General features: G+C 45.7%; 4 protein-coding genes and 1 pseudogene across 5 annotated transcripts; 2 read left to right on the forward strand and 3 right to left on the reverse strand.

Annotated features, from left to right (window-relative positions):
• Positions 1-503: 503 nt before the first annotated feature.
• Positions 504-4,775, reverse strand: LOC120679129 (glucan endo-1,3-beta-glucosidase 6-like). Its single transcript, XM_039960652.1, has 2 exons — positions 3,889-4,775; positions 504-1,752 (listed from the first exon to the last, which is right to left on the reverse strand). The coding sequence occupies exons 1-2, from the start codon at positions 4,242-4,244 to the stop codon at positions 642-644; spliced, it is 1,467 nt and encodes a 488-aa protein (XP_039816586.1). The 5' UTR covers positions 4,245-4,775; the 3' UTR covers positions 504-641.
• A 10,598-nt stretch (positions 4,776-15,373) lies between these two features.
• Positions 15,374-20,385, forward strand: LOC120679128 (26S proteasome non-ATPase regulatory subunit 1 homolog A-like). 2 transcript variants are annotated; one of them, XM_039960651.1, is made up of 10 exons: positions 15,374-15,734; positions 16,372-16,541; positions 16,641-16,743; positions 16,828-16,996; positions 17,136-17,270; positions 17,365-17,838; positions 17,964-18,212; positions 18,463-18,683; positions 18,790-19,768; positions 19,876-20,385. In XM_039960651.1, the coding sequence occupies exons 1-10, from the start codon at positions 15,571-15,573 to the stop codon at positions 20,203-20,205; spliced, it is 2,994 nt and encodes a 997-aa protein (XP_039816585.1). In that variant the 5' UTR covers positions 15,374-15,570; the 3' UTR covers positions 20,206-20,385. The 2 variants fall into 2 exon arrangements, with proteins under 2 accessions (XP_039816585.1, XP_039816584.1); XM_039960650.1 differs by having other exon boundaries at positions 15,408-15,734; positions 16,641-16,996; positions 19,876-20,365.
• A 3,161-nt stretch (positions 20,386-23,546) lies between these two features.
• LOC120679130 (ethanolamine-phosphate cytidylyltransferase-like) lies at positions 23,547-27,678 on the forward strand. The gene is made up of 10 exons (XM_039960653.1): positions 23,547-23,788; positions 24,885-25,272; positions 25,464-25,699; positions 25,864-26,021; positions 26,359-26,430; positions 26,542-26,609; positions 26,735-26,852; positions 26,996-27,055; positions 27,128-27,250; positions 27,340-27,678. Exons 2-10 carry the CDS (start codon positions 24,902-24,904, stop codon positions 27,409-27,411), a joined length of 1,278 nt encoding a protein of 425 aa, XP_039816587.1. The 5' UTR covers positions 23,547-23,788; positions 24,885-24,901; the 3' UTR covers positions 27,412-27,678.
• A 1,651-nt stretch (positions 27,679-29,329) lies between these two features.
• On the reverse strand, positions 29,330-31,040 carry LOC120679133. The gene is made up of 3 exons (XM_039960654.1): positions 30,274-31,040; positions 29,995-30,102; positions 29,330-29,777 (listed from the first exon to the last, which is right to left on the reverse strand). Exon 1 carries the CDS (start codon positions 31,005-31,007, stop codon positions 30,276-30,278), a length of 732 nt encoding a protein of 243 aa, XP_039816588.1. The 5' UTR covers positions 31,008-31,040; the 3' UTR covers positions 29,330-29,777; positions 29,995-30,102; positions 30,274-30,275.
• A 137-nt stretch (positions 31,041-31,177) lies between these two features.
• LOC120679132 lies at positions 31,178-35,426 on the reverse strand (annotated as a pseudogene).
• Between the last annotated feature and the right edge of the window lie 18,347 nt (positions 35,427-53,773).

A 53,773-nucleotide genomic window follows, 5' to 3' on the forward strand; every position in this document is an offset into this window, starting at 1 on the left:
ACATAGTTAGGCTAGTGTGGATGGTATTAGGTACTAACGATCTTTTTTTTCAGAACGTGTACCGGAGACTTAGGTTCACTGCATAATACTCCCTCCATTCCAAATTTTAATTCATTTGAATTTTTAATCCTAAGTTTGACCACACATCTTATTAAATTATGCAAATATAGTTAAATTTAAATTATTCTTGAAGAATTTAAAATAATAAAGTAAGCCACCACAAAAGAAATGATATTTTTGAATAAGACGAATGATCAAATTGGAGTAAAAAAAAAGTTAAATTGGAGCAAAGGTTCCTTGTGTCAGCGGAAGACAAGTTTTATCCAAACATATAAGAAATTGACAAGGCACGCAAGGCATTTTGAAAGCAAAGAAGAGAAAGATTTGTCCGACCAAAATAAAATAACACTGTCAATTAAGTGAACAAACAACTAAGGACATGTGTCAAGAGTCGTCTCATGAGAAGCTAATTAAAGACAAACGCGCACGGATGGTACGGTCGATTTGGAAATGCTTCGAGGCTGTTCGGCTGATCTGATGAATAGTGTTTGGTTGGTAGAATAAATAGTATTATATGAAAGAAAATAAGCCGAAACAAGCCGTGACAAGCCGAGAACTAATCAGCCGGTCTAGCTAGCTCATCAGAGCAACATGGACGACATGAGCACGAGCGCGGCGAGCACAGAGGCGACGCCCCTGGCGGAGCTAATAGCCGCGGCGGCGCCGACGTCGATCTCGACGATGAAGCGGCACGTCCCCACCGAGGGGTCGACCGAGGTGGCGGCGGCGAGGCCCCTGAAGTCGCAGGCGCGGTCGTCCTGGTCCATGGTCTGGTAGTAGCTGTTGAAGGCGTAGGAGACGTTGCCCTTGGCGTCGAGGCCGGCGCAGGAGGTCTTGTACCCCAGCGCCGCGCAGTCGGCGAGCCCGCACGCGTAGCTGACGCTGTCGCCGACCTTCTGGTCGGCGAGGTCCGCCGACGGCTTGAGCACGCACCACCTCTTCTCCAGGTACCTGACGCCCCTCGCCGGCTTGAGCGTCGCCGAGCCGTTGCCGCCGGCGAGGCTGAGCGCGTACTTGGGCGTGCCGTCGTAGTTGAAGATGCCCCAGTGGCGCTCGAAGTTGCCCGGCTGGATGCTCTTGCGGTCCTCGTCGATGAGGCTGAAGAGGTAGGCGTCGACGGGGCCCGGCCGCAGCGGCGTGCCCTGGCCGCCGGCGATGTGGGCGAGGAACCCCTGGTTGAACCGCCGCGCGTAGTCGAGGTTGGCGTTGGCGTCGCCGTCCGTCGGCCACCCGACCTCGCCGACCACCACCGACACGTTGCCGAACCCGTTCCGGCGGAGCGCCGCTACCAGCGTGTCGTGGTTGGCGTCGAAGGTGTTCTGGTAGGTGACGCCGCCGTCGACCACCGGCGACGAGGAGCCCTGGAAGAAGGCGTAGTCGAGAGGGAAGTTGGGGTCCGCGTACAGGCTGATGAACGGGTACACGTTGGCCACGAACGGCGCGCCGGTGGACGCCAGGAACTGGACGATGGCGAGCATCAGGCCGTGGATGTCGGCGCGGAAGTCGCCGTCCGACGGCTTCCCCGTCGGCGACTGGTACACGTCGGCGTTCAGCGGCACCGTCACCTTCACCTTGTCAGCCAGGCCGGCCTTCACCAGCGCCGCCTGGATGTTCTGCATCGCCGGGAACGTCGTGTTCAGGTACGTCCCGTTGAACGTCTCCAGGAACGGCTCGTTACCGACGGCCACGTACCTGACCGTCCGTCCGTCAGGGAAACAAAACGTTAGTGATTCAAATTTTGAAATATTGATGAATTTTAACTACAACTGCTTTTGTCGGTTTCCCTACTACATCAGCAACGATTTACATTGCAACAAACAAATAAACTGAGGTTCAAAATAAATTCAGATAAAATCGTCACACTTGGATTAGATTCTCCTGACATTAAAAATTCAGAGCAAAATTTTAGAGGAGGATGAAATGAAACTTCATTGTGATGTTATCGTTTCTCGACATCGACAATGTTCGCCATAGAACAAAAGCAATTGCTTAAACGAAAATAATCTTATAGTAGGTGGATGAATGATATGAGATGATGTAGTAGAGAGGACCACTTGCATATGGTTAGATGTATGCATCATACAGGGAAGCATGCATGGCTGAATATGGTGACACACGCTGAAAGTCTCATGACACTGCCTGCAGGCAGGAATTGGCCTCAGGAAACCTTGATGTTGAATTGAGAGGATTTGTGGCATGGTCCCTTGTTTATGTGACCTTCGCATTTAATCGCGGTTCTCATAATTATCGCGATGCATTTGAATTGGACAGCAGCAATAAAGCAGGAAACCCTCAAAGCAGTGTGATTGGGACCTTGACTACAATCTCATCTTTTTTCAGTGAAGCCAAGGAACTCACCAAGAGGTGTGCTAATATCATTCGAGAAATTTTCGCCGAATCACCTCGGAATTCTCACGACATGGTTAAACATATAACGGCCGTTTAGAATACAGGAATCCCATAGAAAACAAATAGATAGACCCCCCATGCAATTCAAGAAAAAAGATTCCAAAATTTTCTTAACGGGCCTCCAGATGCAAGACAAGGTCACTAAGGAAGTTTGGAGAGATTCATGCCTGGCAACACACTGGGTTCATGGAGACGTGGCAGGCACATGATCATTCTGGATGGACGGCCGATATGACCAGGAACCACGGTCTAGAAAGATTGGGAGAGCCTTGGTGATGCTAAACGTGTCAGAAGCTCTCAAGCTCAAGAGAGCATGATTGTGCCTTTGGGGCTGTTCGGCTGATCTTGGCATGCCTTGTCTCGGCTTATCTCGACTTATTTCCTCTCACATAATACTATTCATTCTATCAGCCGAACACTATTCATTCTACCAGCCGAACAGCCTCTTGTCCTTTCTTCTAGTCAGTGCCAATGGCATACATGTCCCTGTCAAGGAGATGTCACCAACAGCAAAGCAAGTCCACAACAAGTGGCAGCACCAACACTGGAGATCTTGCAGGAGGTTTGGGTGGCTCCCAAAGCTGTGTTGTGTGTGCAGGAGCACTGGGCAAAAGGCTGGAAAAGAAAGGCACCCCATCCATGGCTTTTGGTGTTGCCATGGGGTTTGGGAAGTGAATGGTTGGGGGTAGAATTTCAGCTTGCTTGCACCGGTGGGCTTCCCCTAAAGAGAAGGGAACCTCAGCCCAGCTTTAGTTTGCTGCCACCAGCTACAAACAATCCAGAAAAATTATTGGCAATCTACCAGGACTTTCATCATCTTTTTTTTTTGCTTGGACACAGTCATGATGTGCAAAAAAACTTGACCTGCGGGGGGAAAGACTGCCCCCACGGCATTGTATTAAGAAGAAGACATTCTCACACAGGTCAAGAAAGAAGACATTCTCACACAGGTCAAGAAAAACCCCGAACCCCTGCCCCCATCCATATATAGTGGTCCGTCGCCTTGTGAGTTAGGCCGGACCCAAACCATACTTTTGAATATGTGGATAGACGAGGAGATTTCTTTTACCCCTACACTACCAACCGGAAAATCCGTCCCCAAAGGGGATCGAACCCGGCCGGCAGGCAGGGGGCGCTACTAAGCCCGCTAGCTAGTCCAGCATCGCGGCCGTTCGCAAGAAGACAGTGCATTTGACCCTTGTTTTGTCTGACTATTTGGATTAAAATGTGAAAGTTCAACCTTTTTTATTGTTTGCGAAAGTAATTTCGGTATCTAGTCCGTAACTAGGGTAAAAGTTCATCGTTTATGATCAACCAAAGCTTTTAAAGTTAAGGGCACGCAAAAAATCAGGAGGGCACATTTTTGAAGCGGAGATGGCGGAGACATGCTATGGAACGAAGCAGGCGGCGTCGGCTGACCTGATGTCGACGCCGTCGCGGACGTGGCCGGAGACGTTCTTGGCGACCCAGTCCTCGGCGGCCTTGCCGCCGGCGGCGAGGTCGGCGAGCATGTCGTTGGGGATGCCGACCATGACCTGGATGCCCGAGCCCTTGAGCGCGCCGAGGATGGCGTGCTCGGCGTCGAACAGCTTCACCTTGTCGAAGCCGTTGTCCTGCAGCAGCCGCACCACCGTGCTCGCCGGCAGCGGGTGGCTCAGCTGCGTGCCCCAGTTCACGCCGATCGCCTGCGACCGCCGGAGGCCCGCGCCGCACAGCACCGCCACTGACAGCACCGTCACCGCCGCGGCGCGCACGGCCGCCGCCGCCGCCGCCATGGACGGCGATCAACAAACTATGTGGAATTCGACGGTGTTTTGGTGCCAAGAATCAATCAAGAATTCGCAGCTCGAACAAATCGCGGACTACAGCTCTGAAAAAAGGCAGGCGAGCGAGAGAACAGAGCAGAGCTTTGCAATGAAGGAACTCCTGAAACTGGCTGGACTCTGAGAAAAAGGAAAGAACTCAAAAGGAAATCTCTTTTGCTGGACGAACAAAACACCAGGTGGTGCTCCGAATCAACCCGAGTTCAGGATCGGCGACACACGGTTCTTCCCGGAGCAGGGTGTTTGCAGGAGCCGCAGGGGCAAGCAAAAGGGTCAGGCTTCAGAGAGCGAGGCTGCTACCGGTCCCAAAAACAGCGAGCATCTGTCACGACCGGGGCATTAATAGGTCCAGGTAGGGTCGCGGCGCAAGCAAGAACCCCTGAAAGAGGAACCACGGGAGCTAAACAAATCGGGGAAGAAGAGGACGAACAGGGTATCTGATCTGATGCCCTAGGCTAGGTGATGGGGGCTTAGGGAGGGTGTGTGCGGGCCACGCTAATTTACGGTCAACCGTAGGGAAAGGTCCCTACGGTCGATATTCCGACCGTTGCTTTTTTTCCATTTATAAAATTTTTTGTTGTTTTCTAAGTAAAATTTTTTTAAAAAAATACAAGAAAAATTTTGGAGACCAAAAAACATTTCAAGCAAAATAGGAGAGTAGAAAAAATTTTCAAGAAAAAAAATTGGAGAGCAAAAAAAAATTTCAAGGAAAATTAGGGGAGAGAGAGGAGTCTTCAAGAAAAAGTTTGAAAAAAAATTTGTACAAAATAAATTTTAAAAAAATAAAGAGAAAAATTTCAAAGAGAAAAAAATATTTACATAAAAAAATCTTAGATAAAAAATGAAAACAAAAAAACCCGTAGACGCCGGTGGCGGGGAGGCCGCACTGCCCCGTCGTCCTCCACGCTGGCCGGTAGGCGGATCCGACGGTGGCGGCGCCGGGGGAGCGCGGGCGGCGGGCGAGCGTGGATCCAGCGAAGGCGGCGCGCGGAGGCGGATCCGGCGGCGCGCGGCGGTGGGGAGGGCGGATCCGGCGGCGGCGATGCGCGGAGGAGCGCGCGGCAGCAGATCCGGTGGCGCACGGCGGCGGGGAGAGAGCGGATCCGGCGGCGGCGGCGCTCGGGAGGCGGCGGCGATCGGCGGCTTCAGCGGGGGGCACCCCAAAAGGACCGGCGGCGCCGCTTGGGTCTCCAGTCGACGGAGGAAGCTAGAAGGCTGAGGAAGGGGAAAAGTGGAGTGGGGAAAGAAAAGGAAGGGGAAGGGCGCGCGTGGACATCGATCGTGAGTTGTGAAACTCACGGTCAACCGTATATTCAGCATGGGGGTGTGTGTGCGGTGGAAGGAAGGAGGTCGCGGGAAGAAGCAACGGCCGACAGGTCAGCAGGTGGAAGAGTAAGGGAGAGCAAAACCCGGAGGAGAAGGAGTAGGGCTGGGCATTTTTTAACCGAGAAAACCGAACCGACCCGACCCGACCCGAACCGAATTGTCGGTTTTTCGGTTTATTCGGTTCGGTGTCGGTTTTTATTTTTGTCAGATTCGGTGGTCGGTTTTGGCTTCGGTTTTCAGGTTCCACCGAACCGAATCAACCGAACAACCGATTTGGGGGAGCGCAAAGCAAGCAACTACGCTGCGCGAGCGAGCAGCCGGCGCGGTGCGTGCGCGAGCTAGCAGGTGCATGGCCGCATGGGCCAGCAGGTGCCTGACTTCCTTCCGCATGCAGGCCAACAGCAGGAACGGAGGGCAACACATGGGCCGCATGCAGGCCAACAGCAGGAGCGGAGGGCAGCACATGGGCCAACGGCAGGAGCACAGCACGCGGGCCAGCGGCTGCCAGCAAGTAGAGCAGCATGCACGCAGCGACCAGCGAGAGGGATATACGTTCATGTGCTGTTCGGTGCCACCGATAAACCGAACCGAACAAACCAACAATTTCGGTTTCGGTTTTCGATATTTTGAAGCACCGAACGGTTTTCAGTTTTTTAGAACCGAATTTTTAGAAGACCGAAAAAACCGAACCGAACACAACCAAAAAAACCGAATGCCCACCCCTAAGAAGGAGGGAGGAGGGGAGGACCTTCCTTTGCCGGTGCAGGAAAAAAACAACAACCGAAAAGGAGTATCAACAGTGTTGTGAATTGTGTATCGTCGCCTTGGGAAGAGGATTGACAAGGGCGGCATGGAAGTGAAAGAAGAAAGGGGGGAGGTTGCAGACTTATCGCTTCATCCTTTATCATGTGCAGTTTCTGTTTCTGAACTTTTTGGTGTGAGCTAGTATGGATGTGTAGGAAGTTAGTAGCTGTTTTTCTTGTGAAAAGAAAACACGGCCTTACGGCTAATTCCACAAGTTAAGTTAGTTTGGTAAATGCAAAAGAAAGAGCATGCATGGTGATGATCAGAGTTTCAGAACGATGGAGGAGAGGTAGACGATCCTCCTTTTGAAGTGTTTATCAGTAGGTGATAGGAGAAAAAGGAACATCTGTCAAGAGCGAATGGACGGCGCGCATGAAAGCCATGGCTGGATACGTCTTTGTGGGTCTTCAGCCTTGCTTTTATCGTATACTCCAAACTAGAATGGGAAAAAGTGAAAAAGGAGAGGGGAAGGCAATCACCAACCACCTTTGTTTCTTCCACCTATTGTCATAATATTGGCTCTTTTTTCCCTACTTCTAAAAACTGTATAAATGGTGAACATCACATAACAAGATGTCCAGGTACAAAGAAATCGAGAATAGGAAATATCAAATGTGTCATCCAATCGAATAAAATTTGGTACACTGAAAGCATCTATACCATTGATAAACATACTCACTCCGTCCCGAAAAAACAAGTCATTCTAAGATTCAAATTTTATCCCTAAGAATCAATTAATGCCAAATATGGCTAATAAATAGAGGCAAGGTCATTTTACCACTTTCTTAATCTGTTCTAAATTTTTTAAAGTGAATTGTTTTTTGAGACAGAGGGAGTACGTGAAAATTTTCACGATCACTGCGACAGTTAAAACATTTCCCATGTAAATCGTGTAAGATTCATTTGTTACAGAACATATGCGCATACTACGGGAGATGCAGAGGCAAAGAGCATGTATAGTGTTCAGAACTTTTTATTTGATTCCAATGCCACATAGTATATATATTAAGAATCAAAGGAATTGTTTATATATATATATATACACACACAAATCCATAGCAAAGCCACAGAACAACCAGCAGTACAACTTGAAGTGCTACGTACGTACGGTATATGTGAATGAAGCTGGGAGGTGGAACATCCGGTGGGGGACCGGATTCTGGAGTGGCAGAGGAGCTCAAGTATCTGCCTGCCTGTCTGGCTTTTGCAAAACCATATATATTTAGTAGTTAAACACATGAGCGAGCAGCGAAAGCATCGTCCCTCGCTAATCTGTCCATCAAATTCTTGCCTTGGAGAGAGGGGAGGAGCATCAATGTGGGGCCGAGGGAGCATCAATGGAGTGGCAAGTAGATGTCTTCTTAACTGGAAAAAAGTCTGTCACGCTGAGTGTTGAAACTTGCAAAATGTAATCGCAAAATGATATAGTTTGGAGCTACAAACAGTTAGTAATTTGATCATGCTGCAGAGACTTGTTGGGAGTGCGTTGAATATTTGGTTAGGCACGTTTACCAGCAACGGAGTAACGGGGAAAACAGGGGCAATTTCATGATGCAATCATTTTGAAAGCAGAACGAGCACTGGAGCAACTGAAAAAGAGAGAGATGCAAGATTAGCTCCCAAAGTTAGGGAAACCATGCTAACACTTCAAAAAAAAAACCTGTATCCCTTGCCCATAATGTCATATATATACAAATATTTCAAAGTACTGGGAAGTATCTGTGTTATGACTACTTAGGCCAACTGGCCAATTAGGTATAGTTCTATGTTACTTTTGTCTTGGTTTATCCTTTATATGTGTGCTTGAGATATCCTCTTTCCTTTTATCTTCTCTCTGTCAGCCATTATTTTTTGTTTTCTGTCTTCAGAAACATTCCTTCACATGGGAGAATCTTATTTACCATTGATTTGGGACAAACTGAGCTTTAGCACTAGATTGTTTCCCCTGTCAGAAAATGGTTTATAGAAAAAGTTGAACTACAATGAGAACTTTTAACTGTATCTTAGTCTTGTATTCTTGCTTTGGGAGACATATTTCTCGGTCAAATAACTAAGAAACAGCCTTGAAAGTTTTTCTGTCTGATTCCTCTTTCATTCAAATGTAAAGAGAGATTAATATTGTTTTTGTTTGCATCTTCCTTTTGTTGCTAACTATTATTTATAGGCAATGATTTTATTCACTACATAAAAGTCCAGTAGCTGCACTTTTGCAGGTACCATTCAGAGCCAGGTTGGCATACAATGGTAGAGGTTATTCTGGAGCACTATGGGCTTGAAGCTGATCAAGCTGCAGTCACATTTTTGTTTGTTTGGTTCCTGTTCTTTCGAGGTGTTAATAAAGTTTTGGGTAGGTCTGGTTGATGCCTTTTCATGAAACTAACAGGGACGTGACAATAGATTAATAAAGTTAAGAAGCTTTTTTTTGTAGGAGCCTCTTAATTTTATAAGAATTTTATGCCCTAGTTCACCATTTTGTATGTTTTCAATACATTTTAGCAACTCCAGTGCTACCATTTTTAATCACATTTACAGCACTATAATCATTTTTTCATAAAGTAATATCCAAGTTTCTGTTATGAACAAAATTCAATTTGTATGAATTGCTTGATCATTAGTTACAACTTCTATGGATGTATTACAGTTCCTGATACTACTCTGGGTGTGTTTAGAAAAGGTTCACATTGTGACCATACATATTTTTTCCGTGCTGCAAGTATACAAATGCCTTCTGAAATTATCATCCAGTGTGGGCAACATTTTGGATGAAATAACATGTCACTAGAGAATTTCATTTTTGATTGTTTTCATTGGGAAATCGCTTGGAAAATGGTCACCTTCGAGGTATGTGTTAACTTTGTATTGTTGTTCCTACTTGTTTTATTTTCATTGTCAGAGCAGTAAGTTGGTGGATAACTTATTCACCCTCTGTTGTTCAAGGAGAATAAGAGAGAAACTTATTCCTTGAGCAAACTCGCAGGTCATCTTGATCAAATGGTTTCCACCAGCCAGAGTGCTTTCATAAAAGGACAGTTCGTACAGGATTATTTGATGCTTGTACAACAAATGGCTCGCTATCTCCATCAACAGAAGCAAGCCCGGATCCTGTTGAAACTTGACATAACAAAGGCATTTGATTCAGTTTCTTGGCATTTCTTATTGGAGGTTCTGAGGAATTTGGGTTTTGGTCAGATTTGGTGTGACATCATTAGCGGCTTGCTCACTTCCTCATCAACACAGGTGATCGTTAATGGCATCCCGGGAGACAAGGTGACCCTCTGTCGCCCATGTTATTCATTTTGGTCATGGACGTGTTGCAGTACATGGTCAAAAAAGCCGCAGAAGAGGATCTGCTTCAACCGCTTGCTAGAAGGGCATTGCAGCATAGAGTGTCACTCTATGCAGATGATGTTGTTCTCTTCCTAAGACCTTCAGCAGCTGATATTGGTATCACTCTGGACATGTTGGACCTCTTCGGGAGTGCTTCTGGTTTAAAAACCAACATTCAGAAGAGCAGTGTATTGCCCATCCAGTGTAAGCAAGAAGACATCGAAATAATTCAGTTGCATCTCCCATGCCAGCTGTAGGATTTCCCTTGCAAGTATCTGGGGGTCCCTCTTTAGCTACACAAATTGACCAAGGCTCAAATCCAGCCAGTAGTTGATAAAAATTGCAGACCAATTTCCCGGCTGGAAGGTTGATTTGTTAACAATTCAGGGAGAAAGGTGCTTGTCCAGTTTGTACTTACTTCCATGATAGTGTACTTGGCCATGGCCATGGAACTCCCAACCTGGGCACTTAAGTCCATTGATAAGATCAGGAGGGGTTTTCTATGGAAAGGAAGAAAGGATGTTAAGGGAGGGCATTGCATAATTGCTTGGCCCAAAGTTACTCGTCCACCTGAATTAGGGGTTTAGGCATATCTAATTTATGGCAGCTTGGATGGGGCCTTAGAGCAAGATGGCTATGGTTGGAAAAAACTGAACCTGATAAACCATGGGCCTTCTTGCCCATACAGGTACATCAATTAGTTAAATCCTTTTTTCTGTGGCCATCTTCGATGAAGTTGGCAATGGCAGGAACACTCTTTTCTGGACTGAGAAATAGATACATGGGCGGAGCCTTGATCAGCTGGTACCACATCTCTTTGGCTCAATTTCCAATCGGACAAAAAGAAGAAGAACAGTTTATGAGGCCTTAACTGATAGGAGGTGGGTCACTAATATTAAAGGTGCTCTTACCCTGGATATCCTAGTTGAGTATCTTGGTCTATAGAATTTACTTGCAGAAAGAGTATTGCAGTCTGATGTGGAGGATTCTCACATCTGGAAATTCTCAGCATCTGGACATTATTCAGCAAAACCAGCATATGATACAATGTTCATTGGAGCCATTCTTTTTCAACCTTGGGAAATGATTTGGAAGAGATGGACCCCTGGCAAATGCAAATTCTTTATGTGGCTGGTTGCTCATAATAGGTGCTGGACGGCTGATCGGCTTGCTAAAAGAGGATTGGCACATCTAGAGAAATTCCCCCTATGTGATCAGGAAGGGGAGACTATAAACCATTTGTTATTATCTTGTGTCTTTGTGCGCCTGACCCGGTTTGAAATCCTGCAAGGATTTGGTCTGCAAGTGCTTGCCCCCAAATTGGAGGATTCATTTGAGGATTGGTGGCACAAGGTGAACGATAAAGTCAGTGATCAAGTCCAAAAGGGACTAAATTCAATCATTATCTTGATGGCCTGGTAGCTATGGAATCATCGGAATCGTTGTATCTTTGATGGTCTTCATCCTAATCTTAATGGACTTCTGTCCATTATTAAAGAGGAGTTGCACTTGTGGGGTTCTCCCGGGGCTCGAAAAATTAGTTATCTTCTCATCCTGCTACCAAATGATTAGGAGGTTTAGATGTTTTTTCTTTTAGGTCAGATCCTGCCGTTTTTTGAGAGTATATTGTAATCTTGTGTGTGTGTGTGTGTGTGGGGGCGGGGGGGGGGGGGGGTTAAGGTTTTTTCCCTCCAAAAACCTGTGTACCTGGGTGTCTCACCCTTTTTCTTCTTAATATAGTGACATGCAGATATCCCGCATGTTCGAGAAAAAAAAGAGTGAAATGCACCAGAGGTCCACCGACTTGTAAGGATGTGTCATTTAGATCCACAAACTCCAAAAGTGCATTTTAATGTTCATGAACTTGTAATTTATATCACTTAGATCCATAACCTTTAAAAATATAGGTCCATAAACTATGAAAGTGCATTTTTCGATCCATAAACTTGTAATTTTTGTCACTTAGATCCATAAACTCTGAAAGTACAGTTTTAGGTCCATAAATTTCATTTGTGAGCAGTTGTGTGGCCACAAAAATGAATGTCACCCCAATATCCCCTCAGCGAGAACCACAGTTGACCCAAGTCTAACGTTGTCATAAGATTAGATTTTTTTTTGCCACAACACCTGGCGCCACTATATTCGTCCACCAGCGCATGGAGGACATGATATCTCCTATCATGGTACATATCTTGTTGTCCCTCTGTTACTTCCTCCACCTTCCCCAAGCCATCACCCCCTACTCTCCACCTATATTACGGGGTCAGATCTAGATCTAAGCTCCAGAACTTACCAATGGTAGTCCGTAAACCCCATTTGAATCTTAATACATGTTAATAACCTCCAAAATAGATCTTTCATCCCTGCTCTCTCCTCTTCCTATGCTCTTGCTTCGAAATCGAGGCTCTAGGTGACACAAATTACAAGTTTATGGGCATAGAAATGAATTTGCAGAGTTTATGGATCTGACACAAATTACAAATTTATGGACTTAAAATACACTTTCGAAGTTGATTGATCTAAGTGACACCCTCTTACAAGTTGATGGACCTCTGATGCATTTTACTAAAAAAAGCAATATGGATGCATATTTCAGTGCTTGTCAACCAACCAGCCAGCATCACCAAATTAGCACCAGCCATAACTAGCCGAACACATGCCTGCCATTAATTTTTGGTAAGAAATAAAACGAAGGCAATTGGCTAATTTCACTGTAAAAATGTTATGAAACCATTTTTGCTGGTTTATTCAATTTATTGTTTATTGATACTTGCTTGATATGACCTAGATTGTTGTACCACTCTAAGATCAAACTTTAAACTACCCCAGTGTCAAACAACCAAAAACTGACCACTAATTATACATTGCAGGTAAGAGTAGATGAATATTCTATTGGATTGACATTCCAAATTTTGAGTTCTGAAGAACCTCTTTGTGTGAACGGCCTCATAGAATGCCTGCCTGATCATCAAACGGGTGTGAGGCTATTTTCCATGTCTGGGAATTGGCAAAGCTAGTCCGGTCGAATGTCACAGCCCGTGGGCTGTTTGGGCCGGGCCGAATGTGCGACACTATAGCAAAAAAAAACTACTGTATCGTCGCGGTTACTGTAGCAGCGGCACAGTAGTTCCCAGTTTAGTCCCATACCGGAAACAAAGAGGCAGCAGTCCAAGTTAAATAGCCGGTCGCGAGAAGCTAGTAACTCCGGATCGATCCTTTTGCACGAAGCGAGGACAAAAACGCAAGAGAGTTAATTAGTAGGTGTGGTCTACTCAACGTGTAGAGTAGATCTTAGCCGTTATCTCGGGCCGGGTCGTTAAAGGGGTATCAGAGCCATACTCTCGCGGTTTCACGCCACGTACGGGCAGAAGTGCGCGTACATGAGCACGTCGGCTCGTGGAAACACAGATGCCAATAGCATGTGGACGGACACACATGGGCTGCTGGCATTGAACCCACGGACGTGGCACTATGGGTAAACTGGTTCGATGTCTCGACGAGGACGTCGAGTCCTCAACGGGGGTGATTGTCACAGCCCGTGGGCCGTTTGGGCCGGACCGAATGTGCGACACTGTAGCAAAAAGATGTTGTAGTGTCGCGGTTACTGTAGCAGCGGCACAGTACTTCCCAGTTTAGTCCCATACCGGAAACGGAACGAGAGACAGACTAAGTTAAATAGCCGGTCACGAGAAGCTAGTAACTCCGGATCGATCCTTTTGCGCGAAGCGAGGACGAAAGCGCAAGAGAGTTAATTAGCAGGTGTGGTCTACTCAACGTGTAGAGTAGATCTTAACTGTTATCTCGGGCCGGGTCGTTACATCGAACATAAAGATTCTGCACCGGATCCCCTACAGGAAAATTCAGATTATCTTGAACTGATATTTATGAGTGGCAATCGGTTTTGCCCTGGAAATTCTCACAAGCGGAGCCATGCTTCAGTTCAATTTCTTCTGTGCAAATTCTGAGGAAAGTATGTTCGTTCAAAATAAAATAAAATAAAATTTGTTCGTTCAAAAATTCTGAAGAAATTATAGCATACATTGGTGAATTCAATGTGCCTGTTGATTTTTTTATTCAAATACTTGCTTGAATTAATGGCCTGCGTGTATCAAGTGATGTATACAGCTTGACGTCTTGGATGGTCGAAACTGAAGTTAAAACCTGCAAGTCTTTGAAAATTTCCTGTTTCAATCACATTCGCAATTTGCAAGGCGAATACGTGTGATTAAAATATGGAACTTGCAAGTTTTTAACCTCCAGACACATTAACTCAAGCAAGTACTTTTTCTTTTGCAAATTACATATTTTATGAAACTTAGACGTCTCAATAAGGCTTCAGAAAAAGGAGGCATATTAAGAGTTCCATGATTAGAAATTTAAACATATGGGAGTTTGAAGCTTCTAGGAGGATCTAAAGCAAAATGCTGAAGTGTTCCGAGTTTCATGCATTCATGTTACTAAGTTAATTTTTGTGTTTGAGATTGAAACGAAGCTTCTGCTTGACAGAAGAAATGTTTCAAGTTTTGAGACTAAATGCCAGGCCAAAATTTTTCTACTAGTAAAAAAAGAAATTGAGCTCCATGAAACCTTTAAAATTACCTATTTCTTAAACATTTTGTCTTTACTGGCAAATAACAACTCGAGTTCATCATATACTTAATAAATCATAAGAACCCTAAGCCACGAAAAATAAATAAACATTTTGTCACACATGGATGCGTACCAAGTACCGTACGCAGGTACACAAATACCGGAGAAATACGCCTCCATAGCCCACGAGACGAAGCCTGCCCCCGCGTCGCCTCCCCACGGGCGACTCGGGCGGCTCCACGCAGCGCGCCGCCGGCGCACCGGCTCCTCTCCAACCCTCCCCCTGCTGCTGCCAGAAAAGTTCACTGGAAGTCCGGCAGCCTCGAGAAAGACAGCGGTAGGGCCATCTTGGCCAGGGTTCGAGCTTCGGTGGCGCGGGCGGCGTAGCTCGACGAAGACGGCGCCGACCGGCTCCGGCGCTGCTACGGCCGGATCCGGCCAAGCCGATCCGTCGCGGCGTAGCTCGACGAAGACGGCGCCGACCGGCTCCGGCGCTGCTACGGCCGGATCCGGCCAAGCCGATCCATCGCGCCCCTTGGCCGGATCTGGAGGGGCGCAGTGGGTGCTCGGCTATGCGGTGTGGCTCGGAGGTGCGGCTGGCGGTCGAGTGCGGGCGTGATGGTAGCTGCAAGAGCGCTCGAAGGGGCGGTGCCGGCGGCCGCCGCGAGTTTGGGCTGTGTATTGTCCGGACTGAGTTGTCTTGTTGGAGGCATCTCGTGCGACTTGTGTCGACGCCTCGATCCGACCAGTCTGAGTTGAGTTTGACGTGTGTTGAGGCTCTAATTCAACTCGCTGATGTTGTTACCGTAATATTTTTTTCCTAATTATGGCCTCTAGAGACATAACTTTATATTTTTTCTACTGATATCAACTGATATCAATAGAAACGTCATCGAGTGTGGTTCGTTCAAAAAACAAAAAAAAACGCCTCTGAAACAAATCCGACGACTTTCGCAGAAAAAAAAAATCCGACGAGGAATTTGTTCATGGCGTCCTACTCGGCTACCGGCAGCCTGCAGGTTTCGGAATAGCCCCTCCTCGATCCCATATATTTGCGGCGGGGTCCCCGCGCCTCTCCTCCCCAGCGAATCCGCCATCTTCTTCTGCTCCAAGCAAGGTCTCCCGCAGCAAAGCGCACGCGCCCGCCCACCGCACACGAAATCCAATCGCCGGCGGAAACGCGCCGCCGCACACCCGAGGACCCCGCGGCGGCGGATCGGCACCCGCGGACATGGCGGCGGCGGCGGCGGCGGCGGCGGTGACGGTGAGCTCGGCGGGCTCACTGCTGGCGATGCTGCAGGAGCCGGAGCCGGAGCTCAAGCTGCACGCGCTCGCCTGCCTCAACTCTCTCGTCCACGCCTTCTGGCACGAGATCTCCACCAGCGTATCATCCATGTGAGTCCCCACCCCCTCGTCCTCGCGGCCTTCCCACCCCGCGCCTTCTCTCTGATTGCCCGCTCTACCGCCGCCCCGCCCGGCGGGCGGCGGGTCGCGCGCCCCCCGCCGCCGCGTGGGTGGTTTGGTTTCGGCGGATTCCGGTTGGATTAGGTTCGATTCGGGTTCTCGGGGAGAGGCCGGTCTAGATGGGGCCGGCGCCGCTGCGTCGGGTTGGATTCGGAGCCTGTTTCAGGGAACCCTAGGTTCGATCTGTTCGGATGGAGGTTTTGGGAGGGCTTAATGTGCTGCCGTGGAAACTGGAAACCTAGAATTCGAGCGCAAACTCGTGCCTTTCTTAGTTGTTATGATGCATGTGCTCCAACTCATGGATCCCATTGCTGTCCGAAAAAATGTGGACTTCAGCACTGGGGTTCTGGTTTGATTAAGGTGACAGATTCTCAAGCAGAGACTGTGTTTGAACTGTGATGGTAGGATGTGAATTAAATGTTGCATAATTGGTTTTCAAAGGGTGGTAAAACTTGTCACTAGATACTACAGTTTCTTTGTTTACTGTAAAATTTCTCATTGCACTTTGTAAATAGAAGCAAACTTATCACTTAATGCGAGCTCTAATGTGGTAATCTGCATTTTGTAGTGAGAGTTTGTATGAAGATGAGGAGTTTGACCAGAGGCAGCTTGCAGCACTAGTTGCTTCTAAGGTGTTTTTCCACTTGGGGGAGCTAAATGATGCTCTGTCATATGCACTTGGTGCTGGAGCCCTGTTTGATGTTGCTGACGACTCTGATTATGCTCAAACACTTCTAGGTGAGGGATCACACCTGCATTATGACCGGTTTCTGATTGCCACGGTTGAAAGTATTCTGATAACGTTACCTTTGTTTTTGGCCCTGTTCCTTTCTTCAGCGAAAGCTTTGGATGAATATGCTGCCATCCGATCAGGGGCTGCAGGGGAAGAAAAAACAATGGACCCAAGATTGGAGGCCATTGTGGAAAGAATGCTGGACAAGTATGATAGTGCCCTAATGATTTGTTGTTTTTCCGTTAGTAAGAAACACAGTTCTGAGCTTACAAGTACTTCGTTGCCTTTCAGGTGCATTCTTGATGGAAAATATCAGCAGGCAATGGGTATGGCTGTTGAGTGCAGGAGACTGGATAAGCTTGAGGCCGCAATTTCTCGATGTGATAATCTTCATGGAGCTCTTTCATATTGCATCAATCTGTCCCACCAATATGTTAGTCATCGTGAATATCGATTGGAGGTAAGGGCATGCTTGGATGATTGGGATTATAAATCCTGCCAAACATTTCAACTACTTGTATTTAGCACAATAGAACTACTGCTCACATATATTTGGAAATCATCTTGTGATCTAACACTTTTTGTTTCTGTATTTTCAGATTCTGCGATGTCTTGTGAAAATATACCAGACATTGCCAAATCCGGATTATTTGAGCATTTGCCAGTGTCTTATGTTTTTGGATGAGTCTGACACTGTTGCAAGCATCTTGGACAAGCTTATTTCTGGAAGCAAAGTATGCACTATTTTTCTCCTTTACCAGACAAGATTCCTCTATGTTCTGCATCATTGAAGTTACTTTTCTAGATAATCGTATGTTCATTTGCCAGGATGATGCTCTCCTTGCATATCAAGCTGCTTTTGATCTTGCTGAAAATGAAAATCAGGCTTTCCTCCTGAATGTGCGGAATCACCTTGATACATTGAATTCTACCCATGCTAACCCTGACAGCACACCAGCTTTACCAAGTGATCATGCTGCCAATGCTGCTACAGAACCATCTGGGGATGTCCAGATGGGAGATGACGTGAACATGCCAAATGGCAGTGCTCTCACTGTCGATCCAAATAAAGTAGCACATGCTGATAGACTGACAAAAATCAAGAATATACTGTCAGGAGAGACATCTATTCAGTTGACATTACAGTTTCTATACAGCCATAATAAATCTGATCTTTTAATTCTGAAGACTATAAAGCAAGCTGTGGAAATGAGGAACAGTGTCTGTCACAGTGCAACAATATGCTCCAATGCTATCATGCATGCAGGGACAACAGTAGATACCTTCCTCAGAGAAAACTTGGTATGATTTGTTTCACATTGTGTACTTGATGCCACCATTGTCTAGCATCTTTGTTTTCTATAGTTTATATAATTTATCATGGTTGTATTCTTGTTATATTCTTCTCATACTGGTCTATATTACAGGAATGGCTTGGTAGGGCAACCAACTGGGCTAAGTTCAGCGCCACTGCTGGACTAGGTGTCATCCATAGAGGCCATCTTCAACAAGGTCGTGCATTGATGGCCCCTTACTTGCCTCAGAATGGTGCTATTGGTAGTGCGAGTCCATACTCGGAAGGAGGTGCTCTCTATGCTCTTGGTTTGATACATGCCAACCATGGTGAAGGAATCAAAGAGTTTCTTCGTGAGAGTCTTCGTAACACCAGTTCTGAGGTACTATCCCAGGCCCACATTCCCTAAATTTTGCTTTGTAACAATCCTTTCATCAGAGTGACTACAGTATACAACGGTGCAATTAATGCTCTTGAATACAATGTTGCTGCAATCTACTATTTCCTGCAAATGGGGGAACTAGGGGTTTAGACCAATGCTGATAGGGGAATGTTTGAATCTTTTTGTTAGATTGTTATGTACATAGTAAACATTTGCACAGGCATTCTGACTTTGGATAATAATCACACAGGTGGTCCAGCACGGTGCTTGTTTGGGACTCGGACTTGCAGCATTAGGTACAGCAGATGAGGAAATATGCGAGGACATCAAGAATGTTCTGTACACGGATAGTGCTGTGGCCGGTGAAGCAGCTGGTGTTGGCTTGGGCTTGCTTATGGTTGGCACGGCCAGTGAGAAGGCCACAGAAATGCTTGCCTATGCTCATGATACACAACATGAGAAAATTATCAGGTATGCAATAAAGATGCCTTTTGACAAACAAGTTCTGAGTCAACACGTATTTATTTCTCAAGATGGTAAAAATGTTCCTTTTCTGATGAACTCTTACTCTCTCCAGGGGCTTGTCACTTGGAATTGCATTGACAGTGTATGGTAGGGAAGAGGAAGCTGACACTTTGATTGAACAAATGACTAGAGATCAAGACCCTATACTTCGTTATGGTGGTATGTACGCATTGGCTCTAGCGTACAGGGGAACTGCAAATAACAAAGCTATCCACCAGCTTCTGCATTTTGCTGTGTCAGACGTGAGCGATGATGTGCGGAGGACTGCGGTATTGGCTCTTGGCTTTGTTCTGTATAATGAGCCTGAGCAGACACCCAGAATCGTGTCCCTGCTATCGGAATCATACAATCCACATGTCCGTTATGGTGCAGCCCTAGCTGTTGGAATCTCCTGTGCCGGATCCGGATTGAGTGAAGCCATCTCCTTGCTGGAGCCTCTTACATCAGACGTCGTTGACTTTGTACGCCAGGGTGCTCTCATTGCCATGGCAATGGTGATGATCCAGACCAATGAATCATATGATTCACGTGTCGGAGCATTCAGGCGCAAGTTGGAGAAGATCATTCTTGACAAGCACGAGGACACCATGAGCAAAATGGGTGCCATACTGGCTTCGGGCATCCTGGATGCTGGTGGCAGGAACGTCACCATCAAGCTCAAGTCGAAATCAAAGCATGACAGGCTCACTGCTGTTGTTGGACTGGCTGTCTTCACCCAGTTCTGGTACTGGTACCCACTGACCTACTTCATCAGCCTTGCCTTCTCCCCGACAGCCCTCATCGGCCTCAATTCTGATTTGAAAGTGCCGAAGTTTGAGTTCCTGTCGAATGCTAAGCCATCGCTTTTTGATTACCCGAAGCCGACAACTCAGCAGACTGCGACCACATCAGTCAAGGTGCCAACAGCCATCTTGTCAACATATGCCAAGGCGAAGTCTAGGGCAAAGAAGGATGCGGAGAGCAAGGCCAAGGAGAAGGCTGAGGCGGCGCCACCTAGCGAGGACGCTTCTGCTGCATCTACTTCCATGCAGGTAAGAGTTGCAGGATTGATTAGTAGTTTCCAAGTCGAATTAGCTTTGTTTGATTTGATCTAACTGCTCACAACACTGACATGGTTCATCTATGGTTATGAGTTCAGGTGGATGGCGCTCCTGCAGAAAAGAAGGCTCCCGAGCCAGAGCCGACGTTCCAGCTCCTGACGAACCCGGCCCGCGTTATCCCAGCCCAGGAGAAGTTCATCAAGTTCCTGGAGGAGAGCCGGTACGAGCCGGTGAAGGCCGCGCCATCCGGGTTCGTTCTCCTGCGCGACCTCAAGCCCGCTGAGGCCGAGGAGCTGGTCCTCACCGACGCCCCCACAACCGCCACGGCGAACAATGCCCCCGCACCCAACACCAGCGAGCAGGCTGCCATGGCCGTCGACGAGGAGCCCCAGCCGCCCCCAGCGTTCGAGTACACCGCACGAATCTGATGACCATGGTCCCAGTATCCTGTAGCGTCGGTTGTCTGTAACTTTGTATCGTTGGCAACGTTCCACTAATTCGTTTATTTTAACTTTTGTTAAGATTAAAAGTACTTTTCCTCAGCATTTGAGGCGTCGGAAACATATTGGTTGGAATTTTCGCCTGAAACGGTCTGATGCTCATTGCGATGTCGTGTTTTGTGCCAAGTGCGATTTTTGTGATTTTTGTTCCATGTCGCTCTCGAATGCGATTCCTGATGTGTGAATTTGGGTGCGGCTGCCCCACGTTAGAAGCCTGTTGGCAACTGGCAAGCACTGGCCAGGAAATCATCAGGAATAAATTCGAAAAAGGAACAGGAATTTATTTTTGAACGGGACTTGGCAAAAGCAAAAGCCGGCCAAAAACTATGCACCCCGCGTCGATCAACGCGTGCAATTTACGAGATCCTCTTCTCTCTTTCCGTCTGTTTGGTTTCGAGACGTAGTGGGTTGGGTTGGTTACATCTCACGTTTTTTGAGACGGCTCCAACTTGGACTATGTTTGATTCGTTTTTGAGTTTGGGGTTGGGTTCATTCTAGTTTTTGGTTTAGTTGGTAGAGTTGAGAAATAGGGAACGGATGACGTTACACACCGTTAGACCGTTGTTCACTAGACCCCGTATGTCATCCCCTCTTTTTTTTTTCATTTTTCTTCTCCTTATCTTCTTCCTCCTCGGTCCTTCCCACGCGCGCAAGTAGGCCGAGGTCAGTGGCCTTCTCCGCCCGAGCTCGCCGGCGCCCACCTTGTCCGCCGGCCCCGCCCTCCTCCGCCGTCGGAGCCGGCCAACCCCGTCCGCCGCCGCAGCCGGCCGACCCCACGCGCGCCGCCAGCAGATCCGCGCGCCACTCCTCCCGCCATGGCCTCCGCGCTCCAGCTGCGCGCCACCGCGCTCGCGTTCGCCTTGGCGGCCACCGCGCTTGAGGTCGCCGCTGCCGCGCTCGAGGTCGCCATGGCCGCCGCGCTCGAGCTCCGCGGCGCCGCACTCGACCTCGCGAGCCAGGTGGTGGACGGCGAGGTCGGGAGGAGCGAGCCAAGCGGCGGGTTAGGTGAGACAGGGCAGAGGAGAGAGACGGGAGGAAGACGGCAGTCACGCGACCATGAGAACGCGGAGCGGAGCGGACTCGTCCGCCAGATTTCGTGGGATGGAGTAGACCCGCATCTTCACCGAATATTCCCTTCTTGGTTTCGCTCCAACCCCTGCTACCTCCATCCAAACGCTCCAAAAAGGGGTCCAACCCATCCGGTTATTTGCGAAACTGACGGTTTGTGAGTCAATGTCTTTTTAGGAAAAGAAGTCTTCCAGTAATTCATAGCCAAGTTCTGCCAAATTCCGAACTTCAGCGAAGGTGAGCCTAGCTCGAGTAGCTCTCGCTTCTTCGTCCTTTTCCCCTCTCCCTATGCATTTGATTCTTCTGGTTTATAAAATTCACAACTTTCTCGACCATTTTCATGGGTCCTGAAATTGGGTCAGAGACCATGCGTTTTTCTAGGACACGGGCCGTGTTTAGATGACCCAACAAAAATTTTTCAAAAAAAACAATGTATGCATGAAGTACTAAACGAAGTTTATTTGCGATTTTTTTTACAAATAACTGTAACTTTTCGAGACGAATCTAATGAGGCAAGTTCCACCATGATTGGCAACAGTGATGTTATAGTAACCGTGCCTAATCATTTCCTAATTATACTGTCAAAGATCTCATTAACTACAGTACTACTATAGTACTATAGTTGTGGAGGTGATTTTATAATTAGACTTTATTTAATATCTCTAATTAGTAGTCAAAGGATCGAAAAGTTTTCATGAAAATTTTTCATAGCCAACCAAACACGGGTTACGACTTACGAGACGAGTTACCAACGGCGAGGTAACATCCCGTCGTCGGCTCGTAGCGTCGCCGTCGGCCACCTGGACCCCGGAGGCGCGCTCGCCGGCGACGCCATTTGTCTCGGGGACGCACGAGTCAAAGCCGACGCCGTTACGCCGCCGCGACGCCGCGAGGGCACGCCAGCGGGTCCCGCCGCCCGGCACAGCTGGAGGCCTGGAGCCCCGGGCGCGTGCCGCCGGGCCCACACACCGGTGGCGGAAAAGTCTGGAAGTGGGCCCCACACAGCCTCGCAAATATCGCGTGATCTTTTCTGGCTCTGTTTTGTTCGTTTCCTCTAGACGGTGCTTTTTTTGCACATGCAACCCTGGCAGTCTGGGACGATTACGAACAGGCATAGGGATCATGCGAATGGCCGTATCCATACTTTTAACACTTTATTTAATCTAGAAAATATGTACGGTCCTTGAAAAAAAAATCAACGGGTGCATATTTAGAGGTAAAACACCATATGATGCCTCTTCGAAGTTTGTAATCATGTCTAACTAGTAATTGCTAGAATGAACCTTGAGACTAAGATTAGATTATGACCATTACACCTACAACTGAACCGCACTTTTAAATCATAATTTTAAAGACAGAGTTTTGAGGTGCTTATATGATCTATCTTCAAATTTAACTCAATTTGGTCGGATTTCAAAATAAAAATAATTTAAAATATTGCCGGAAAATATAATGAAGCACATATTTTTTTTCATATCTCATTTTTCATACTGGAATTTGGAGTTGGATCGAATTTGCTAGCCTTACTCTAAATATGTTTATAATCTACCATTTACTAATTTCTTATTAGAATTTCTAAGAATATTGATATAGAGAAATATAACATGATAGTTTGAGAAGCAAGATACTCTCTTCGATCGTACTTTTCCTTTTTATTTTATTCGATGAAAACTCAATTTTGTTCTCATCAACTTAACAAGTATCCAACCTACATGTATTTCACGAGATTTTGCAGACAATCTCAATCTAAAGCAAACTTCTGATTAAAATTAAAATAAAAAGTTACAATTATAAAAGTATAAAAGCTGATGGGAGAGTATATCATCGCTCAGATGGAGAAGACGAGCCTAGAACCGATAGGCCATGCTTTCTAGAACCTAGGATCATGTCTGGGGGCTGGAAACGTAGCCAAGCTCGTCCATCCGGTGCCATGGAACAAGCATACTATGTGACATCGGAAAGCGACGGTTTCACTTCCTTTGTCGCCAAGGAAGATCACCGATCACCGGGGCGGCAAACCGCCGTACCTATGCAGTATTTCACTTTTCATCAAGGTCCCAGGTGCGAAACCTGCAGTACTTCCTGCCGTGTGGGCCCGGGCAGTTTGGTGGACGTGAAGGCACCCACGCTTCCACCACCCCCAATTGGCGAGGCCACACGACTCACGAGACGAGACGGAGACGAGACGGCGAGCGCCAGAGCTCTCTCTCTCTCTCTCTTCCTCCTCCCTCCGGCCTCCCTCTCCTCCGCGTCCTCTCTCTCCTCCCAAACGGCAGTGAGAACCGAAGCGCGCGCCGAGAGGGAGGGGAGCCTCGCCGCCTCTCGCGGCAGATCTCGCGCCAGCCCCGGATTCTGACGCGAGATCCGCGCTCGCCGCCCGCCGGCCGGTGTGCCGCCGCCGCCGCCGCTCGCTCGCCCGCCGCCGTGCGCCGCCCCGATCTCGGTGCGTTTTCTTCCTCCCCCGCTGTGGCTTGCTCCCTCGTTCTTCAGGCTGAAATGCGGTGTGGAAAAGGCTCTGTTTTTTCTTCTCTTCGTTATGATGGGCGCGATTCCCTTCGATCTCCAAGCCAGCTTATCGTTCAAGAAAAAAGATCGTTTTTTTGTTCCGTTCGTTTCGATGTGATTTGGCTGGCAGTTCGTGTTCCGCTGGAATTGGGATCACGGCGATTGCATTTGGTGCTTCTTTCTTTGCGGCGCCGCTGTAACGGGGATTCTGGGTGGGTGGGAGACGCTTTTGCTTTCTCCAACCTTCCTCCCGTGCTCATGAGCCTACTGGAACGCCGAATCTCTATAAATTCTACCTGCCTGCTTAGTTGGCTGCAATTTTTTTTTGAGGCGGATTGGCTGCAATGTTAAACTCGAGGCGTGGTAGTTGCGATGGGAATCTGATTCCTTGTCGGGCATGTTCGCTTGTTTGATTGCTGATGACTGATGACAAGATACCGGAGGACAAATTTATGCTCGTTTGTAATTTTTTTTACTGCTACTATTGGAATTAGAACAACACACGATGGACTATATTCAAAGTTGGTGTGGATTTTCTTCTGAACATGTATTTCTTGATGAAAAAGAAGGCAGCGCTGTTAGTCATGCAATTGTCATGTTTTCTAGAGCTCCGCTTCTCGTCGTTACGTGGCTTCTTGTAAAAGCAATTTGAGTCTCTTTTCTTTTTTCCTTCTAAATTCTCCATGATCTTCCCTTTGCCCAAACCTGTGGCTTTCTAAAATATCCGGTGGTTACGATTTGGTCAACGTGACGTGATCGGTAAGCACGTTTATTTCTTCTGGTTAAACGTCTGAGGTCCTTCCAACCATCTTAATTAAGTAGTAAGAAAGCCACGCTTTTCTTCTTTCTTTTTTGAGTCACTTTCTTGTTTTAAAAATCCCAACAAATCGAGCTGCAAATGCTACTGGATTTTCCAAATATTGGAAAATGACACATTTGTACTACTTTGCTGTATATATGGTTGCCACTTGCCAGAATAACCCATTAATTTTGGAGTCTCATTCTGGTCTTCTATTCTTTTTTTTTTTGGACAGAAGAATCCACCTTGAAGATGATGATGGGTTTGCTAGCGTTTGAGAGTCACCAGGGGCTCTGGAATAGCGGATACTATTCCCAGTTCTTTGGAATTGGCGGAGTTATGATCACTGTTGCCATTCTTATACTATCCACAGGCTACTTTGGTGGAATCGGTGCTCCATTTGCTCCGTATTTCTGGCCATATCTAGGACAAGTTCCGAAGAAGAGGGAACGCAAAAGGCCTGTGAGAGTGTACATGGATGGATGCTTTGACCTCATGCACTATGGTCACGCAAATGCATTGCGACAGGCCAAATTGTTGGGAGATCAGCTGGTAGTTGGGGTTGTCAGTGATGAGGAGATCGTTGCAAATAAGGGCCCACCTGTCCTTTCTATGGAAGAGAGGTACGGCAGTTTAATTCTGTTCTGTGAAAAGAATTAATTTTTCCCTGAAAATATTGTCCGTATCTGTATTTCAAATTGACTGAAAAGCATAGAGCATCATTTGAATTTCTGATAATCTCTTCCAGATTTCATCATTAATTGAAATCCGGAACAATGGGTTCTATTAACCATGTGTATATTTTTCTATCTAGGTTGACTCTTGTTAGTGGCCTGAAGTGGGTTGATGAGGTCATTCCCAATGCACCATATGAGATCACAGAAGAGTTCATGAATACCCTCTTCAACAAATACAGCATTGATTACATTATTCACGGAGATGACCCTTGTCTACTACCTGATGGCACTGATGCATATGCATTAGCAAAGAAGGTCGGACGTTACAAGCAAATCAAGCGAACAGAAGGTGTCTCAAGCACTGATATAGTTGGTAAGGTTCAGTGGCCCTACTGTTTTTTTGAATCATACATCCCCTGAATTTGTTGTTTACTATTAAGCATATGATTCAATTTTACACAATGTTGTATTTCTTGTTCAAAATGTTGTCTTTATTGTCAATTACCATCTTACACAGAAATATCACACTGTACACAGGGAGAATATTGCTATCATTCAAGCAGAAAGATGCTGACACTGATTTTAGCATTGCTGTTGATGAGAAGGCTGGAGTGAAACCAAAAGATGAAGTGAAGAGTCATCTATCTCATTTTCTTCCAACTTCTCGCCGAATCATGCAGTTTTCAAATGGGCAGGTATGAGCTCTTTAGGTTGCTTGCCAGTCTTTACTGTTCCATGTCTGCGACCTTTTATATAGAGTGGAGGCCACATCCACCCTGGCCTTTCATTAAGCTTTTATGGTATTTACAGAAAGTGGCTGGATATATCATTCTCAGCTAATCTAACTAGTGTAACTTTTCAGTCTTGATTCTGAGTGATTGATATTACTACCTTTTCAATCTTGATTTTCAATGATTTTCTGACAATCTAGTGTTTAAGTAGTTAGTGGGTTGCCGTATATATTCCTATGATTTAAGTCTTCATAATTCCATTTTGTTACATTTATTGAACAACATGCTCATATGCACTCAGGCTCCTTCGCCAGGTGCTCGTGTTGTGTATATAGATGGTGCATTTGATCTTTTCCATGCTGGCCACGTTGAGGTATCATTTCTTATTCTCATGCAGATCATTTTACTGTAACCCACAAGGTTTTTCACTAGTTAGGCTTAAATGCAATTAAAGTATTAATGTTTTACCTTTTGTTTAATGCAGATCCTCAGAAGTGCTAGACAACTTGGCGACTTTCTTCTTGTGGGTATCCATGATGACCAGTCTATCAGGTTTTATTCCATTTCTTTACTTAAGATTCAACAAACAAAATAGTAGTTATATATCAGAATGATACTGTCAAAAAAGCTTGTCGTTATAAAATCAAATAGCAGTCTTATAAGAACCATTTGTCCAGGGATAGAAGAGGATATCGTCCTATCATGCATCTTCATGAGCGTACTCTTAGTGTGCTTGCCTGCCGCTATGTTGATGAAGTCATTATTGGCGCACCATGGGAAGTCTCGAAGGACATGGTATGTTTGTGTCCATGACTTCATTCCTATATTATTTTTTCATGCTTGAAATATCATGTGGTGAACATGCTGTGATTGTGATATGATTTTATTTAACAATGTATTAGTATGCCCTCAAAAATTGATTTTATATCCTGGTGCAGATCACAACATTTAACATTTCATTGGTTGTGCATGGGACTGTAACTGAGGGCAATTCAGCTGTAAGTACTTAATGAACTTATGTCAAAGACAAACTTAGCTCGATCTGGAAACTTGATGGTTGTTTTCTGCAGGGTGAAATTGATCCTTATGCTGTTCCAAAGAGCATGGGTATTTTTAAGACAATCATGAGCCCGAAATCTATTACATCAGTCTCGGTAGCGACAAGAATAGTTGACAATCATGAAGCTTACAAGGTACATGACGTTACAGGCTCAATGCTCATAGTTTATTCTGATCTCTTTTTACCTGGGCTAAACATTGTTATTGGGGCCTTTATAAACAGAAAAGGAACTTGAAAAAGAAGGCTAGTGAAGACAGATACTATACACAAAAGAAATTTGTTTCTGGAGACTAGTTCTGCATAAGGGGAGTATATTTTTTTGCAACCAAGGAAATTGATGTGGCCACCCTGTATTGATGTTATTCTACAGCAGAGACTGGAACAGATAATTGGCTATAGACAGGTCATAGTGATAGGTTGGCAGCCATTCAACGGTGATGATTGGCTGGTGGAGCTGAATTAGGGGGGAAAGAGAACGGTCACATTCTTCTGCTATGGCCCTTTTAGGAAGGAACGCTCACTTGACATGAAAAGTTCATACATGATTCTTTTTTATTGTTATCCCTGGACCTGGAGGGGATATATATATATATATATATATATATATATATATATATATATATATATATATATATATATATATATATATATATATATATATATATATTGTAGCTGAACACCTTCAGCAAACTCTGTTGTATACTCGTGTTATTACTGGACAGTGTGGAGTGGTAGCATTGCATGCGTACTCCCTGATTGTACCATGTTATATTGAAAGGTTATACTGCTGAGGAAAAGAACCTAGTGATGATCAGATATCTATGGTATTTGTTGATGGTCTTGTTCGGTGTTAGCCTCTGTTTATCGGTGTTTATTCTCAATGTTTATGATGGGCACTGCAGATGAAACTTTTTTCTTTGTAGTGCTGTGCCGATTGAATGTATGATTGGTTTTGCTCTTTGAAGCGCTGTAACCAATCAGACCTCTGTCTGTGTGAGTTGAATATGCGTCTGACATGTAATGTGTTTTTTGTTAGGTCAAACGTATCTGTATTAAGAGGTAAGGAAAGCGTACAAAGACTGTACAAATACAAATACGATGTAGAAGGATATGGAGGACAGCTGTCCAGACCAACTGACACAAAGGACCTCATAGAAAAACAAAATAGCAAACTGGTCCTTGGACCCTCCTAAAGCGGAAGACTCCAGAAGTCGTCGTCGCCGCCTAGCAACGCCGACCCCTGCCGCCGCCGAACCTGAGGCCGAAAGAAGCTCCATCGCACGCCGGCTTTGAAGTGGACCGCAGTAGACGCTCATCCTCACGGACGAGCAGGAGCCGTCGCTGAATGCCCATCGGTCGGGGCCACGCCCCAAGCTTCGTCGACCTTGGATGCAGGCTCTCTGTCGACGACGACCGCCGCCGCGGGGAAGACGAGCACGATCCAACCGCCTAGCTTCCACAAAACCCACAGCTGCTCCGCCCTTGATTGTGAAACTCGCCGCCAGCTCCACTGCCTGCACCGCTCGCCGATACGAACGAGGAGGGAGCTCTCTCGAAACCTCTCCCTTCTCTACAGTAGAGAGAGGCGAAAAGGGGGCGAATCCAGCTGCGGTGGCTGGTGCCGGCGGAGATGGTGGTCTCCCTTGCCTCCAATGGCCTTTTTGGCGTCGCGAGGTGTGGGAGACCGTCGGCCTCTATCCGGCGTGGTAGTCTAGGTCCTAGGTCTTCTAGGTTTAGGTTTTCGGGCGGCGGTGGCGAGGCGGTGGCGCCACCGTTGCCGTGGAATAAGTCCCTCTGGGCCCGTTCCCATCTTGGCGGCGTGCGCTCTGGCGTCGGCAAGGGGCCTGTGAGGGAGGGGTTCTCCAGACTTTTCAACCATTTGCATAGTATGTACCGGAACTAATAAGAGCATAGGAAGAACAGTCAGTAGTCTATGGATGGAAACAAATATGCAGTAACCGACGATTAGCTACATTGTAAAACCATGAAGGGCAGGAACAGCCATTTTTTTTTCATTTTGTATTGTAATAGTGGTTGGCTAGTGGGGGCTACACTTGCTCTCTGGGGTGCGCTACAGTGCAAAGCAGATTCAGACCGCTATGTAAGGTTGTTATAAACAAACATGGGTTGGCGAATAAGACTAAACATGGAGAGTCCGAACACATCATGGTGCTATGCAAATGTAAGCAAAGGACACCAGGAGCAAGACATAGGATTTATACTGGTTCAGGGCCATAAGGCACCTTACGTCCAGTCGACGACCCCTTAGCAGCATAAGCTTCTGAGGGGTCGCCCTTTTGAATGTATTGTATTATGAGTGGATGAACTGAGTTACTCAGTGAGGATTACATATAGGTATATGCAGCATCATGGTCATTTGCTTTCTCTATTTTTCAGGTTCGCTAGTTACAATTCTGGAGCTAGTCACAATTCTCTGGAGCTAGTCACAATTCTCCCGGATCTCATGGGTCATGATTTCAAGAGCCAGGTGCCAAGATTTGTTGGGAATCAAGGCGTGTCTTCATCAGTTGGGAGTCAAACAAATGTCTTCATGAGCCATGATCTCCAACTCCAAGCTGGGTTTGACTCCACGGACCTAGGAGGTGACAAAGGCTGAACTGCGTTGTTGCATGAGTTGAGTGCCAGTCATCAGAACAATCCTGCAGTTTGTAGGATAAAAACACTTAGCATAACCTTTTACCTCACCATTTTCCAGATTTCTACTGAAAGGGTAGCTGTAACTCTGGTTATATTTAGCTAATAAATACTTAAATGTCAGAACTCCTTGCTAAAAGAATTAGAACTGCAGGTCTGACTAGGATTGGAGCCTTAAGTAGTGTCAGGGACTATATGCAGGGAGATTTTGCATATACGAACCAGTTTTATGTACGTGGTGGAACGGTACATGCTTGCGAACTCGGAACCATTGATGGATGCAGAGCGAATCGTGTGACACCAGAATAATGTGCAATTCCAAGAAGAGCCCTGCATTGCATAGGTTAACATAAAAGTGGATTACTCGTATACAGCAATAATTTTAGCGAAAAAAGTGAACAGACAATTGATTTGAAGTTTGTGAGGTTGAATAAAGTTAGGGGAAAATCTGGTGCGTAGGAACCAGGGAGGAGCAAAAAGTAGCAGGAGAGTGTGTGGTACCTTCAGGTTCTCAATATTGGAATGGTTCCTTTTAACCTGCTGAACCGCATTCGGTCCTTCCACTCGTGGTTACTGACGTCCAATTCTCGCAGTGAGCTTGGAATACTGTCCTTGTGCAGTGACTGGAGGATGGCTGGACAGGATGAGATTTCTAGTTCTTGCAGTGACCTTGGGAGGGCCTCCTTGGGCAGCGACTTTATGGCAGGACAGTTCCGGATGCCCAATCGTTGCAGTGAACTCGGGAGGCCGTCTTTAGGCAGCGATGTGATGCTTTCACAATTACTTATCTCTAGTATCTTGAGGTTGGGGAGCACGTGTAGCCCAGCAGGGACGAACTGCAGCTTGCTGCATTTCCAGAATATGAGGTGCTGGAGGGAGGTGAGGAGCTGAAGAGCCTTTTCCTTCTCTGTAAAGCACTCCACCTTATCATCTGAAAAGTCTAGTTTGGTGAGGGAGGAAGAGAGGAGGCTGCAGATGGGCATAGCAAGGACTATTCTGACGTCACCCGTCTCGAGGGAACCCAATTTTGATCGAAGCCCTTGCTGATGTGACCATGAGGCCTTAGGGTCAGGGCCAAGGAAGCAATCGGGTTTACCCCAGAGTGATAGCTTGGTAAGGCAACCTTGGGTGAGGAGAGGCCACAAGCTGAGTTTTTTAGCTCCTAGACGCGGACGCCCCCAGATGGATAATTCGTGGAGGGAGGTGAGCTTTGAGAGAGACACTAGAGTCCTCATGTCACCAAGATGGAGATTTTGTAGGGAGGTCGGTAAGGGGAAACAAGTAGAGGGGTATGGTAAATATGAGGAGAGGAACTCGGGGCATGACCTTATTTCCAACACACGGAGGCAGCGCAGACGTTGGAGCTCTCCTCCAACTTCCCCTGTCGTGTTGTCTGTATCATCGTATCCATCATCATCTTCTGAATAGGGACGATGGAGCCTCAGCCCTGGGCAATCAAAGATTTCCAGCACCTGCAGTGCAGCAGTGGGGGCAAGAGCACTAGTCCTTCCGCGGCCACCGTCGAGAGTTCCACCTCATCCTTTTCTGTTCCTCGCTGCTGCTTCTGTCCATTCTCTGCCACTGCCAGGACCGCCTTCTCATCCAAAGATGGTGGCGATGTTGTGGGTGTTGGTGCGGCATTTTGCTCCATCATCACACCCAGCCTTGCCAGCTCCTGACAAGAATATATTGATAGTCTCGAGAGCTTGGGGAAGCAAGACAGTAGCCTTGTCAGCTCCTCACCACTGCCACATTGATCCATGACTTCCAATGATTCGACAGTGAACTGGTATCCAACATGGCTCTCACCTACTGGCAAAAAATTGCCAACCCCCCGTATCGCCAGTTTCTTCAGAGATGATAGCATCCCGATGCGATCCAAAGGTAGAGGAGGGCAGCTACACACTTCTAGTTCTTTTAGTTCGATTAGATTATTGAAATCCAACACCTTCCAGAACGTGCTATCTGAAACACCATTGCCAAAAATTTCCAAGCTCACCCTAGGTCCATTATTTTCATACACTAGCTCCTAAAAAACCGAACCTGCATTTTTTACATCAACATAACACGGGCCACGAGTCCAAGGAATAGGAGGTAAGGACAAAAGATTTGGGCAATGTGTAATAGTAAGACTCTCTAGTCTGGGGAACCAAGCCATGGGCGCTTCTTGTTGGCAACAAGTAGGATGAAAAAATGGCACCTCAAACAGTTCAGGGCAATTAAAAATGATGAGCACCTCCAGATGAGCGAACAAATAGCAAAATCCATTTCCACCACAGCTGCTTTCCACGTTTGTTGTGTTAGTCAGTTCTAGCCTTTTCAGATTTTGATAGCTCACAGAGTGTGGGCCGCTCACAACCCACTTGCTTAATCTTTGTATACAACTAAGTCTTAGAAATTTCAAGTTGTTAAAGGTTGGACTTTGTGTAAAACACAGGTGCTCTTCACCAGACTCATCAACCAAAAACATATCTCCCAACGGTGGAAGATCTATCCAAGACACATTATGAAGCTCAAGAGATTCCAAATTTTTAACACAAAGGTTTGCTCCTAGCCATGTTGGGCAATTAGTACCTCCATGCCCTCTAATGCATAGATTTTGAAGATTGCTATGTGGTCTGAGGCTTTCAAGAACATCCTTTTCCCCTGTAGGATCCTTGTTGGTCCTATTAATATTCCATTCTAATTCTAGTTTGTGTAAGCGGCTTTTGTGTATCAGTTTTGATCCATCAGCTTCCTCTTTTGTTTGCACCTTTTCAAGATCACAAATTTCAAGTGATCCTCCAAGCTCTGTTAACTTCCCCAGTTGACTCAACTCAAAACCATTTTCATTTCTCACATTGAATTTCCTTAGCTCTCGAAGGAACTCTAGCTTTCCCACCTCATATATACCATCATGAAGGAAACAATTATAATTTGGCACAAGAAAATGACGCAGCTTTACAAGGTTGCTGATATGACCTTTTAATCCAAAGGAACCCTTCCATTCCTGTAGATCTAGGACCTCTACATGATAAAGTCTAACCAAAGAAGAAGGTAAGCACAGGCCCTGATAATGCGGGAGTGACTTGATCCTTAGGTAGCGAAGGCGGACAAGCTTTGAAAAGTTGAACAACATATCCTTGTCCACATTATATGACACTTGAGACAAATAAATTGTACGAAGGTCTCTAGCTTCCCTTAACCATTCACCAAGAGTCTTTGCAAAACTACCATGGTGTTCCCCAAACAACATTAGAGTTCGTAGGGTTTCAACTTTCAGCCTTTTACCCAATGCGATCATTTCCTTCTTACAATTTTCAAAAGTAATTCTATCATTGACCTCTGTGTTTTCTATAATGATTGACAAGTGACGCACGTGGGGGGATATTTGTACGGACCACATGTTAGAACTACGTATGCTCAGGCACTCATGTGATGAAACCTTTACTGCCAACTCATGTAGTAGGTCATGGACAATATAATAAGAACCATCATCTTTCTCATTCTTTTTAAGAAATCCATGATTAACCAAGTCATTTAAATAGCTCAACCCAATATCTTCAATTCTTTTGTTATGATCTGATGAATGTAATATACCTAGTCCTATCCACAAGTGAATTAACTCCTCGCTGCCAAATTCATAATCTTCAGGAAACAAAGCAAAATATGAAAAACACTGCTTTAGATCAAAAAGAAGATAATCATAGCTAAGCTTTAGAGCTAGCATAATATCATTATCATTGGTTTGTAGCTCCCATTCTTTGCTTTCTAGAATTATTGTCCAATGGTCCAAAGAAAGTTTGTTTCTTAATAATCTCCCAACGGTTTTCGCAGCAAGGGGGTTGCCCTTCAAATTACCCACTATTTTGTTCCCAACATCAAATAATCCAGGATGGCTTTTCCATGGCTGTTGATCATCACCAAACACACATGCCTCAAATAATTTCATAAAATCTGCAGCTTCCAAACGACCCATTTCTATAGGATAATCAATTGTCTTAACCTTGTTTGCAACATCAAGACTTCGAGTTGTCACTATAACCACATTGCCTTTTTCTTGCCCTTTACTAAATGGTGCTAGCAGTTTTTTCCACTCATCCTCATGGTGTGTCCACACATCATCCAACACAAGCAAAAACCGCATAGCTTTTAATCTTTGCTCAATTAGATATTGGTCACTACTACCTTCCTTTTCATCTTTACTTCTAGGTATTTGTTTTACAGCCTCCTGTGCCAAGCTAGCAGCATTAAAACTTTGAGAGGCACATAGCCAAACTGCGACATCGAAATGGCTCTTAACTTCTTGATATACGTGTTGTGTGAAAGTTGTCTTTCCAATACCCCCCACACCAACAATAGGAAGCACAGTAATAAGCTTATTTTCAGAGTATTCACCATGGATAATGTGTTCAACTATACTCTTCTTCTGGGTGTCCCTCCCATATAGTGTAGGCTCTATAATGTATGGAGTAGTTGTTCTAGGTTGAGCCATGGTATTGTGTTGGGTAGTAGGGTTGGAGGCTAGTAGTTCTGCATTAAGAACAGTGGAGACCTTGGCACATACGGGTTTGAGCTTATCTATGATGTCCTTCATCCTTTCAGAGATCCCCACCCTATCAAACTTCAATTTTGGTGGTTCCTTTTCCGACACGCCAGAATGAGAATCATCTTGAGCACATGGAAGGGAGCAGCATGAGAATCTTTTACCGACAGCTTTGGCAGTGTAGCAAGCATCGCGGACGAGGCCGTGGACGCAGCCGCGACCATGCGCATCGGCGGCATTGTGGGTGCCGTCTAGCGCGTCCTGGATGCGGAAGTAGTCGAGCTCGTCAAGCACGTCGCCGGCGCCGTATGCCAGCTGACGGAGCTCATGGAGCAGCATCCCCAGCGCGGGGCTGCAGGGCTGCCGGCCACGAGCGTTGTCCAGCATCCCCTCCGCGACGAGCAGCTCCAGCTTGAGCTCGCGGATGTTAGGGGCGAGCCCAGTGGTGGCCGCCCACGCCTCCAGCAGGCCGTCCTTGATGGGGGCCAGCGCCTTGCCCACCACCCACAGGGCCGCGTTGATGGCAGCAGCCGCCATGCCTCCACGCCAAGCGTGGCCCCAAGACACTCTCGATTGAGAAGGAATGCTGCATGCGAGAAGAACAAGTTATGTCAAATAAATGTGGCAAGGAACAGAATAGAACCAAATTAAACTTAAGCAATGGCGGTGCTCACCCAAGGGGAAAGGAGCAAGGAGAATTCGATTACGAAAATTAATACAAACTGAAATTACTTCGCTGCCACTGCTGGCCTGCTAGAAAATAGCTCGTGCCAGCGGTTGTGCTTATGGAGGAGCAGACAGTGATGGTGAGCAAAGCAAGGTGTTAGATCGAGGGGATAAATAGACTAGATGGCGTCGGTGGCCTGACAATCAGGCATCAGCTGAGTTGGTCACCAAGGCCTTCACTTTATCCCTTCCTTGGTTGCCGTTGCAAAGGATCATCTTAGTTCAATATCATTAATGATATATATCCAGCAAAAGGAAAACAGAACCACATCCATCATGCTTTAGTTTGTTGAGAGGGCACAAAGCTCAAGTGCTGGGCCCCGGCACAAAAGCTACTGCAGCATCTACACATTCCCTGCGTGCCTTGACGATCATGTCAGAATCTCTGATGACGAGAGGCATCACCTGGAATCGTGGCTTTTGATGGATGCCTCAGGCATACTTTGATGGATGCCTGCAAGCCCATATAGTTAACCAAAGAGCAGTGTGCAGTGCCATATATACTCGACTACTATATAGGAATAGGTCGCAAGGCGGCGTCACTTGCAGGTTGCAGCTAGCTGTGGGATTAGATGTTATATAGACATGGTGTCATGGACTGATAACCTTGGAATTTGATAGGAAAGACGAGCTATACGCAATATGTTTCCTGACACACTAACCATCGGCCCCCCCCCCCTCTTCTCGTCCTACGTACAATACTATCGAAATTGGAAAGAAAAACATGGATTTTCGGAATCAGGAATTCAGATCTCATCATCACGCAGAACAGAAAAATGCTACAAAATTAGTTGCACACAACACAACTTATCCGGCTTGCAATTTGTTCAGGATGGGATCGAGGCGGGGGTGTGGCAATTAGGGGGAAGAAGGCGCACCTTGATCTTGGCCAGCTTGTGGCCACAGGCTACCAAACGGCCGGCTCCAGCCTCGGCGGCGGTCCTTCGCTCGCCCACTCGGGGCCAGGGTTTCATTTACCGACCGGACCGGCCAAACCGCCGGGGTCCGGTACCGGTATACCGGTCCGGTTTGGCCGGAAACCGGTCGGTACCAGTCAAATTCAAAATTGAATTCAAAAAACTCAGTTCAACCGGTTCGTACCGGCATACCGACCGGTTTGAATTCAAATCTAAATTTCAAATCGCATGTGTAACCGGTTTGGAATGGTATACCGACCGGTTTGACCGGTTTACCAAGTGGGCCTTAATGGGCCGTCTCATTTTTTTCCTTTTCTTTTTTAGTTTAACTTTAAATGCCCAAAAAATATGTTAAACGAATGAATTTTTGAGAAAATTTGACACCATTAGATTCGTCGCACCTTGAAGTATTTTTAGGAATTTTTCATTTTTTTGAATTCAAATTTGAATTTTGAATGGACCAGTTTGGTACCGGCCCAAACCGGAACTAGACCGGACCGGTTCCCACCGGTTTTGTAAACCCTGCTCGGGGCTCCTCTCGTGCGTGGTCGCGCCATTCCGCCGCCTTAGCTAGGTCTAGCAAGGAGTAGTAGTGTGGAAGACGAGAAGACTAGAACGTGGTCGTCGTGGACGTGGAGGGCTCGACCCAACTACCAACGGGGACGAAGTGAGCCTGCTGGGCCAAGGCCTTGCAACCCGTGCCTGGCCCATGGGCTTCCAATAGTTTTGGCGGTTGAGCCGGGATCAATTCTAATTAAGGTGCTTCATTAAAAGGTCTGTTTACAACACCGAATTATTATAAAAATTCAATTTTCAATCTTCAATTACAAAATTTAATAACCGAATAGAAACTGAATAAATTTGACTCTTTAAGTGGTTTCCAAAATGCTTTTTCATATTCTAAAAATTAAAAATATTCAAATTTAAACTAAAAAAATTATGAGTAATTTTTTTAGTTATAAAGAATATGAAACTGAGTGCATGTATTTTTTTCCCTAAAAATTTAACCAATTTATTAGCACTCTAATTAGTATTTATTTTTTATTTTCTTTTATCCAAACAAGAATTTTATTTGTTAGAAAATATAAAATCACCTTTAAAACCACCAAGCGGCCAAACTTAACTGATTTCAATAGTTGGATGGTCCTTGTTATCCAATTTATCAGTGAAAGTTAAAAATCAAACTTTTGTGAAAGTACGATGATGTAAATTAGTTTTTTTTCTTCTTTCTTAATGCTCTCTTACACATTAAAGGAAAAATAAACTGGACTTTTCCCTTAATTAAAACACAAGGCTTGAATTCCATTCTGTTATGATGATTACGTGCGGTGACGTACGGAAGACTTGGAGGTTATATTTAACTATTTGCTGTCTGTTTGCCATTCTTATTTTGGCTTCTATATTTTTACCACTGCTCTACAAATGAAGCTAACTTTTTACCATTGGCATACCAACTTTGGCGTGTGTTTTCATCGCCTTCGCAACGGTGATTTCAGTTTTTTTAGTTTTTTAGCATGCTTAAACGTAACTTGTGTTTAGTGGTTTCTTGCACCTGCAGGAAAAGCCGAAAATTCTCAGTACATTTGTGTACATAATCGCCAGCCAAGTGTTTATTGAAACGTAACTTGCACAGAGATCCAGGCCTTCAATTCAATGCCTGCAAGAATATTGAAACACCAGTTGCAGCGTGATGAGCACAACAAGAATGTACTTTCATCGTTGAGCACTAGAATTGAGATGGTCTCGTTGGAGCAGGCTCACGGTGGTTGGAAGCACTTATATAGACTGTGCTAGTTCGTTGTTTTTATTTGTGAACAGTTGATGCTCTCTTTCATATTTGTTGTAATATTTTGGGGCTGTGTATGTCTCTGGACGTAGAGGCCGGATATTTTATCCATTATCTAAAAAAAAGAATATTGAAACACGGCTTATTACTTCGTAAAGACTGTTCCGGATTTTCAGTCTAGTGGATTCCTACAACAGACGCAGGGCTGAAAAATTCAGGACCAAAACTGTTACCACTCTGCAGTGTGACCACAGCCTGATTTTCCATGAGCGAGACTGAGTAGGACACCATAGTGCGTTGCTTAACTGTCTGAATTACTCATCTAATTTTGTCTCCAGTAGCTCTTCAGGGTACAAGCTATGGCCTCTTTATACTATTTGGTTTACATCTAAAATTGCTAGACAGTAGCCAAGCAAATATTTCGGCATGGGCCAGATTTTGTTCATCAAATTGGTGGCCATGATTTTGGCCATCAGCGGCCAGAGTAGAGGGCTACAATGAAGTTTTGGCTCAAAACCAAATAGTGGCCAAAGTTTGGCATGACCACCTTGGGCAACTAACCAAACACACGTGGTTGCATTGCTTCTGAAGAATCTGGAGAGTAGTTCAGAATCTGCTGCTGTTTCTGTGTGATCTGGAGAATAGTTTCGCGCAGGATTGCGTGAGGATGGCACGTGCGTGTGTGCGCCCTGGCCAGCAGCCGCTGCCATCGGACAGAGAGCTCGCTAGCGAGACAGGCTCGAAAGCATCTAGGCTCGTGGATGCTAAATGGTAAGTTTTGGTGATTAGTAACAACATTTGCGCTAACGTGTATTTTGAAAGAATTATCGTTAATCCGTTTAAGTCGCAAATGAAAGGAGACTCCTCAAAATTAACATTCAACGACACGGACTCAAATCGTCAAGGTTAAGGATCTTTCTAGACTCAGTCACTAGGAGATGAAGGACACTTGATTTAGTATATGTTTTATAGTTTATAGTTCTTGACCGTACTACAAAGGGGGGTTCGAAGCTAGTAGCTTGACCATTCAAAGAGTTAGCCTTAGATTCTATGCACATTTGCTCAAGATCAACTCAAAATAGGCAAAGAAACTCAGAAAAGCACTTGGAAGCAGAAAGAATCGAAGTTTGAATCAAGTCCAAGTCAGAAAAACAGAAAACATAAAACTCAGTGGGTTCGGATTATCTGAGTACACCCAGGACGGATAAACATGCCAAAGCACTCTGATTATCCGACCATACAGAAATGAGGGTTGGATTTTGAGTAGTAGTATTACTCAGAGAGCCTGTTTTTAGGGGCTGAAAATTTCCTATGGGGTCGGATTATCCGATGCTAGAGAAATGAAGGTCGGATGAAACGTCGGGTGATTCACCAGAAAGCCTGTTTTCTCAGATGGAAAATTCTCTTCAGGATCGGATGATCAGACATGGCCTTCACTATACGTCGGACTAAACAGCAGTACTAATGATCAGACTCAGTTGTTTTGGACTTCAAATCTACTGTGGAGACCGGATTATCTGACGCTCTATTCAAGCCAGGTCGGACTAACACGTCGGGTGAATCACATCAGCACTGGTTTAAATCTTAACGGCTAAAATGGAAAAGCTAGTGGGGTCGGACGATCCGACGCCCTTGTTCTGGCAGGGTCGGATTATCCGACGTGTACTGACTTTTTCCAGAAAGTTGGTAATGGCCACTAGGTGATCTCTAGCCTATATAAGGGGGTACCTCGGGTCTCTTGAACTGCCTTTTGAACCATTGAACACCTGAGGCCACCTTAGTGCTGAGAGAAGACATCCAAACACTTGATATCAACAAATTCATCAAGAAATTCAATCCTTGGAAGAGTGCAAGTGTGCTAGAGCTCTAGAGATTTAGGGCCAACTTAGTGATGGTCAAGTGAAAGCTTAGGGCTTGTTACTCTTGGTGTTTGACGACACCTAGACGGTCTTGGTGATCGGAGGCTCTTGGTGAGCTCTTGGTGTTTGTGGGAGCCCCAAGAAGAAGAAGTTGTACACGGTTTGAAGCCCGCCGTTCCGGAGATGGAGAAGGGGTATTCTTAGTGAGTACTTGCTCTTCGTGATGCAAGGGAGCTTAACCCTTTGTGGGTGCTCCAACATGGATTAGGGGGAGCGTCAACTCCTCGATACCACGGGAAAAAAATCCGGTTGTCTCTTGTCCATTCTCTTTTATATTTAAGCAATTTACTTAAATGTTTTCAGTTCTTGCTCTTTGCTTGATTGTTTGAGACTAGGACTTGCTCTTGATAGTTTGCTTCAATTGGGCTAGCCTTTGCATGATAGTTTGATCCTTCTAGGAAAATGGCTTTGTTAGTGTGCTTACCTACCTAGATTCATCATGTTAGTGTGCTCTAGATCTTAGGTCTTTGAACTATAAGCTTGGGCAACACTGGAGGTAGGTTAAGGACGGTTAGAAATCGAAAAAGTCCCAATCCATCCCCCTTCTTGGGCCACGATCCTTTCAAGGCTGGCAGCAGAGTCCATGTCGCCATGACAACTCTTTCTCTGCATGATGCGTGCTCTCTAATGCACACACCAGGAATCCATTATCCATGACAGGAAGAGCAATTGATTAGTACTATTTTGTGCTGGGACAGTCAGCTAATAATATTATTCAATATTCAAATTTAGGGGGTGTTTGGAAGCACTCTGCTCCAGCAAATTTGACTCCACTTCATAAAAGAATACCCAAACACCACTATTAGCTCCACTCTGCTCCACCTTTTTTTGTGTAGCTCCTCCAGAGGTGCTCCACAAATTCTTAGAGCTGGTGGAGTTGGGGTAAAATTACCACCACTGCCACTCATTATACAAAAAATATTTCAATCTTGTTCTATTATCGATGACTCAGTCAACACACACAACTCCCGCCAATGCTTGCACGCCACCGCTCGACGGCCCAAGCTCAGGGCCCCTCCAGCGCCACTGGCACTGCCCGCTGGGGCCCCTCCCGCCGCAGCCGGCCGAGGAGCCGCCGCCCACCCGCCGGGTCCCCTCCCACCATTGCCCGTTGGGTCCCCTCCCCTCGGCGACTAGACCATGGCGGCGCGCGGCGAATAATCAATGCAAGCAGTAAGCTAACAAGGTCCTTACCCTATTCCGCCGCAGCGCAATGCTGACGTTGTCCTTCATGCCAGCGAGCAGGAAGTCTGGTCGCCATGGAAAACCTTCTCGTGCGCGGAGTCTCCATGGCTTGCGGTTGCGATCTGACGCCATCGCTGGATAGCCGTTCCAGCCTCTAGGCAAGGTTGTCGATGTGGGAGGCCACCGTGGATGGCTGGCTTCGGGGAAGCTGTCGATGTGTCCATGATGGAATCGTCTCCGACGGCGCGTCTAGCGGCGGACGAAGCAGCCGACGCACATTATTTGAGGATTCATGAGGTGGGCAAACACGGCCGCCGTGGAGGAGGCCGTCCGGCAGGTCCAGAGCCCTAAGGTGGAGGTAGAAGAACACCTAACAGATGGGACCCACATGGAAGTGAGGCAATGATGGATTGGGCCGCTGGGCCACTAGCTCACGCACTAGGCCAGGAAGCAAATCCTCTGTCATTGGTCCCTCTACCGTTGGGTCACTGACGCGTGGGCCCGGCCCTACACATCAATGACCAGGGCCAACGGCGGGGAAGCCCCGCCCCTGGGCCAGTGGGGCGGAGGAAGCTCGACCTTTGGTTTGCACGTTGGGCCGGAGGTGGGGTGGAGCCATACAATTACTAAAAAGAATGAACTACAAGTGGTGAAGTAGGGTGGAGTTGTTGGAGTGGAGTTGTGGAGTGGAGTAACTGTTTTGGGAGTGGAGTGCTCCCAAACAGACCCTTACTGCGTTGGTGAAAACTTGGTATTTTGAAGTTACTGCTAGTAAGCCATCTGAAATGACAATTTTTTTTTGTCGGGCATAAACTCAAGGGACAACAGATTGCCCCTCCGTCATGCTGAACTAGCAACGTGTCCCGCACAAATAGTGTGGCTAACTAGTATTTTTCTACTACTATCTTCAATCATTAAATCACATGCATACATACACCAATATTGTTGTACACTGCTGCATATTTTTCCATCTCGTACTACGGTTTACTGTTACCAAGGTACAGTCTCTTTATGCTCACAAGTGTCCATCATCATTATCTCGGAATCTGACTCGTGTTATTTTTGTCTCTATTTTCTTTTACTCATTGTTGTTCTATATAATTAATGCTATTCAATTATGCTTCTCCATCATTATCCTAATAATTTTTAGGGATGTTAACACAGTCCCTAAATTGCACATCAATGACTTGTTTGGTTAGATCTCATCTCCTTCAAAAATTACTTTAGTTTTGACTTCAACAATGAAATCATATTTTTGATGGAAGCTGAAACTATTTTTTTTAAAATATTTCTCAAAGCAACTTCTTAGTGGTAATGTGGTAATTCTAAGAACATTGTATAACTTAAATAGGAAAAAATAAGCCAATGAAACCATTTTTTTCTACTCTCTACTATAAGCTGTTTTGAGATTTTATTTGGGCTTCTCGAGGCTGTTTTATTTTTTTTACATATTTGGCGAAACTTAACGAAAAGTTTTTTCCTTCCTAATTTGCGATATGGACTCTTTGGTCAATCTAATTTCCTCATTTTTCTTACAATCTAATTTTATAACTCCTTTTTTGGTCAAGTGCTAATTTTCTATTTTTATAAATCTGAATTTAGCTATTTACTGATTATATTTGATATGGACTCTTTGGTTAACTACTAATTTCCTCATTTTTCTTATTCTAGCTACTTACTAATTATATTCGGCATGGACTCATCGGTTATGTTCTATTTTTTAATTTTGTAATTCTATATTTATATATTTATTAGTTGTAACCAATATGGACTGTTTAGAATAGTTTAGATTGTTAGATCTTCGTAAAATCTAATAGTGTAAATGCTTCTTTCTTTTAGATTAACGTGGATATTTCTAAACCCTCCCGCTGAATATGGTGGTTTCTTTCAACAAACCTTTATTAGTATAATAGATTTAATTTCGAATGACAATTTACTAATTGTAGCTCTTTTTTTAGTCAATTGCTATTTTCTTATTTTTGTAAACCTAAATTTAGCTATTTACATATTGTATTTGATGTGAACTCTTTGTTGTACTGCTACTTTTCTTATTTTTATGACTCTTAGTTTAGTTAATTACTAATGTAGTCGGCATGGACTCTTTAGTCATATTCTATTTTTTATTTTTATTTTTAATTTATATATTTATTAGTTGTATATGATATGGACCCTTTAACTTAGTTTAGACCAATAGATCTTTATAAAATTCAACAGTGCAAATTATTTTTTAGATTAATATGTGAATTTAAATTTCTAGACCCTCTTAACAAAGGTGGTGGCTTCTTCCAACACTCTTTTATTAATAGGGAAAATTCCAATATGTACCCTCAGACTATCGCAAAAGTCTAATTTTCAAACTTCAACTATAAAGCCGGATAGCAGAGACCATCCAACTGTCGAAACCAGGCGAATTTGGCTCTTGTGTGGTTTTGAATGTGTTTTGTATTTTTTAATTTTTTTAAAAAAATCTAGTTACATCTAAAAATAAGCTAATTCATTTTAAATCAGAAAAATATGAAACTAGAACCAAAATTTTTCTAAAAATGTAACATACCCATTATTGCTCTAAATAACTAACAAGTATCATGCCAATAGATAGGTTACGTTTTTAGAAAACTTTTGATACCCATTTCGGATTTTTTAAACTTGAATTAGTTATGAATTTTTAGTTTTATTTTTAATATTTTTAATTGTCACAAAATGGAAAACCACCCGCAAAACAACCTAAGGGGCCAAATTTGCCAAGTTTTAGTCTGTTGGATTGCCTCTATTATCCAGTTCGTAGTTGAAGGTTGAAAATCGAACTTTTGTGATAGTTCGATGGTGTAAACCTGACGGTTCCAGCGACCCGGGGTCCCTCATTGGCCTGCTTAATGACACTCAAAACATGTTATGAGATTAGATGGCCCAACAACTGATCTCCCGTCTTCATGGGCCTCACTCATTCTAGGACTCATGAAGCCGACCAACCGGACAGTCGGGTGTGATAGGGCTTCTTCTGCCAAAGGGAACGGTTGGACAGTGAGTCCAGACTCCACACCTGACCGGAGATGCCGACTAAGCGCCGCCTAGCACTTGGTCCCCGCCCTGACCGCGGGAACAAGGGACTCAGGCGAGCTCGGCATACAAACAAAAGTCCTCTAACAAGAAAAAGCAGACATCGAGAGTCAAGCGGCCGTACCAATAGCCCATGCCTTTCACAAGGATAACAGTGCCCCATTTCCCACTGTGGCACAGCGCTGTCACTAGGGGAACACTATTTCACCTGTCCATCCCCGTAGTGGGCCGGGCAGGGGGTAACCACTCCGCCTTCATCAGCACAGAGTTGTCATGGCAAAAACCATAAGCACATGCCACCGTCATTAGAATGACCGCCATACCGTAGCCTCATCCGTGATAGCCGGACGGTCTGACAAAGCATGACGAGCAAGGACAGCCCTCCCATGGAGGCTTGGGGCGGTGGTCAACCTTATGCCCCATAAAAGAATCTTGATCACACGATTTCATAGCCTAGAGGGGGTAAATAGGCTTTTCTTCAAAATTTAGCACTTAACCCTGCTGGGACTGCCTAGACCGGTCAGACCGGTCGGACAGACCAGTTTGATGAGGCAGACAAACCACAGCAGGGAAATGTCCCTCTTCTTGAGATTGAACCTATATGAAACTTGGAGTGTATATTTTGCAGAGTATTTTTATCAATATAAATAGCTCTCTGCACACAAATAAAGCACACTCAAATAGATCGAGCGGAAGCACAATTCAAACTCAAAGACTATAATGCAAGGTATGTAAAACAAACCGAAGTAAAGATGATGCAAAGGAGACACGGTGATTTGTTTTACCAAAGTTCGAATTCACCCCGTGCACCCACATGTGAATCACACTCTCCGTTGCGGAAGCTTATGGTGACCCCAAGGTCAAGCTATCTCTTCTCTCCACTATATGACCATGCGCCCTCGTGGCACACAATCGCTGCTACAACAAACTTGCCGCTGCTCACCACAATCTTGGGAGCTAGCCGGCGACACCTAGCCGTCTAGGAGTCAAAGCTTCAAGAGTATCAAATGCTTCAATCGAGTTGGCCAACGCAATCTCAAGTGCTCAAAAGCTAGCGCTCAATCTCTCTTGCTCAAATCACTCTCGAGGATTGGATTCACTCAACCCAACTCAAGAATTCAACTTGAATCAAGCAACTCTCACAAAGAGATGTTGGGGAGGACTCTTTAAGTTCTCACAAGACTCTCAAATATGTTCTGAATGTAATGGTATCAGCACCCACGAATGGGTGAAGTCATGGGGTATAAATACTCCCTCACAAAAACTAGCCGTTGCCCCTATCAGTGTCAGACCGGTCCCTCAGACCGGTCAGACCGGTCTCTTTTGAAAACTAGCCGTTGGAGTGTTTTTCTGCCTAGACCTGTTAGACCGGTCCCTCTCTGATTTTTTGCAATTAACTCTCTCTCTCTCTCTCTCTTAGGCTATTCTCTCAAGGGACTATTTTGAGCACTTTTGGTATTGTCTAAACCCACTGATGTTGCATCCCTCTTGATATTACGGCACACCTATACTCAAGTTGAAAGTGATCAGATCGTGCTCTAGTCTAAGAAGGGGAGGGGATAAATTAGGCAACTTAAAACTTAACCTATGGCTCCAACTAAATTGCACAATATTAAACTAAAACATGCTATCTATATGTGCAACTTCGGTTCTTCTAGTGTGAAACCCCTATCCCAAAAGAGTTTAGCAACCTATAGCCTTTCCTATCAAGAAACTACTCTACGAAAGTAAAGGCACACAAAAATTGCTAGTATGAAATGCGAAAACGTAAAGAGCAGGATAAGAGGAAGCAAACTCTCGATGCGGGTGTTTATCCCGTGGTTCGGATAGCCACAAAGGCACACCTACATCCACATTGTTGAAGCACTCAATAAGAGTATTGCTTTTCGGTAATCAAGTCTCTTCCGTGGACTCAACCACGGTCACCTTGATCCCGATTTCCACTAAGGAGCTTCTCCACAAAGGATGGGGGTCTCCACGTCCCCCGCACAAGGTCGTCCACGCCGCTCCACACCAAGTCGGAGGGTCGTTGATGTTGCCGGTGAGCCTCCAAGCTCCAAGAGGCCGCCGCACCAAGATATCTTGTTGGTTCACTAAAGAACCACAGCACAAAGGCTCAAGGCCTTGTTCTCTCACTCTCTAAGGAGCTAACCTAGCACTAACACTCTCAAATGTGTGCTAAGAACTAAAGATATGATCACTAAGCTCTTGGATGGCTTGGAGATGTTCTTGGGTGTGTTTGAGACTTGTAGCAATTCCAGCAATCTTCAAATGACCGGGGGATCACATATATATAGGCTTCCAAGTCCATAGAGCCGCTAAGAGCCGTTGGGCCTTTTCTGCGCAGGGCACCGGTTAGACCAGTGAGGGAGCACCGGTGTAACCAGTCACTCATGGCTCTGACTTAGCCGTTGGGCTTTCTGACAAGCCACCGGTTAGACTGGTGTGTTGCACCGGTTCAATCGGTCCTGAAGAAATTTGCTTCAGCTGACTTGGAATTACACCGGTGCATTATTCTCGTGGGGCACTGGTGTATCCGGTCCTGTAGACTCGGTTGCAGACCATTTGATGTGCTCTCTGAACACTCCTCCGGTGCTTGCATCGATGGCTCTTTTTGGCACCACCGGTGCATCCGGTGCGCTTGCTTCTCCCCACATGGCCTGGGCATTGCATGACCCAATGCACCGATTATAGGGCACCGTGCATCTGATGCCAACCGGTCAGACCGGTGCGGCATCACCGGTTCAACCGGTCCTACTGACTCTTATAGAACTCATCCAATTCTACTTGTCTTTGAGTTCTTTCTTTGTGTTTTGCTTTATTTGGCCTTTTTGCTTCATCCCTGGGATCTATTAATGTTCACTTGACAAACTTATTAGTCCCATTGATTGCGTTGTTACTCAATCACCAAAATCACAAAACAATGGCTAATGGGGCCATTTTTCTTACACAAGTGCATAAATAAAATATACAATTATCACAATCACTACTTTGAGCTTCTCATTATAATCATGCCGACCTTTCTTCGATCAATACCGTGAGGGCATCAACATCTTCAATTCTTTGATCATACCCGCTTTGAGCTAGTGACTTTGAATCTTCAATTGCATAGGAATGAAATCCAACGTTGATTCACAAGTCACCTTCTTCACTTGAATAATGACACTCTTCAACATAGAGCTCTCCATGACTCTAGGATCTCCGGCCGTTGACCCATATCGGTTTTTTTGCTCCCCCAAGCCGTCGCTTGCGTAGTCTCTTGAAACGCGCCTCTCGGTCCTCTACCTTTATCCTAGCCATCCATCTTTGTGACGGAACCGCCAAATTAAAACTCTCATTAAGCGTAATGGCCGTCATTAGAACACATCGGGCGCATTAGCTTAATGGCTTAATTTGGCGATCCACTACAACCCACGGCCTGATCGAAACAACACCGGTAGTCCCACGCGAAGGTGGGCGCAGATGGTACAAGCACGACAGACTACTTGAAAATAGAACAACGCGACACAAATAATACATAACTTCTTACAAATAAAATTCGGATACAATAATTTTATAAACCGTGTTTAAAAACATACTTGATATACAAGTCATCCAACAAATAAAACTAGAATTTACACTAGGAAATGACTATACTACATTACCCCTAGAGGTTCTGCCTAACACCACCGGTCAGACCGGTGCGTCCCACCGGTTAGACCGGTGTGCATGGGTTCCCCACATATACACCGGTCAGACCGGTCCTTCAGACCGGTCTGAACAAAACTGAGGGCGGCACACTCTGCCCTCAAGTGTGCAACCCGCCGACTTTATAGTCTACTGGTCTCTCTCCACAACTTTCCACCCCCTCTGCATCTCGGCGGATAAATTTGACGCAGCAGGGGTAGAAATCGACAACGGGGTGCCCTGAAACAAATTAATGGTGGCAACAACCCTGAGCAACTAATACTCAGCAAGACTTACCCGACCAGTGGGTATAACTTAGCCCAAATACCTAGACATGCGAGGCTTTTGGCTGGTGGTTATTTTGCAGAAAAGCGACTAAAGTAATTCCTTACTTTCAGTATTTTAGCTCCAGATTCTATACAAATTAACTCTAATCTAATGTTTGCATGAATCAACTATAGCAAAACATGTTGGTGTAATCAAATAATAATTCCATGTGTTCATTATCTTATTTATACATATCCTCCTCATTCTACATGAGACTACGATGCAGTAAAGAGATGAAGGCCCTCATAACCGCGAGACACGGCGAATCGATTCGATTTAACCTTGCAAGGTGGACCTAACCAACACGGCACGCAAAAGCCCCGTCGGACCCACGCACCGACCTTTCCCCTCCCCGCCTCGAACTACAGGAACCAGCCCAACGACATATGGTCAGCCGAGCTCAACGTGAGACCACCAAAAGTAAACATATGCATCCCCATTTCTCCGCGACTACTCGACTACCCCAGGAGTTGGGTGCGGGTTCCTGTACTTTTGAAGCAAAGCAGTACTCGGCTTACCGGTTTCGACTACCTCCTACTCTCGGCATGCGGTTAGTACAACTCAATCCCCGATCAGCACTGCCGACAACGGCCGGTCCTTAACCGACTCAGACGGGGCTAAGGCACCCAGGAACCCTGTCCTGCTGCCATACCTATACATCATCATCACTCCCCGTCCGGTCTCATATTTCCATATCACTTTCAATAACTCAGGGACTATAATATAAACACATATAACTTATATCTCGCGAGTAACCAGAAATTACCCGACTTCTAAATATCCTATATCTCGCGAGTGACAAGAATTCACTCGACTTCTATCGAGAACTTATTAAGCATAGCATTTCTATCGTCCTATACATGCTAGTATAACTCGAGGAACCTAAGAATCATGCAACTCGGGTTCCAATCAACTCCTGAAACATAATGCACAAGTTATAGAAACGTATATAGATGTCATAATTTAAAATAATAGGACATGCACCGGGGCTTGCCTTGAGTCTGCTGCCCAGAACTGGGGTGAACTTGGCCTTGGGCCGGGGCCTCACGCCTCTCCTCCTGCTGGGCCTGCTCTAGCGGCTCCGGTGGCTCCGCAACCACCTCGTACACCACCTCCTCTCCCGCGGCTGCTACACGTGTGCACATGCATATGACATGAGGAATGCAGACATGATTTGCAAAAATTATAAGTAACCGATACCTGAATTTGTTTTCATTTATTTGCACTAACTATCCCTTACTAACCCCTCTCAGCCACTGCCACACCAGTCCACCCGACCGGTCAGACCGGTCCGAAATAATCCGACCAAGATATCGGTCAGACCGGTCCTATCCAGACCAAAAGCTAGAACTCTTGGCGCGGTGAAGCTCGCCCACCAATTCCAAAACCCTTCTAGGCACTAGTTCATGGACGCAATTGAATGTGTTCTACCAGAGGAAATCGATTAAAACCTCCTAGAAAAAGAGATCGACCCATCCCTAGCTAGAATACCTTGAATGACGCAAAGAACTTGGATCCACTGCCCCCTGGGTAGGGAATCATGGAGAAGCTGATCCACCACGCTGATTGCAGCCTTCTCAAGCCTTGGAATGGATTTGGGGTGAGGGATTTGGGAATGAGGGTTTGAGAGGGGGCACGATGTGAGGGCGAGAGAGAGAAAGAGAGAACGAGCGTGAGAGAGGTAGAGTGAACTGGTGAGGGAGAGAGAGAGAGAGTCAGAAAAAATGATGTGGGTCCCAAAACAGTTGAAACCAGTTTAACCGATCAGACCGGTTGCCCCGACCGGTCAGACCAGTCTGGCCCAGACTGTCAAGAACACTTTGGTTTAGTGATTTTGTCGCGTGGGTTTTGGAACTAATGGCCATGATTAATTTAATTACAGAGGATTAACACCTGAGGTGTAGATGAACTCATGTTGATTTATGTCATGCATGAAATCTTCTTTATCAATTCGAATTCTCAATTCCTTGCTCTATCTTTTCCTTTCTTCTTTTGCTTGTCACGTATATATAATGCCAATGGGATAAACACACTTTCTTGCAACACATAAGTCTTCTCATTTCATACAAATTTCTCAATTAAATTCCTGCTCATAAACTCATGCAAATAAGTTAGTCCTTTAATCGTGTTGTCAATCAATACTCCAAAACCCACTAGGGCCTAGATGCTTTCAATCTCCCCATTTTTTTTGTGATTGATGACAACCCGATTAAAGCTTACAAAAAGATATTCAATAAAACTTTTGAATTCTCAGATTTTGTTGAAACTCCCCCTCAGTATGTGCACATGAATGGAATTCATCACAAGTTGGCCTCACATGCCAAATTACACATGTTGAGAACAAATGAGACTCCCCCTAAATCTCAGCATCAGTGGGGTGCAACAAGTGTGTGTGAACATCATAAATAAACCCGTGATGCAATATGATATGTAATCCAAACAAATAAGCAAAACTGAAATGCTGCTGCCCCAGACCGGTTAGACCGGTCCCACTGACAGGTCAGACCGGTCACAACCAGACAACACAGCACAAGGCTTAGACCGGTCCCTCTGACCGGTCAGAGACAGCCAGCACAGCCCAAGGCTGAAACAAAAGCATCACATCACATAAAAATTTCACACAATCACAAACATTTCTTATGCATTTAAAACATGATGAAAACACCCAGTAGCACATAATACAAATGTATCAAGTCAACAAGTCCTTAAGATGATAGAGATAGATATGATTTTACAAGATGAGACAAGAAAACACAAACATATCCATACACATCCATACAACATTTCTTCTCCCCCAAAGCGCGACTCAACACAAGCATAATCGTACATGATATCAATACATCCATATCCAACTCAACACATCACACTACACATAAGATAAGCTTTAATCCTTTCTCCTCCCTCTTTGTCATCCATCAACAAAAAGCGCACAAGAGGAGAAGAATGTGCTGCTGTCCGAACTCACTATCCGCCAGAAGAGAAACCACCAGAAGGGTATATATCCTGATGAAGAACTACTGGGATAAGCAAATATCAAGTCACTCCAGCTGGCCACTGTCGCCTCAACAGAGTCAGGAGCTGAAGAAGGGGAAGGTGCTATCCCTGCATATCCCATATCTAGTGAAGACAAAGTCCCTCCAAACCCAAAGTGCGGTGGAGGTGCAGAAGCTATAGGAAATGTCGCCAACGATCCTGGAACTGTCGACGAACTGATGTAAGTCCCAAACTGAGCTCCCACACTAACGGTGGGATCTGCCCCATAAAAGTGTAAGTGAACGGCAGGGGCCCTGAGAAAGGTCCAGCAAACTGAGATCCCACAAACTGTCCTGCAAACATCTGTGGGCCAGAAGAAAATAGTTGGGGACCTGGACGGTACTGTGGTGCAAAGGGTGGCAGTCTATGTCCAAACTGCTGAGCTGAAGAAGATCCACCTGGCTGACTCTGCTGCTCAGAGAATATCCTCTCGCCCAAGTAGTCATACTGTCCAAAATCCATGCCCTGAAAGCTCTCTATCATCTGCTCAACAGAAGGAATCACTACTGCCTCGGGCTCTGGTGAGATAGGCGAGAGCGGTGGCTGAAGCCCCAGAGCAGACTTGTGCATCCTCTTCTGATTATCTCTCATTTTCTTATTGTTCCTTCTTTCTTTTTCTTGATTAACCAGAATGTCCCTCTGGTTCTTGATCATGCCAGCAAAAGTCCGGAACATACGCCTAAAAGAAGAAGAGGACCTGTGAGGAGGGGATGCATCTCTACCCTCGTGAGGCACAAAGCCTCCAGCTGGTGCCTGCTGCTGAGGCACATCCTCATCGTGGTGAAATGGTGCATATGCACCCTGGTCATCATGTGGACCAGGATCATCCTGATCGTCCTCCTGTACCTCGTCATATCTCCCCTCGGATGGTACTCTCACATGCTTAGGATGTTTAATCCTAAGCCGCTCATGCTTCACATCCATCCTGAAGTTCCTCCTAGTGACCTTCAGTATCACTCTCATGATATACGGTGCATATCCACATGTCTTCAAGGGAGTCTCAGAAATGTGCTTGATCTCCGATCCTCCCAAATGAAGTCACCGACACTGAAGTCACTGCCCCTCGGATCTGGCTGCATCTGGCTCATCAGATTCTTGGAGTGCGCTAAAATGTCACTAGGATTTCCATCTCGAGGTGTGAGTGTTTTCCTGAACAGCCTGTTCAGAACAGAGTAATATGTGTACAACCCCATGACCTTGCCTGCACTACCAACCCTATCCCTCGGATACATGAATGTCACCTGATCAGCTGCCAAGGGTAGTCATAGTGAATCTTAGGATGATCCACGTCCTCAGCATCAAGTCCCAAGTACCAACAGAAGGAGGAGAAAGAACACTGGTAGCGCTGTCCCTCTGTCATCTAGTAAATGGTCATCTCATTATCATTATGTGGATCGTGCCCAAAGTAGACTGTGGCATAGAATTGGGCTATCACCTCCTTGTTCCAATCATGCTGGAACCCCATAATGTCCTTGATGTGCCTGTCCTGACACATCTGAGCCACCTCATCACATATCTCATTTCTTAAATTAGCCATGTGGCTCCAATCTACCCACTGGGCCTCTGAAGCAATGCCTGCCTTGGCTAAGATAACAGACTGATAGAAATCCTGTTGAAAGCGTGTATGAAATCTGTAGTCAACTGTGTCCTTTGGGACATCCAAAGGACTCTGCCGCCTCAGCAAACGAGCAACCGCTGTCATCCCGGTGTTATAGTAACTGACCATCTCTACACCGGCCTGCCTGACAGGTACCTGAATAGCTGGAGTCACTAGAGGACCCTCCAAATCTGAGCTGCCTGCATCACTCTCCTTAGATCCATCCTCAATGTCATCATCACCACCATCCTCATCATTCTCATCCATATCATCTCTCTCACTCTTAGCATCAGCATCTGCATCGCTCCCATTGCTATCCTCTGCAATCTCACGAGGATCTCTCAAGTAAGACTCATCCTCCTCTGTGTCATTCCCAGATGACTCATTAACGTCCATCTGCTGTGCCCCTGACTTGGCCCTTCTAGGCCTCAACTCACACTGAATAGGACCTGCCGCATGAGACTGTGAACCTGAAGCCACAGCTGCTCGAGGCCCCTCCAACTACTCGTGCATCTCGATCCTCATCGAGTTTGCTTCTCTTCTCACGATTTCTCACAAAAAGATTTCCAAATCGGTTTGGCATCTCCAACCTGAGATAGAGAAATTTATGCCAGGATTAGCTCATGAGAAGCAAGTGCAAAGATCTGATAGGAAGAGTTTGGAATGCACTTGAAATTGGAATTTTTGTGTTCTGCCAGCCACAGACCGGTCAGACCGGTCCCTGACAGGAATAGTAGAAGGGCTCGGTTTTGATGATCAATTTGCATCAACAAATGCTAGGTAAGATGATAAACAATGTGAAGAACATCTAGCAGTATATATGAGCAGATAATGGCTGAAAGTTGAGAGTTTTGGCTCTAGCTAGATCGACCGGTCTGACCTCTCGGGCAGACCGGTCAGACCGGTCGGGCTGCGCCCGAGCCCTACAATTTGATTCCAAGCAATGCAAGCCACGAAACTTCCTAACCTCTTAGGGGGTGGTTCCTAGGCCTAGCAGAACCTACTGGACCAAAGGGATTGAGAAGTTACGTGCGGAGCTAAGAGATCGGATGATTTGAAACTTTGGTACCTTGGGTGAGAGAGGAACTCGTGAAGAACTTCAAATCTGGTCACACCACCGGTCAAGCCACACATTCTAACCCCAATGCAAGTGATGGAGCAGTGGATCCATGGGTTAGAACTTCAATCTTCAAGGGAGAAGAAGAGAGGATGAGGGGCGGTGCTCGGGTGAACGGAGGGGTGGAGTCGGTGGCAAAACCGTGA

Source organism: Panicum virgatum, chromosome 6N (genome assembly GCF_016808335.1).
Source record: "Panicum virgatum strain AP13 chromosome 6N, P.virgatum_v5, whole genome shotgun sequence".
Taxonomy (NCBI): domain Eukaryota; kingdom Viridiplantae; phylum Streptophyta; class Magnoliopsida; order Poales; family Poaceae; genus Panicum; species Panicum virgatum.

Coding starts and splice junctions, on each gene's coding strand:
- LOC120679130 (XM_039960653.1), top strand. CDS start 24,902: ATGATGATGGGTTTGCTAGCGTTTGAGAGTCACCAGGGGCTCTGGAAT. Junction 26,022..26,358: donor TGCAGTTTTCAAATGGGCAG/GTATGAGCTCTT, acceptor ATATGCACTCAG/GCTCCTTCGCCAGGTGCTCG. Junction 26,853..26,995: donor GGGAAGTCTCGAAGGACATG/GTATGTTTGTGT, acceptor ATCCTGGTGCAG/ATCACAACATTTAACATTTC.
- LOC120679133 (XM_039960654.1), bottom strand. CDS start 31,007: ATGAGGACTCTAGTGTCTCTCTCAAAGCTCACCTCCCTCCACGAATTA.
- LOC120679128 (XM_039960650.1), top strand. CDS start 15,571: ATGGCGGCGGCGGCGGCGGCGGCGGCGGTGACGGTGAGCTCGGCGGGC. Junction 17,839..17,963: donor CCTTCCTCAGAGAAAACTTG/GTATGATTTGTT, acceptor TCTATATTACAG/GAATGGCTTGGTAGGGCAAC. Junction 18,213..18,462: donor TTCGTAACACCAGTTCTGAG/GTACTATCCCAG, acceptor ATAATCACACAG/GTGGTCCAGCACGGTGCTTG.
- LOC120679129 (XM_039960652.1), bottom strand. CDS start 4,244: ATGGCGGCGGCGGCGGCGGCCGTGCGCGCCGCGGCGGTGACGGTGCTG. Junction 1,753..3,888: donor CGCGACGGCGTCGACATCAG/GTCAGCCGACGC, acceptor ACGGACGGTCAG/GTACGTGGCCGTCGGTAACG.